At 44.2% G+C, this 71,355-nt stretch overlaps 3 protein-coding genes, 1 long non-coding RNA gene and 1 other non-coding gene across 6 annotated transcripts in view; 3 read left to right on the forward strand and 2 right to left on the reverse strand.

The window, feature by feature from the left end:
* The first annotated feature begins 8,453 nt into the window (after positions 1-8,453).
* Positions 8,454-17,061, forward strand: LOC4338271 (DNA mismatch repair protein MSH2). The gene is made up of 13 exons (XM_015782064.3): positions 8,454-8,673; positions 8,749-8,798; positions 8,913-8,945; positions 9,984-11,057; positions 11,628-12,179; positions 12,266-12,376; positions 12,465-12,554; positions 12,634-12,705; positions 13,426-13,536; positions 14,469-14,595; positions 14,988-15,187; positions 16,049-16,201; positions 16,517-17,061. Exons 1-13 carry the CDS (start codon positions 8,619-8,621, stop codon positions 16,715-16,717), a joined length of 2,829 nt encoding a protein of 942 aa, XP_015637550.1. The 5' UTR covers positions 8,454-8,618; the 3' UTR covers positions 16,718-17,061.
* A 2,349-nt stretch (positions 17,062-19,410) lies between these two features.
* Positions 19,411-25,241, forward strand: LOC4338272 (uncharacterized). 2 transcript variants are annotated; one of them, XM_015782025.3, is made up of 8 exons: positions 19,411-19,541; positions 19,627-19,774; positions 20,755-20,942; positions 21,031-21,202; positions 22,020-22,222; positions 23,023-23,145; positions 23,221-23,324; positions 24,962-25,241. In XM_015782025.3, exons 1-8 carry the CDS (start codon positions 19,466-19,468, stop codon positions 25,094-25,096), a joined length of 1,149 nt encoding a protein of 382 aa, XP_015637511.1. In that variant the 5' UTR covers positions 19,411-19,465; the 3' UTR covers positions 25,097-25,241. The 2 variants fall into 2 exon arrangements, with proteins under 2 accessions (XP_015637511.1, XP_066166840.1); XM_066310743.1 differs by lacking the exons at positions 23,023-23,145; positions 23,221-23,324; positions 24,962-25,241 and adding an exon at positions 22,585-22,906.
* A 10,661-nt stretch (positions 25,242-35,902) lies between these two features.
* On the reverse strand, positions 35,903-39,405 carry LOC107281018 (uncharacterized). Its single transcript, XR_001545895.3, has 3 exons — positions 38,693-39,405; positions 38,475-38,544; positions 35,903-37,422 (listed from the first exon to the last, which is right to left on the reverse strand). It is a non-coding gene; the product is annotated as an uncharacterized lncRNA (long non-coding RNA).
* A 28,442-nt stretch (positions 39,406-67,847) lies between these two features.
* Positions 67,848-69,615, forward strand: LOC9266562 (large ribosomal subunit protein eL15). Its single transcript, XM_015783913.3, has 4 exons — positions 67,848-67,930; positions 68,025-68,191; positions 68,958-69,155; positions 69,249-69,615. The coding sequence occupies exons 1-4, from the start codon at positions 67,927-67,929 to the stop codon at positions 69,492-69,494; spliced, it is 615 nt and encodes a 204-aa protein (XP_015639399.1). The 5' UTR covers positions 67,848-67,926; the 3' UTR covers positions 69,495-69,615.
* Positions 69,616-69,783: 168 nt separating this feature from the next.
* Positions 69,784-71,355, reverse strand: part of LOC112936097 (uncharacterized) — a 3,201-nt gene continuing 1,629 nt past the window's right edge. The window contains exon 3 of the transcript XR_010741218.1: positions 69,784-70,026. This is a non-coding gene — a transcript (uncharacterized protein). The remainder of the gene's footprint in view (positions 70,027-71,355) is intronic.

Genomic DNA, 71,355 nt, shown 5'->3' on the forward strand with positions numbered 1-71,355 from the left:
ACTCCCCGTCACGTATAAAAGGAGGATCTATACCACCGAGATAGAGGTTCGACTACCTAGAATAGGCTAGGTTATATTCAAATCTCAGATTCAGTGAAGAAGGGTTCATCCTCTCCTTGTTAGAACAAGGGTTTATCCTCTCCCACTTAGCACATCACACCAACATCTGTCGTAAACTCGACCATCATCACATATTGCAAGAACACAGGAGTATGGTATTACACTTCTTAGTGCCCCCAACCTATATAAACCACTTGTTTCCGCTTACTCTTTCACGTGCCCCGGCCATGAGCTCGGAACTTGCACCCTGGCTGAACTCTGAAGGGAGGGTACCTTGCCTTCCCATTAGAGGAGCTTCTTGCTCTGATCGTTGGCATGCCAGGTTAGCTGCACGTCTCTGAGTTTGTGTTCTCACACTTGTTCTTCTTCCAGCTGCAGGAAGATCATGGTAGGGGGTCAATATCAGGGTGACTCCGACCCCGATGCGGCGGTGGAGCTACCAGCGGAGGAGTTTGGCGACCTCACTCAGACTCCGCCTCACCATCCACAGTCTCCGTCGAGGCGCACTGCTCGCAATTGACGGGCGGATCTTCACCACCATCGAACAGACCGACTTGTAGTCTCAGGAATGTTCCTGCATCTCACCCACCACCTCTCCCCCACTCCACAATCAGTGCCTCCTCCTTTGCGTAGCGCGCCGACCGCCGTCGCCTCCTCTTCTGCCCCGCTCTTTCCACCACCTCCTCCTCCTCCTCCTCCTACTCCGTCCTGACATCATTTCCTCACCGGCCACCCCTACACTCACCCCACCAGCTCTCCATCGCATCCCTTCCACCTCCCGTCCACCGGCTCTCCGCCGCATCCCCTCCCCATGCCTCCACAGGTTTCTCTACAACTAGTGGTGATGGCAGCAGATGAAGGGAGCCAGATTTGGTGGCTAGTAGTGATGAGCGACGAAAGTGGTATCTCTCAGGCGGATGGAGGTAGACCAAAGATTAAGTTTTTTAGGGATTTTTTGGATTTGTTTTTCTACCTCTGGTTCTTGTTTTTGCAAGTAGACCAAATATTGGGTCTTTTAGGGAATTTTTGGATATGTTTTCGACCTTCGGTTCTAGTATTTGCCTTGCGGTGTTTATGCATCCGATTTAGTTGTATCAAAGCTATAAAACTCTGATTTGGGAAAGTTCTATGGATAACGGATATAACTTCTTGGTTTCATTTTCTCCGTTTCCGACTATGCAAAGAAACGATGAGATTCAGGGTGATGGGCGTGACACCGGAGACGAACGAACGCGTGCGCACTGCAACCAGGGGCGGATCTACAGTGTAATGGAAGGTGTCAGGCGAAACCGATGACTTTCGGCAAAACCTATAGTTAAATTACTTATCCATATATTATAACACTGTGACATTGTTAGAATAAATGGGCTAGGCCCAATTTATTTCTATTAAAATCTCAAGGGCCCATAAATAAATGTTAAAAATAATAATACCACCTTGGGGATTAAAAGTGGAGTACCTCAACTTAAAAAGGGAGTTATTGGAGGCTCCCTGTTGACCGGTTGAGGTGGGGGTCGGAAAGCCACATGCGCGCACGCGCGTCGGGCCGGGCGAAGGCCATGGGCGAGGCGCGCGCTGCGTCTGCAGCTCTGCTCTCTCTCTCTCTCTCTCTCTCTCTCTCTTGATCCTTTTGCAATGGTTCATAATTCAACTCCGCGAGATTACCTCTGTAACGGGCGGGCGATTTAATACTCATTAATCGCATCGTTACTACGGTAACGGAAGCAAATCCTTCTCTCTCTCGATCCTTTTGCAACGGTTCAGAATTCAACTTCGCGAGATTACCTCTGTAACGGGTGGGCGATTCAATACTCATTGATCGCGTCGTTACTGCGGTAACGGAAGCGAATCCTTCTCCTGCGCTATTAGCACGAGACAGAGACCGACGATCAGATATTCTACGAATTCTTTCCATTGCTGGTCTCTCGTATGTGTGCATGTGCTGCCTCTGTTCTGTTCTTCCCCGGTTCTTGCACGCACAAGTGATTGGGACGAGCAGGGCCTCCGAAACCACACCTTCACCAGAGATCTGCACGGGTAGGCGGGTGATCATGTTTTTGGGGAGTGCTTCCGCACGACTGCTCAGCTCGCTTCTTCGTCTCCGTCATCGTTCGGTTCGTTCTGCATCATGTCTACTGGTGGTGGCGCATCCGGTGCGGCAGGAGGTGGTGCGCAAGGAATAGGAGGTGGCACACTGATCGACAACACCAATGGAGGCAAAACTGCCTCACAATCCAGCGGAGGGACTTTCACAGGGTATAACATCCTTCTGTTGCCTTTCATTTTGTTAAAACTATCAGTCGCAATGTTATTGCATTGTCTCAATGTTGATGCTTATTTTACCTTAAGCATGCTCCTGGTTATGTTTAGTTTTATCACTAGATCACTTCACATTGTGCAAGTCATGTTTATTGTCTTAATATTTTGGATTAAAATATGCCGATTTATGACCATATTTCCAACAATCCAAAAACCTGATAGGTCATTTTCGGTAGTTGGCTTTGCTGCAACACTGAAACCACATGCTTTTGATGGTTCTAATTATAAGAGATGGAAAGCACGTGCACTACTGTGGTTGACATTGATGCAATGCTTCTATGTTTCACGAGGCAAACGAAGTGAACCGCCTCTCTCTCATGAGGAGGAGGCTAAGTTCGAGGCTTCGGATTGCCTGTTCCGTGGAGCATTGTTCAGTGTACTCGCTGACAATATAGTGGATGTGTATATGCACATGCCTTCAGGGAAGGACATGTGGGATGCACTTGAGGCCAAGTTCGGAGTTTCCGACGCTGGCAGCGAGCTGTATGTCATGGAGCAGTTCTATGACTACAAGATGGTCGATGACCGTTCTGTAGTAGAACAGGCTCATGAGATTTAGATGTTGGCAAGGAACTTGAGAACAACAACTGTGAGTTGCCGGACAAGTTTGTGGCGGGTGGCATTATTGCCAAATTGCCACCTTTTTTGTCGGACTTTGCCACTTCTCTAAAACACAAGAGACAAGAGTTCAGTGTTAATGATCTCATTGGCTCTTTGGGTGTTGAGGAGAAGGCGAGGGCAAAGGACAACCGGGGCAAAAAGATCGAGGGAGGTTCTAGTGCCAATATGGTGCAGAAGAAGAACCCTCACGCATCCCACAACAACAAGAAAGTCAAGCCTGATGTCAAACCCAAGGCTACAACCAATTTTAAGAAGAAAGGCAAGGGAAAGGCAAAGGGAGATTGCTTTGTGTATGGCAAGCCTGGACATTGGGCCAAGGATTGTCCTGAGCGCAATGACAAGAAGTCTGCTAACATAGTCATTAGTGAGGGCGGAGGAACATCGGGGTACGGTAAATTTTTACCTACAGTACTCTCTGTTTTTCATTCACCTGATTGGTGGGTTGATACTGGTGCTAATATTCATGTGTGTGCTAATATTTCCCTGTTTTCTTCTTATCAGGTCGGGAGAGGTTCCTCCTTGTTGATGGGAAACGGGTCGCTTGCGGCTATTCATGGTGTTGGTACGGTCGATCTGAAGTTTACTTCGGGAAAGATCGTGCAGCTGAAGAACGTGCAACATGTCCCTTCAATAAAGAAGAATCTAGTTAGCGGCTCTCTACTGTGTAGAGATGGTTTTAGACTTGTGTTTGAATCCAATAAATGTGTCGTATCTAAATATGGAACTTTTATTGGGAAAGGTTATGACAGCGGATGCTTGTTCCGATTTCTTTGGATGACATGTGTAATAATAATAACGTTGTGAACCATATTAACGAGAATGATGAGTCCAATGTGTGGCATTCGCGACTTTGTCATGTGAATTTCGATTGTATGACGCGCTTGGCTAACATGAGTTTAATTCCAAAATTCACTTTGGTCAAAGGTTCCAAGTGCCATACTTGTGTTCAATTGAAACAACCTCGCAAGCCTCACAAGGCATCTGAGGCGAGGAATTTGGCACCTCTAGAACTTGTTCATTCCGATCTGTGCGAAATGAATGGCGTGTTGACTAAAGGGGGAAAGAAATTTTTTATGACACTGATAGATGATTGCACTAGATTTTGCTATTTGTATCTATTGAAAACAAAGGATGAAGCATTGCATTACTTTAAGATCTATAAAGCTGAGGTAGAAAACCAACTTGAAAGGAAAATCAAGCGGTTGAGGTCTGATAGGGGTGGAGAGTATTTTTCCAATGAGTTTACATCCTTTTGCAAAGAGTTTGGAATTATTCATGAGAGGACGTCTCCCTATTCACCCCAATCAAATGGGGTAGCCGAAAGAAAGAACCGCACTCTAACTGAGATGGTGAATGCCATGTTAGACACTGCGGGACTTCCCAAGGAATGGTGGGGTGAGGCAATTTTGACTGCCTGTCATGTCTTGAATAAAATTCCAATGAAGCATAAGGAAATAACACCATTCGAGCAATGGGAAAGGAAGAAATTAAATCTCTCATACCTACGTACATGGGGCTGTTTGGCCAAGGTAAATGTACCTATAGCCAAAAAGCGTAAACTTGGACCAAAGACTGTAGATTGTGTGTTCCTTGGTTATGCTATTCATAGCGTGGGTTATAGATTCTTAATAATAAACTTTGGAGTACCCGACATGTGAGTTGGTACAATCACTGAGTCCAGAGATTCCACATTCTTTGAGAATGAATTTCCCATGAAAAATACACCTAGCACTTCTAGTCAAGAACCTGTTTTATCCCATGAACACTTTGCACCGATAGAACACAATGATCAAACACCTGAGGAAAATCCTGAGGAGGATAACATTATAGATACTCGAAAGAGTAAGAGACAAAGGGTTGCAATCCTTTGGAGATGACTACATTGTATACCTCGTAGATGACACTCCAAGAACCATAGAAAAGGCATATTCATCTCCTGACGCTAACTACTGAAAGGAAGCGGTACGCAGTGAGATAGACTCAATTATGTTTAATGGTACTTGTGAAGTCGTTGAGCGTCCATATGGGTGCAAGCCTGTAGGATGCAAATGGGTTTTCAAGAAAAAGCTTAGGCCTGCAAATGGGTTTTCAACAAAAAGTTTAGGCCTGATGGTACAATTGAAAAGTATAAGACAAGACTTGTGGCCAAGGGTTATACCCAAAAAGAAGGCGAGGATTTTTTCGACACATACTCACCAGTTGCTCGCTTGACCACGATTCGAGTACTACTTGCTCTGGCAGCCTCTCATGGTTTTCTCGTCCATTAGATGGACGTTAAGACAGCATTCCTAAACGGAGAGCTGGAGGAGGAGATCTATATGGATCAACCAGACGGGTATGCACTAGAAGGTCAGGAGGGAATGGTGTGTAAACAGTTGAAATCCTTGTATGGCCTTAAGCAAGCACCTAAGCAATGGCATGAGAAGTTTGACACCACACTTACATCTGCTGGCTTTGTTGTGAACGAAGCTGACAAATGTGTGTACTATCGCTATGGTGGGGGAGAATGAGTGATCTTGTGTTTATATGTCGATGACATATTGATCTTTGGGACTTTCTGTCCAAAAGACTTGAAATGAAGGATTTAGGAGTGGCTGATGTTATTTTTAACATTAAGCTACTAAGAGGAGATGAGGGTGGGATTACACTTGTGCAATCCCATTATGTGGACAAGGTTTTGAGTCGCTTTGGCTATAGTGACTGCAAGCCAGCTCCTACTCATTATGACCCCAGTGTGCTATTAAGGAAAGCCGAAGAATAGCAAGGGATCAATTGAGATACTCCCAAATCATTGGTTCATTGATGTACTTGGCTAGTGCAACGAGGCCTGACATCTCATTTGCTGTGAGCAAGCTGAGCCAGTTTGTTTCAAATCTGAGAGATGAGAGTAATGCGCTATCTAAAGGGCACTATGAGCTATAGAATTCACTATACCGGGTATCCAAAAGTACTGGAAGGGTATAGTGACTCAAACTGGATATCTGATGCTGATGAGATAAAAGCACAAGTGGATATGTGTTCACACTTGGAGGTGGCGTTGTTTCCTAGAAGTCTTGCAAGCAGACCATCTTAACGAGGTCAACAATGGAAGCAGAACTCACAGCACTAGATACTGCGACAGTTGAGGCCGAATGGCTTCGTGAACTCCTGGTGGATTTGCCGGTGGTTGAAAAACCAGTGCCAGCTATCCTGATGAACTGTGATAATCAAACAGTGATTATTAAAGTGAACAGTTCGAAGGACAACATGAAGTCATCTAGGCATGTAAAGAGAAGACTGAAATCTGTCAGAAAGCAGAAAAACTCCGGAGTGATAGCATTGGACTATGTCCAGACGGCTAAAAAGCTGGCAGATCAGTTTACTAAGGGGCTACCACGTAATGTGATAGACAGTGCATTGAGGGAAATAGGCTTGATACCCATCTAAGGTTGCACAATAGTGGAAACCTGTCCATTGTGATCGGAGATCCCGTGAATTTGGATGGCGAAACAAACTATTGTGTGGCTGACAGAAGAGACCCTTAAAGGGCTCATTTCCATGTTGTACTTCTCTTCTATTATGCATGGTAGGATGGCTTATGGCTTAATGTGATCCGAGTGGCTTTTCTTAAGTAGAGATGTTGACCTGCAGAACATCTCAGAAGGAACACACCTATATGAGCTCGACTGCTAGTCACAGTCTATGAGATTTGGGTGATCTCTAGATACTCATGAAAGGGCATGGAGTTTGACTTATATGCTCCAAACAGAGGGGATGCAAACGGCAGCCCAGTACCAGTCAAGGGTTTGAATGAAACCTGATCACACAAGACTGACAATTCAAGGCATAGTCTATTGTTCAGTTGTGCTCTGGTGTAGCTCTTTTCCTAGGTGGAAGTTCAACTTAACAGTCTCCACCGAAACACTGGTATATCAAACAGGTTCAACTTTGAGAACATTTCTTATGAACCGTGAAATTTGGTGGGGATTGTTAGAATAATAGGCTAGACCTGATTTATTTCTATTAAAATCTCATGGGCCCATAATAAATGTTAAAGATAATAATGCCACCTTGGGGATTAAAAGTGGAGTACCTCAACTTAAAGAGGGAGTTATTGGAGGCTCCCTGTTGACCCGTTGAGTGGGGGTCGGAAAGCCACACGCGCGCGCGCGTCGGGCCGGGCCGAGGCCGTGGGCGAGGCGTGTGCGCACGCGCAGCATCTGCGGCTCGGCTCTCTCTCTCGATCCTTTTGCAATGGTTCAGAATTCAACTCCGCGAGATTACCTCTGTAACGGGCTGCGCTATTAGGATGAGACAGAGACCGACGATCAGATATTCTATGAATTCTTTCCATTGCTGGTTTCTCGTATGTGTGCCTGTGCTGCCTCTGTTCTGTTCTTCCCCGGTTTTGTGCGCGCAAGGCTGTGCTATTAGGACGAGACAGAGACCGACGATCAGATATTCTACGAATTCTTTCCGTTGCTGGTTTCTCGTATGTGTGCCTGTGCTGCCTCTGTTATGTTCTTCCCCGGTTTTGATCGCTTGCGCGCACAAGTGATTGGGACAAGCAGGGCCTCTGAACCCACACCTTCACCAGAGATCTGCACGGCTAGGCGGGTGATCAGATTTTTAGGGAGTGCTTCCGCACGACTGCTCCGCTCGCTTCTTCGTCTCCATCGTCGTTCGGTTCGTTCTGCATCATGTCTACTGGTGGTGGCGCATCCGGTGCGGCAGGAGGTGGTGTGCCAGGAATAGGAGGTGGCGCACTGATCAACAACACCAACGAATGCAATACTGCCTCATAATCCAGCGGAGGGACCTTCACAGTATATAACATCCTTCTGTTGCCTTTCATTTTGTTAAAACTATCAGTCGCAATGTTATTGCGTTGTCTCAATGTTGATGCTTATTTTACCTTAAGTATGCTCCTGGTTATGTTTAGTTTTATCACTAGATCACTTCATATTGTACAAGACAGGTTGATTGTCTTAATATTTTAGATTAAAATATGCCGATTTATGACCATATTTCCAACAGATATAAGCATAATTAGCATACTATGACACCAGTAAATACGTTATAACACCAATGAATCAATTTTCTGATCCGCTCCTTACCGCAATGAATGAGATGAAAACATATTAGTACGATCAGAAAATCGCGTGGAAAAAATTACGCGGACGGTCAAAAACAGATTACGAGGAAAGGAAAATTACAAATATTTTAATTAGTTCAGATATAGAGAGAGTACTAGAAGAAAAAACTGATCGTGCGGGGCTGCACCGGAGCGTTGCGCAGTTGATCGGCCATGAGCCCATCGCCCCAAAAGGACCGGACCGTGGAACACAGGCTCACTGCTGCCGGGCTGCCGGCCAATCTGTCGACCGCCTCGGCTCCCGCACCGCACGCACCCCATCACCACCCCATCAGTCGCTCACCCTCCAAAACCCCCCCAATCTTCTCCTTTTTGCCGCGAAATACCCACCTGGGCGCGCGCCATCCTCTCCACTGCCCCCTAAAACACTAACCCTTTTCCCGCCCCACCCCGCCCGCGCGTACCTACGCATTTCGTCGAACACATCGCCTGCGTCCCCCATCGCCACCACCTCGCCCGATCCAGCCCGGCGATCTGCGGCGGGATGGAGGGCGACGACTTCTTGCCGGAGGGCGGCAAGCTCCCCGAGCTCAAGCTAGGTCCGTGCGCTTCAGTTCTTGGATCCGTTTCCTTCTTTCTTTGGTTCGCTCACTTGGTGTTGTTTGGTTCAATAGATGCGAGGCAAGCGCAGGGCTTCATCTCTTTCTTCAAGAAACTGCCGCAGGTGCGTCCGTTTCCCCTTGGTTTCTCCCTCTTTCCTTTTTGTTTTCTTCCCTTATTTGGACAAATTTTCGGGGCTTCTTTTCCTAACCTGTTCATTCTTTTTTTGGATGTATAGGATTCGAGGGCTATTCGTCTCTTCGATCGGCGGGTAAGCAGTTAACATTGACTTCTGATACATGTAGATGCTTTTGTTTTCTTGATGAGCCACTGTGCAAACCTAATGGGGAATTAGTTCCATTAATTGTAATATTATGAGAAGTAGTGCATATCTGTCTTCCCCTAATACGACTGTAGATTGTTTGTCTCTATTCAGGCTTTCAGTGACAGTTTTTTTTTTTCTTTTTTCAATCCAAGTTGTCAGTGTCAGTTTACCCTTCCGGATAACTCAAGTTGTCATTTGAAGGAAACTTAAGATTTATCTTGACAAAAGTTTCAGAGCTCCATCATAGTTCCGATGATATGCTACGCTTCAGTTTCATGTAGACTTTACATGCACTGGAAAATTAGGCCACCATTAGCCAATGTATAAGACATAGGCTTTGTTGATAAATTCGGGCTATATATTATTTGAATATATTTGTCACGTCTAGTATCTTCTCAGTTTATTGATAAAATGGCCGAATGTTCACAAATGTTTATCTAACAAATTAGTGGAATGTACAGTATTCTAAAAAAATAGACTTCGAAAGTCACTCTCACACCTCTACCTGTGTCACCATTTACTGAGTTCATGGACATGTCTGTGTTGGTCTTCATAAATTACATGCACAAAGACATTCCGACATTTCATTCCAGTAAATGCCTTGTATTTTCAGATGAAGTCTGTGTTCATAATGAATCACAACTGTTGAGATATACTCTCTTTGTTTTTCAAATACTGACAGCTCTGACTCACCTGTTCAAACTCAATTTCTATATTATTATGCCTTGTAGGTTGAAAATTGCATTGTAAGATCTATTTCACAACATGCTTTCATAATTGTTGTGGAGTTCTCAGTATTATCCACTGTTCAAAAATCATGGTCAAAGTTTCTTGCTGAGCTTGATATCAGTTTCTTCATCTCAAACAAAAAAGATCAGTTTTTTTTTCTTTTTGATCAATAGTATTTATTCCTATCATCCTATGTAAAACTGCCTTCGCTCTTAAAAGTGTGACCAGTAAACTAATGCTGAAATATTTGACCAGGATTATTACACTGCTCATGGAGAGAATGCCACATTCATTGCAAAAATATACTATCACACAATGTCTGCCTTACGCCAATTAGGTAGCAACTCTGATGGACTCTCAAGTGTCAGTGTGAGCAAGACTATGTTTGAGACCATCGCCCGCAACCTTTTGTTAGAGAGGACAGACCGTACATTGGAACTCTATGAGGGAAGTGGGTCTAGTTGGAGGTTAACAAAATCTGGAACACCTGGAAATATTGGCAGTTTTGAAGATATTCTGTTTGCAAACAATGACATGCAAGATTCTCCGGTAACTGTTGCATTGTTTCCTGTGTTCCAGGAAGGACAACTATATGTAGGTCTTAGTTTTGTTGATTTGACAAACAGGAAGCTTGGGTTGTCTGAGTTTCCCGAAGATAGTCGATTCACAAATGTAGAGTCAGCCCTTGTTGCATTAGGTTGCAAGGAGTGTCTTCTCCCAGCAGATTGTGAGAAATCTATAGATTTGAAGCCTCTTCAGGATGCTATCACTAACTGCAATGTTCTATTAACTGAAAGAAAGAAGGTTGAATTTAAATCCAGAGATCTTGTGCAGGATCTTGGTAGAATAATCAGAGGTCCTGTTGAGCCAGTTCGTGATCTTGTATCTCAGTTTGACTATGCATTGGGTGCCCTTGGAGCTCTAGTTTCATATGCTGAGTTGCTAGCAGATGATACAAACTACGGAAATTACACAATTGAGAAATACAGTTTGGACCGCTACATGCGTCTTGATTCTGCTGCTGTGCGAGCATTGAATATTGCCGAAGCTAAAACTGATGTAAACAAGAACTTCAGTTTGTTTGGTTTGATGAACAGAACCTGTACAGTAGGTATGGGAAAGAGACTGCTTAACAGATGGCTGAAACAACCTCTGCTAGATGTAAATGAAATCAATAACAGATTAGATATGGTTCAGGCTTTCGTAGAAGATCCAGAGCTTCGTCAGGGACTTAGGTACCAACTCAAAAGAATGTCGGACATTGACCGTCTGACACATGCTCTGCGGAAGAGAACAGCCAATCTGCAGCCTGTTGTCAAGCTCTACCAGGTTTTGCTTCTTCCTACTCTTATTTTTTTAGTGAGGTTTCCTAACATGATTGTTTGCCTTGAAAGTGTATGAAGATGAATAGTCATATTTGTTTCTTAGCAGATAGTATAACTTTATAAGGTTCATATAACAAATTTAAAAGAAGACATTGGACTTTTCTGTGCACGTGTTACTAATAAATATTTCCATGAACTCCTAATAAACATACTAGCATCAAATGCCATAATCAGGATGAAACGTCCAAATAGGGTATGTTCATGTGCTTCACACCATCAAATGCCATGCCATGTAAAACAAAAAACCTATTTGCAGTTTAGCACATTTCTTATTGAAAGCTGTTTTAGTACTTACTGTCTACATTTTCTCAATGTACATTATATGCCATCATTTTGAATCCATTTGCTCAAACAAATTTTCACCTTCTATTGTTGTGTGCTTCTAGTAAACACACACCTGTTCGATCATTTGTTGTTGAAAGATGTCCTAGTACTTCTTGTCTAGATGGGTGTTGTTTGCATAAATCCATTTCGCTTAAACAAAATTTCACTTTGTTAACCTATGATTTTGCAGTCCTGCATTAGAGTCTCATACATCAAGAATGTTCTTCAACAATATGATGGCAGTTTTTCTGCGCTGATAAGGACAAAGTTTCTTAATTCTTTAGATGAGTGGCTGACAGAGGATAGGTTTGGTAGGTTTGCTTCTCTTGTTGAGACAGCTATTGACCTTGATCAACTTGAGAATGGTGAGTATAGGATATCTCCCCGATATTCTTCTGATTTGGCTGTGCTGAAGGATGAGCTTTCTGAAGTTGAAAATCACATCAACAATTTGCACAAGCATACAGCTGCTGATCTGGATCTTACTATTGATAAGCAATTGAAGCTAGAAAAAGGGCAGCTTGGCCATGTGTTCAGAATCTCAAAGAAAGATGAACAGAAGGTTAGGAAGAAACTCACTAGCAATTACATAATCATAGAAACTCGTAAGGATGGTGTGAAGTTCACAAGCTCCAAGCTTAAAAAGTTAGGCGACCAATACCAGGCACTGCTTGGTGAGTACACAAGTTGTCAGAAAAAGGTTGTTGATGATGTAGTAAGAGTTTCAGCCTCCTTCTCAGAGGTACATTTATATAAAAAGCTATGTGATTTTGTGGTTCTGTTGTTTTTCCTTTCATGACAGTGATAAATCTTAAATTCTTGTCACAGGTATTTGAAAACTTTGCTGCGATACTATCTGAGTTGGATGTTTTACAAAGTTTTGCTGATTTAGCAACAAGTTCCCCAATTCCTTATGTAAGACCAGAAATCACAGCATCGGTAAGAAAGTTAACACTGTTTAAAAAGGTGAGCTATGGAATTTCAATTTGGCAATGCAAATCTAATATGTACTAATAACTTGATATAGGAGGAAGGAGATATCATTTTAGAAGGTAGCAGACATCCTTGTCTGGAGGCCCAAGATGGTGTTAACTTTATACCAAATGATTGCACTTTGGTAAGTATTTCATGAGATTATATTGGTTGTTGCAGAACTTAGTCATTGATGTTGTAATGGTTGAAATGGTCCTAAACAGGTGAGAGAAAAAAGTTGGTTTCAGATCATCACTGGGCCAAACATGGGTGGAAAGTCCACTTTTATACGACAGGTAAGATTTGTGGTCTCATTTAAAATCAATGGCAATCGAAAGCATTTGCTTTACATGTTGCACAAAAGTTTTGAATTTCATTCTGTTATGTATTGGAATGATGGTGTTCCACGTCATTCTTCTTATTTTATTGCTATTATTATTTAGGGTTGTGGTCTATTATTTTTTCAGTGCTAATGGTAGCAGGATAATACTTGGTGCATTGTCTGTAAATCTGTAATGGCTGGTAATCATGGTTGCATTTCATGCTGGTATAATCAGTACACGATATTGTTTCTGATAATGCATGTAAAAATAACTTCGACCTTCACAATGTTCTTTAATTGCTTACAAGTCTGTTTAAATGGAATAGCTGACCAACTGAGACTGTTACGTTTGCAAATAAACTTTAATCAGAATTTCTGGTGTTTGCTCACTGAACTGTATTTGTTTGTACAAAATATGGTTCACTGGAACAGAAATTATTGAATGCTTTCTTCTCAAATAGGTAGTCAGGAGCTGGAATTACCACTATTTCATCTTTTATGGTTATATCTAAACCTTTTCTGAAATAAACCGTCCATTGTTTTCATCGTTGTGAATAGACATTGAATGTTGATAGAGAATGGGGATCATGTTTTCATATTATTTACCATCTCCATATTACCTTCTGCTACAACATGCAAATTATAGTTCATGATTTTAACAGATTATGATTTTTCTTTTTTACTTGATATTCAGGTTGGTGTGAATGTCCTGATGGCACAAGTTGGATCGTTCGTTCCATGTGATCGGGCGAGCATTAGTGTGAGAGATTGTATTTTTGCTCGTGTTGGTGCTGGTGATTGCCAGGTAAGCTGGCTTAATGATTAATAATTATGTTCAAACTTATATTTAGCAATTCTTTCATTTGAAGGGTATTGAGCCTCACCATTTCTCTTCTTTAAGGATTGTACCATTTGCATGTGTATAGTATATCTAATGTGAAATATATATTTTCAGTTTTTAGATATGAGGATACATATGTTTATAAGTTTGAAAGTATGTCGTATTTATTCAACACTTTCTGCAGCGCAGTGCAGGCATGCTATGCTACTCTTCTTTAGATGGTGGTATAGAAGTAGCAAATCAAAGAGGCACATAAACTGAAATGGAGAACATGAACTAGATGTATCACACCTTTACAATAGAATCCCTTCAACTAACTCTTTATATATAAAGTACATACCTATTTATCCTGCAATAGGGTTAGTCTGCTTCATCTTCCATTTAAAGTAATAACGCTTGCCTTCTGTCATGTTTATAGTTTTATACCAAAGCCATTGCTATATTAGGCAAGAATGAGAACAATCAATCTACAATCTCTCTCCCAAGGTTGTTTGCCTCATCTATAGTCCTCTATCCACTCATCTCAATCAAGTCGACACTACCTAGCCTTCTTTTGGAATGTTCAGCCCATAATGATCCAAGGATAATGACATCTTCACGTCCAGGGTCTTCTCAATTCCCAACCAATGATCATATTATCAGAGAAGAAACGGTCAGGATAGGGAGAGACGTACTAGCCACTGGAGTGGCAGAGGGACATGAGTAGAAGAACAGGAGAAAGACCAAGGGACGGTGTTGGAATGACTATAATCTTAACTTCATGTTTTCCATTTTAATTTAAGGGTTGGGCTAGTTCTTAAAGGAAGATGGGCACTTGTTACTTTTGAACAATCGTGGATTATATAGTTGTGCAAAATTTGAATTTGCAAATTTTAACTTTACATTTTTGTCTACAGCTACGTGGTGTTTCAACCTTTATGCAAGAAATGCTTGAAACAGCATCCATCTTGAAAGGTGCATCGGACAAGTCTCTTATTATTATTGATGAGTTGGGGCGTGGAACTTCCACATATGATGGATTTGGTTGGTCCCATGCACCTTTACTTGGTTCCACCTTTTGCCTTTGTTTTACTATGTTTTGAGTTTTGTTTCTTCTGGAGTCATCTAGACACCCCACTATCTGTCAGATGCATGTGTTAGACCAAAAATGTTATCCCTTCTGTCTCGATATTCAGTGTTACTACTAACTACAGCATGACTTTGGATTATTCAGTGTGTTATAACCTTTTTTAAAAGGATGTTCATATTCATACTTCTTTAGTCTGTGCTCTCCTCGTACACTATATGACGAACCTTATTTAATATGCTTTTATCATGCTAGTAGTTGTTTTCTATTTACTACTGCTGCAGTATACTCATAATTTAAGTTGCTACAAGTTGTCAACCATATTTTGGATTAATATTCTTTTTATCAGGTCTTGCATGGGCTATCTGTGAGCATCTTGTGGAAGTGACTAGAGCACCTACGTTGTTTGCCACGCATTTTCATGAATTAACTGCATTAGGACACAAAAGTGGTGATGAGCACCAACACGTTCCAAATTTGGGAATTGCAAATTACCATGTGGGTGCACATATAGACCCATCAAGTCGGAAGTTAACTATGCTTTATAAGGTATCTGGTGATACGAATTCAGAACTACATTTTTGAAATCCTATTCGTCCTTAATGTGTTTTTAGTTTTTTCTTTGGAAATCTTGTCCCAGGTTTCTCAATAATTACTGGAGCATGAATGCATGATTGTCTGCTAAAGATTTTCAGATTTTATGCTGCTTGATCCAACTAATTTCTTCAACATCTGTGTCCTATATTTTAATGAGGGTTTTCAGATTTGTCTCACAAACTAATCAATAAAGTGAAAAATTATAGAATTATACTTAATAGTATTGTATTACTGAAAATTGTACTACTGTTTTGCTACTTAATGTCTACTCTGTTGAAGCCAAAATGTAGCCAACTATGATACCTAATCTTGCTAGAAGCTGTTCATATTTTTCTGTTCTTTCTCTTACAATCTTCATTATCATAATTGCCAATTAGCTCGGAGGGGCCTAGAATGTGTTTTGCTTGTCGATGAAATATAATGGGTTTTGTGGATATTTTTCAATCAAATATGCTTACTGACATCATGTACGATAATAAGTAACAGCTCAAGTGCTCAACCTACCAGCATTTTCAGGAATTTTGTTGATGCTCTAAGGTCCTTTTGATGTCACCCAAAGTTGTTGTCTCCAGAAACAAAATTTGCCACAACAAGAGGCCATGTTATTATATGCTGCATGTTCTTGGTTTTGTATGCTGCTTGCAGATGATTTATTTCCTGTCATTGACAACCATATATAGTTACAAGGGACCTTTTCTTTACTTAATTTTGGGATGTACCTAGCCAAAACAAACATGAATGGCTCAACATCAGCAATGTGCTAAATTCCTTTGCAGATGTTCTACTTCCTAAATATTCCTGCTCTTTCTGTAGGTTGAACCCGGTGCATGTGACCAAAGCTTTGGTATCCACGTTGCAGAATTCGCTAATTTTCCAGAAGCTGTTGTTGCTCTTGCAAAAAGCAAAGCAGAAGAATTAGAAGATTTTTCAACTGCGCCCAATTTTTCCGATGATTCAAAAGATGAGGTATCTCCAACTAGAAGTTGAAATACATGGCTTAGCTTATATCAATTATAATTACTTACCGTACAACTGTGGCCACCTTAGAGAAATAAATTTCATATTCTTTTCTTTGCCTTTGGTGATAGTTCTTAGTGTAACCTTTGTGGATTAGATATTTATAAGAGTTTTGATGGATTGTCTGAAGAATTTCTGTAAAAATTCTTGTCCATAGGGTATATAATTCATATGAACTTCTATGGTAGAATGGCAGAATGAGGTGTCCTAGCCTACTGCATTAAAACCTAAAACCCCTTTCTGAATGAGCATTGTCCCTTGCAGGTTGGATCAAAACGCAAGAGGGTATTTAGCCCAGACGATGTGACTAGAGGAGCTGCTCGCGCTCGCCTTTTGTTGGAGGAATTGGCCTCATTGCCTCTAGACGAGATGGATGGCACCAAGGCCGCAGAAACCGTCACCAAACTGAAATCCGACTTCGAGAAAGATGCAGCTGATAATCCTTGGCTTCAGCAGTTCCTTTGAAGGAAATCATTCACTGCTTGAATGGAGATTTTGTTTTGCAAGTTAGAATCACTGAAAGTAAGGCTGATGCAAGGATCATCTGATCCTCTTTTTGTCCATATCCATCAGCAGATTACCATATATGTAAATTATCTAGGCTTAGCATCAGATCTATGCTATGGAAAATGATCTGCCAACTGCCAAGTGCTTCAGCTAGCACACTGCGAGTAAACATAGCCACTGTATCTGTACGTATTATCTTGAGGTAAAGCAATTGATGAGCTTGTCTTGCACCAATGATTCACTTGATCCTTCACAGGATACAAGGAAAAAAAAGTTGGCAAGACTAGCCCAAAAGCATCCAAGACCATTCTCGAGGGAATATGGGGTGCTCAATCCAACCGTTGGTACTTCGTTCTATTGGGAAAGCTCCAAGCTTCTGGTGCCTATTGAACGGTTGTTTTTTTCCCTAATGTATTACACCCTCCGCTTCATATTATAAGACTTCCTAGCATTGTCCACATTCATAGAGATGTTAATGAATCTAGTAACATATTTAGATTCATCTCTCTATGATATGGGCAATGCTAAGAAGTCTTATAATACGAAGGGTTAATTGGATCACATCAGCAGGCCAAGTTGGCAGAGTAGTCACACAAGCGCTATGGAACTTTCCTATGATTTTCTATTGTGTTTTACTTTCCCTTGAATTTAACGGCGCAACAAACCTTTGCCATTGCCATGTAAACACGCCACAAGCACCATCTAACAAAAATGAATGTGGTAATAAGACAATAAAATATAACTTTTTATGATTTACGGTTCACACAAACAAAATACACATTTCAGTGAACCGTTTCTTCCTAGCCGTTGGCCTGACTTGGGGAACCTTCGTCATTTTGTTTTTTTCTATAGGACCCAGTTAGACCCATCTTATTTTCTCGTATGATTGCTATAGAATGTTTCTCCTTTCAACAGGTCTAACTTCTATTTTCTATGGTGCGCCATAAACATTAACCTCGCCCTACCTAAGTACAATAATTTTAAATAATAATATCTCATGTCAAACATCCTCTTAGGTATTGCCTAGATCATATTATTTGGTAAGTAACGCAGGTTGTACGGTTAACCCAAAACCTTTTTAAAGATATTTGATTTTCCTTTGTAAAATTACAAGGTGGTGTTTGAAACTCATGTAGATGATGATGAAGATAAAGATTAAGTGTTTTTACTCAAAACGAGGAGGTATTAACGTATGATTAATTGAGTTTTAATTATTACAAACTTGAAAAATATATTTATCAGCAACTTCTATATTTCTAATTGTAAATTTACCACTATTTTGAATCGTTGTTGCAAGTCTATCACTAGAAAATTACAAAAATACCACTAGAACTGTCATTTGAATGGCATCTTTGCAAAATTGAAAAAACCGGTGGCAAATTTGTAAATGCCCAAAAAAAAACGACTAGTATCACTAAGAACGTCCACTGATGTGCTGGTACGATCAACGTACGGAATAGCCCCATGATTGGCATATCGGAGGAAAAAGTGAAATGGCATATTTGCAGATAAAAAAAAATTATGAATAAAACTTTTATATATGTGTTCTTTCTTAACGATCTAAAAGCAAAGAAACTATAATGAAAAGAACATCTTAAAATCAACTCCAAATTTAATGTTAAAAATTTAAATTTTAGCTTATAAATATAAGCATAAGCGAAAAGATTAGGCTAGCATAGGATTATAATATATATAAAACTACATAAATGATTGTTTGGGACTGTAGGAAAAACACTGGAAATAGAGAAGAGAAGATAAAGGCTCAAACAAAAGTTTCTATGAGGTTGGCCCTCATGCTCACTTTCATATAATATCTTCTTATTTTGAGTTATTTCATAGGAATATATAGGATTGTTGGAATCCTAAACACTCAAAGGAAAATTTCCTATAAGATAAATCCTACAAACTTCCTATATTTTTCCTATAAATATACAAATCAAATGGACCTTAATTGGAAGTCTTAGTCAAATACTGCTCCCTCCATTTCAAAATATAAGCATTTTAGTATGTGAAATATTAAAGTGTGTACCAAAATATTTTAGATTACTCGTCTCATCAACCACCGCAATTTCAATTTTCTTCACATGTGGCGCCCAACCATATCTCAGTTAATGAGACATTATAGTTTCTTAAACTCCTAGCAATTCTTATATTTTGAAATGAAGGATGTAAATTGTGCATTGATTCACTCAAAATTTAAGTCATTTTACTCAAATGCACCAACAAGCAAATTTCTTGTACCCGTCATGCAATTTATTCTGGATAACCAGACAAATGCATCTAGGCTAATTTAGGAAACTAAAAGCAAAGAAAACTAACAATAGCGGCTGTATTTTTTGTTAGGCTATGCTCGTAAAAGAAAAAGTAGTTCACTGTTAAATAGAAAAAAAAAACTCCCTCCGATTTTATTTGTTTGATGTTGGTTAGTTCAACGTCATATAAAAAGGGAAGTTGGAAGTATGTTTGCTAACTCTACAAGTCGACATTAACGTTGTGACAGTGTTTCTTTATTAAGAATACTCCTATATTGTAATAATAAAAATATGCTGTAAAACAGAAAATGGAAATCAACTTCCCAGGAAACACAAGGTCCTATATGCAAAAGCACCCTAACTAAAAGCATTTGTGCGGTGGGTTCTTCAGTCTTCACCACCCCGAAGCCCCGAACTGGCCGTCGAAGCCAACCCGGCGATTCCGCAAAAATCCATGGGCGGCGGCGGCGATCTCAGCCCCTCCAGCGCCCCCTCCTCCCCGTCGTCGTCATCGGAGCCCCTTCCCCATGGTAATCGCTCCGCTATTACCTGATTTTGGTCCCAATTCCGGGCTCTTGCGATCACTTCTTGATTCTTGACCACCTCCGGTTGCAGAGTTTGCCGAATACGCGGCCGTATCCCCGGCAATCGATGGCGAGTCCGACGGGTGCTGCGTCTGCGATGACCCCGAGGTGGAGGCCTTCCTCCATGGCGGCCGACTCCAGGATCGGTCTCTGCGGGAGGCGAAAGAACTCATCAGGAGGTGACGTCATGGTTCTTGTTTTTTTCCCCCCTCCCTTGTCTGTTTTGGTTGTCCAGGCCAATACAAGAATCTACTAGACTGCTATACTTCGTTGAATTTTCTCTGATTGGCTGGTTATTGTGCATTTGTATGGGATATACAGTTTGGAGCTTCTGGTTAAGGAAGCAACCATTGTATCAATCCTGAAACTATAATTTGTACCAAATACATTCTACTGGAGAAAGGATCGCTTTGATCAACAGCTTCGGAGTATGGTGCTTATGATAGTAAATTTTACCATCAGTGTAAGGGGAATCACTATTTCATCATAGTCCTTGGGTTTGAAATTGTGGGTCTTTTATAGACTCTGAATTTCCCAACAGGCCACGGAAATGGGAATGATATGTGTACAATTTTTTTCTTACAAACGTTGTACAACACTGATGTGTCACGCTGCAATTGAATCTTGATGATTTATAACTTTCATTTAATTAAATCAAACGGTTGGAACCTTTGTTAGGACTTAGGAGGATGTTTGTAAGATTATTTTTAGTACATATTCTTTCCTCTTAGCTTTCGGATAATCTGCTATGGATATCTTTCCGTGGGTTTATTGTCTTTGCCAAAGAACCTGGTCTGATGGCATGGATTGCCTCTGAATTGCTGTGGATAAATATTTAAGTTTCACTCTATCTTCAGTGTTTGCCTCCATCTTAGAGTTTGAAAGTGTTTTAGTAAAAAGGTGGAGATCTGTGAAATGAGCAAGTTGTGCATGTCTCTCCTCACCACACACACACACACACACACAAAAACTGGGAGAAGGCTAATTTTTCTCCATCCAACCAGACAATAATTTATTAGTAAAGCAAACTTATATGCTGATTGCTGACTACACTGTGATGAATCAGTAACTAGCAAGAAGTTCGGCCATAAACCATAAGTCAAGATCTGATCTTTTTGTCAACGAGTTTTTTTTTTAATGTTAGTCATTCTATAATCAGGTATAAACCTGGGGACTTGGTTGAAGGAGTGTGTGGCACAAAATCTGGAGACTATGTGTTGCCTGATATAACAACGTTTCTATTGGTGGGCCCTAGAGATGCTGGCAAGAGCGCACTTGTGAACCGAATTACACGGGTCTTCGACAAGGATGATGATCCTGATGCACCAGATCGAGCACAGGTCTCCTGTAAGTCTTATCATTTCAGGGGTGACTGGTTCATTTGGATCTGTGCAACTACAGTTTATTGTTTTTGTTTCCTTTGCCACTTGTCCAGGTAATTCCAAATCAACCGGTACAAGCTTCCTTCGGGAGTACAGAGTTCCTAGGAATTCAAATTCTATATGTATTTATGATACAAGGAGCCTCTCCAACAACCATGAAAACAATTTTAAGATGTTGCAAAGATGGATGACAAAGGGACTTAGCCATGGAGATATCATCACGTGGTAAGTGGTGGCTCTTGCTTTGTTTTATACATTATCCTCTCTTTTTTAATGCTCTGCTTAACTTTGGTTTGGAGAAATTTCCAGGGCCATCATTTGGCTTATTCAGGGAATAAGCTGAACGGCATAATGGCATATTTGCAAACGAAAAATAATTTGTGAATAAAACATTTATATACATTTTCTTAGCGATTTAAAAGTAAAGGCTGAAAAATAAATGAAAAAACCCCAGAATCAACTTCAAATTTAAGGTTGAAAATTCAAATTTTGTCTTAAGCATAAGCGAAAAGATGAGGCTGTTCTATGATGGGACTTTGTTTACTTATCCTCGTACTGGTAGTGATCAAGGTATTATCTGCTGACTGACTGACTCTAGGACTCTGAGTTCTCCACACTGAAAGAACAAGATTCAAGTATATGTTTGTTTCTGACAACAGATATGAGATTGTCAACATCTTGTCATTCAGGACATAAAGTATATATAACAAGTTAAGATTTCTTTTGAATTTTTATGTGGCATCCTGGCATTACTGCAGTCAAACAGTTCTAACTTTGACTTATCATTTTTATTGTCACCTCGTGCTTCTTTCTTAATCCAAGATTGAATGTATTTAACAAGATTTATTTGAGACTTTGAGAAGCACATGAAGAATTATTTGAAGAGTTGCTTTTATCTTATCATTTGAAATGTGCATTGCTAGGCGTTCAGTCTATTTTTCTTTATTTTCTTCGACCTGGTCTTAGTCTTAGGAAATACTATGCAAAGTTAACTACTCAGTATTACACTAGCTGGATTAATTCAGACTGATGCTTAAAACAGGGATAATGATAATTACTCTAAGATTCAGAACATCAAGTCAATGGGAAGACAATACAGTTTTCTGCGTTGCAAGACCAGGAAGGTCAACTTTGTGATATTTGTTGTTAATGGTGCTTCTGTCCTCGAATCAATTGAGAACAACAACAAAAACTACATTGATATGCTCCACAAAACATTTATGTATCCATTCTTGTCATTTGGAGGTATGAATTGCTAAGATTCTTGCAGCTCTTTTTTTTTTAAAAAAAGATTCTTACAGCTTTATGCAGTTGTTGGGTGTGTTTAGCTATGATAATAATAGGTTTATTGGCACATCAATTCCTATAAATGATTTGCTTTGTGAAACCATGAGTTTACCAGCCCAGCATAACAACATACATGTCAGCACTCAGCAGTCCTATTGGAAATGCATAAAGAATTGAATAAATGAACACAGTTGCTCAACACCTTTTCCAATCTGGGCAACTGTTGCACATTTAATTTCCATCCATGTTAAGTCCCCTTTTGCAACACATGAAAATTTTCTTGGTACAGCACGACTTGAACTGTTTATGTGAAATTACAGCATTGGTGTCCGAAGTGTCCCAAAGTGACTCCTCTGAGCTCTCATTTCTCTCACCCTCTCTCAGTCTGCTCATGGAAGTTTCTGGAATAATCTTGACCTTTCACCATTCTTTTATTTGGACTTATCACTCATCTATCATCCAACAGCAAGTACGGTATCAATTGTTGCATCCAATGGCTCATACTTTCCTAATGATGTGGCTCAGTACCGTTACATTTTAGGTTTTACCTTTCACTTATAGAGATATATCACTTCTGTAATTTGTGTATATTTATTTTTTACCTGTGTCATACACATTTTATTGGTTTGATTAATATATATCTTTTGTATAATTCAATGCCTTTTCCTTGGCAACATGTTCTGCTGACAATTTTTTCATTTATGAAATTATATCTGCAACTAAACATATATCAAGTGATGATACACATGATACTGCAGATGATAAGCCTGCTGTTGTGGTCACTCATGGAGATAGACTAACAGCACAACAGCGCATGCATGTTCGAAATGAGTTAGTAGAGTTGCTTGGCATTCCTCTGCAGCAAATTTTTGATATATCAGGTAATGCATCTTTGCTTTCCTATTGTTTTTTAAAATTTAGTATAATGAGTATTCTACATTGTAACTTCTACACAGGATGTGATGACTACGAAACTGACTTGTCTGTATTGGATATGTTGCGTTACTGTATCCAACATGCTGAGCAAAACTTCCCTATTAAAAAGAATTATCTTTTAGAGGTATGCTTTCTTCCTTTGTATCTTTTATCACATTATCTTGCATCATACATTATGAAAATTTAACATTTATTGTATGATGTGTTGAAGATTTATTTGATTTGCTTTTATGAGAGTTATAAGTTACTAGCTCCATAGATGGTTCTCCTCTTTTGATCATTTTCCCTTGGGAAAAAGATCTGTGTGGCGCAGCCTTCAACCATTTCATATTTGACTCCTAGAATATAAGTAAATGAATTCCATTTCTACGTTAAATAGAATTGACATGAATTCTATTCAAATATAATTGTTTCATGTAAATTCCCTCTAGAATTATAACAAAATCTGAATTTCCAACTTATAATGGAGAAGCAACATGGTAACAAAGGTAACAAACGTCTAGAGTAAGAATAGTTTGAATGGAATGATTGGACAACAGAAAAAAAATTGATTAAAAAGGGTCAGAAACAATTCTATAAACATGTAAACATATATTTGAATATCCAAGAAATATGCATACTAGTAATCTTGAAGCTGACAAGCGTTGGAATGAGGATAAGGTTTGATGAAAGTGCAGCTTCCACTATAGCATTAGAGGAAAGGAGCAGAGAGAAAACAATTATTGGCAAGAAGAATTGCCATAGCATCATGTAGAGGAGAGTTGTCATGATGGTGAGGCCTGTTCTTTTCTAAGCTATTGATGATGTGGTTGGAAAATACTGTGTATATTTGTAATGTGAGTTGGGAACTGGAGATGGGATTTTGACTCATCCAACTCCACTGGCTGCTAAACGCACCTACTCTGAAAATCAAATCCGATTTCCAACCCCATTTGAAGGGGCACAATCAGCATGTTATACCTTTAGTGTCCTCTGACATTTCTTACGTTTGGCTTGAGACTTGAGAGTCAAATTTATGCAAAATGCCAAAACAGTACCGATGACAGGTCCATGTCTCCATTTTAGGATAAAAAAAAATGTTTGTTTACATTTTTTAACCACATATTCTGACAATTACTTTTTTTAAGAAAATGCTTGGAATATATAGGGGTACATGAAAAATAAGAATGCGCATTTTCAAAATCTTGTTTTCCTAATCTGCAATAAAATTTTGAATCTAAACTCACATAATTTATAATCTGAATTGAATTTTTCAAAGAAATAAACGTCAATAAAATAGAAGATAATGGTTCCAGTGAGATTTTTCAAAATTTCTCAGAGTTGGATGTTAAATGATGCCTTTGGAGGGAAAAAAGCTAACAACGTTGGCATTTTGTGGTCCACCTCAGTTGTGATGGTGTTGTCCAACTTTGTGATGTTCTTGATTGTATCAACCAAATTTGTTTTACTGACCCTATGCTACTTTCCTTATAGCACTATATTAGTGTTATTTTCTATTTTCTAGTGATACTCCATTACTCCCCGATTAAGTAGAAGCATGAGTAACCAGGAAGAAGGGTAACAGATGTAACTTTTGAAGTTTGACCCTCCTTTTCTTTTGAAAAATAAATATTCAAGTGTACTGCCTTTTCGTTTCCCCTCTCTGTTTTGCTGTTGTGCTAGAAAAGGTTAAAAACCGCTCTCTTTTTTGTCTATTCCACTGCACAACATCCTTTAGAAATTGTTGGGTGAGAACTTACTAAAAAATCTCATGTTGTACAGATGCATGGACGTGAAACTCTTAAGCAGATAGCAGTGGGGTTGATGGGCTTCGATGCAGTCATTGAAACGGCCATTATTTTCCTATGCATCGTTATCCTTCTGCTTCGTGTATCAGATAAATTGGTGCAATGGTAATCAACTTCTGCATATGGTCTGTATATATATATGTATAAAGGGGAGAAGAGTTATCACCTTCTCAGGAGTAGCAAAAACACCATGGATTATTATGTAAAGCATGTTTACATTGTGAATACTAATATTGTCTGGGTATGCTTGTACATATTATGCTTACTATCTAAACTAGTAACATGCATGTGCTAACGCTACAGCAATATTTGGTAATGCAAATAAAACAGTTAAAACACGATATATGTCCAATTAAACATATAATGAGATTGGTGTATGATTCACACAAAAAGGAAACATATAATTGAGTGACTTCAAAATTAGACAATTTACCATAGCTCCCCTTCATACAACGCATCAACCCAGATTGAGCATGCAAAAGCACAAATATTGAGCATTTTCATGAACCAAGGAGTCAAATTTTCCAACACTAAAAGACCAGTTGAATTTGCTTGCTTTGTCTGTTGAATCTTAATAATTGATCGAGAATAGATGTCTCCCAGTCTGCCATACAAAAAATGAATTATGAATCGATACCTAGAATGACCCAGTACAACATTAAGTTTGTATACTGAAAAAGTAATTAAGTGAAAACATTAAGCTTGTATAGAATGCAATAAAACTGCTGACTACTGACTAAAAAAGCCAAATAATATGCTGAACTTCTTTTTATTTTGGCATTGGAAGAAAAAGGAGTACGTGCAACCAGCACGTATCAATAAAAAAAAGGATTGGTTCCAAAATTAAATATGGTTTTCACTAGCTGTAGTTATTATTAGGTGGCTTAAGCCATTTTTTACCTTGCAAAAAAAAAAACATTTCATATCATCGAGATGTTACTGTGCTTACAAATTAATATAGGTACTTTCACTTTAAAGAGATATCAGCAGTTGATCACCTCAAGTGAATTTAAGATGGCGAGCTATAACATAGCCACATATATATGCCGCAATCTTTGCATTGGAAGTGCTCCCTGTGTACATGCACAGCACCAACATCTCATGAGCGATGTAGTAGATGGAATTCAAGGGCTAGAGAAGCAAGCAGTAGCTGCATCTCAATTCTCACATCCTCATCGATGTTACTGCACTCCCTGCAGAACTACTCCCCCAGTGCAGACGCCATAGTTATAGCACACCTGCCCAACCTGTTAACTGAAAAACACCTGATTTCACCGCACAACTCACCGGATGGCTCTGCAATATAATTGCCGACGCCGTCTCCTCCTCCCAATCGTCGTCAAACATCGACGTGTGCGACAAGTGAAGGTTGTCGTCCACCACTGTACTGGCCGCACCCCATATCCTCGTACCATGATCTTGCCGGCCTCCTCATGTCCCCGTAGACATCATGGGCAGGGGCAGATCCGCAACAAGATTTAAAGGGAACTTCTCAGAAAAAGCTAGTTAGCGCGCGCCGGCGGCGCACATTTCAGGCCGATAAGGCTCAGCGCGCGGCGCCGGCGCACGCGTGCCTCCTCAAACCAACACGTTACGAGTCAAGACCAGAATTCGAGACTAAGGAAACGTGATTAGCAGCATGATTACTTCCGACCTTTTTAATTAAGCCGTATCAGAAAATTTAATTAGCGATATGATTAGTCCTGAATTATTTTTTCATGTAATTGCACCGTTTAGAAAACGTAATTAGCGTCTTGATTAGTTCCTATTTTTCTGTAATTAGAATGTATTAGGGTCTAGTTGGTTTTTCTTTTGAAATATAATTTAATTTAAGACTTTGAATTCAAAATTTAAAACTTTCAACACTAATTTAAGAACTTTCAACTCTAAATTTAAACTTTTCACTCAAATTTAAACTTTTCAAATTAAAATTTGAAAAAATCAAATCAAAATTTTAAAACTTCCAACACAAATTTGAAAACTTTCAACTCAAAATTTAAAAACTTTCAACCTAAATTTAAAAACTTTCAACTCAAAATTTGAAAAGTTTCAATTCAAATTTTAAAACTTTCATATCAAATTTGAAAACTTTCATCTCAAATTTTGAAAACTTTCAACTCAAATTTGAAAACTTTCAACTCAAAATTTGAAAACTTTCAACTCAAATTTGAAAGCTTTCAATTCAAATTTAAAAACTTTCAATTCAAAATTCAAAAACTTTCAATTAAAAATTAAAAAAACTTTCAATTATTCTTTTAAAATTTTTAACTAAATATTTATGTTTTAAATTATTTATGCTAATTACCATAATTAGCCCTAATTTACTGTAATTAGTGTTGGCTACGTAATTAGCGCTTCACGTGGGCCTAGAAGGGGTGCCTTAGTGCTCGCTGCTTCTATAGCCGGCGCGCACGCGCCGAGTAGGAACACCCGAACTTCTCTCCTTCTTCCTTCTTCAATCCCCCCATGCTATTTATTTTTTTCCTATTTTTCCTCTTTTATCTCCCCTTCTATCAAGGGTAATCTAGCGGGGTAGGGGGGACTCGAGTCCCCCTAGCACCCATGCTGGATCCACCCCTGATCATGGGTATTGTGTACCCATATGACTGGTTTATCCAACTAGTTATATGGGATAGTTTATATCTTTAAAATATGTAAACCTCAAGTATTACGTTTCCTGCTTAAGTATAAAGGGAAACGGCATATAGTCCTGACTCTGGAATATTGTCAAATAGTTACAGGGTTTAGTTAGGTTTTTATCTATAATCCTGTCCCCCGACCTATATAAGGCGGGTAGGAGGCACCCTCAAGGGCATAATCACAACCAAGATCCAACCAAGATCATTTGATCAATAGAACACTCGATGGATGCAAATCCCTAAATAGGAGTATGGTATTATCTCTCGACGAGGGCCTCAACCTATATAAATCGGAATAATTAATATTCGCCACTCTTACGAGTGGTGATAAATTAATTGCCACTGGACCCACATGTCATAGGCACATGAGGGCCCACATGTCATAGACAACGAGTGGCAAATAATTAATTGCCTCATCTTAAAAGTGGCAAAAAGTTAAATGTCCCTAAATAAATCTTGTTTTCTAACCCATCTACTTTAGCTCTTGTGCACTACCCCCTTTTGATATTGCCGATTGCTAGCATCGATAGTTGGTGCGCTAGGTAGGTGCGCGTCGAGTTTTTTTTGCCAACAAGTACGATGGGATCTACTTCAGGAGTCGACGCTTTCGCCTTCCCTCCGTGGCAGACTTACCGCTTCGGCAGCCTTGACTTCATCACTGACGACTTCGGCGACATCTCTCTTCTCGACTCGGGTTCGCACCAATCATGAGGAGATCACGGTCACTCGGCTCCGTTTGGCTTGCCAAATTTTGCCGAGATCTACTCCAACATTTTATCTTCCAAATTGGGTTCAAACCACTTGGGAGATTCATCTAAGCCAACTCTTCTTTTTCTTCTCAATTCCTCGTAGAGTAAAAAGCTTCTTATTTGGACAGTCAAGGGAATGGCTCTGTAGCCCCGGATTTCACTTTGATATGATATCCCACATAAGAAATCGAAGGAAGAGACAACGGGCTAGTTCACTTTGATACCATTGTCAATGTTTCTAAATTTTGGCATTGATTTTGGTAAGGCTACAAACTAAATATGTTATTGCCAACACAAATTTTCTAAATTTTGGTAATTTCGAAACTTTCCACTCTCAAATTTTCTACCAAACTTTGGTAAGGTCACAAACTAAACGATTACATCCACACCTTAACTTACCAAAAATTGCTAATGCCAAGATTTGGCATTACCAAAATTTGGTAAGGTTTTGTTTGCCATGAAGTAATAAGCCCAAAGTTTTATTCTAGTAATTGCTTAATGGAAAAAAGTGTGTTGCAATCGCACCACTAACATATCAGTACTCTCCCTTACATCTAGATTCGTAGCTAGAAGTGGATTTTTTTCTAAGACAGAGGGAGTATGTAATATTCATGCATATTGCTCTCCTACATGTGTATTTGTATGTAATATATTCAGACTGCCATCTTGCATGTATATTTATCTCACTTCACTGTACAAATACGTATATATATAGTAGTATATAGGCAACACTTCTCGTAACAATTATATACCGTTCAAACCACATATTCTAACAGCAACTGTCCTAGTTCAATCAATATAATAAGAGTAAATTTCATGTTGGACCATGTTTTTCACCAAAGTTTCACAATAGACAAGAACTAAACCGATATTTTCACTTAACACCGCATATCTTAGCACTTTTGAAGTTTGGACTAGGGTCGAGAACATGAAGAAAGTGAGTGAGAAAAGTTAATCCAAACCATCATTTTTAGTGTTTCATACTACTAAGATACATATCTAAAGTAATGAAAATACAAAAGTTTTTCACCACCACAAAGCGCCACGTCATCAAAAAATTATAAGCCGTCCGATTTCCCCAACAGATGATGTGAGCTGTCGGATTCATTGATTGGCAAAACCTCTTCTAGATCCTTCGTAAAACTTCTTTCGCAATAACATCCTTTCAGCTCCCTATTCTTACCATTTTTCATTTTCACCCCTGCTACCCACTGCACACCTTACCGTATCTGTGTTTCTAGGGGTGGGCATTCGATCTGACCGAAAATTTCGGTCTCGGTCTTCGGTCTTTCTGTCTTTGAAAAGTGAAGACCGAATTTCAACGCAAAAGTCAGGATCGACAAATTCGGTCTCGGTCTCAGTCCTGACCGAAATTCAACAATATTTTCATATATGCAAATAAATAATGGAAATTTTCAACACAAAAATCACACAAAAAAATCGTAAGCACTTATGAGGAAAGACACTTATTAGGTTGCATGCCTAGAAGAAGTAAGGATGTAAAAATTAGAGTTTAATCCTATTGAACATAGTGGACTGTAGGTTGCATTTAGACATTTTTTTGTTAATTCGGTCTTTTCGGTCTATTCGGTTAACCGAGGAGACTAACCAAATTGACCGAACAAAATTCGGTCCTTCACTGCCTAGGACCGAATTTCTCGGTCTCGGTCTTGGTCTTTTCGGTTCGGTCTTTTTCTGCCCACCCCTATGTGATTCCCCTTCCCCCGTTGTTGCGTCGCCCCACTCCTAGGATGCCGAGACATCCTACCGCCGACGTTTTTGCCGCCGCCGCTTGCCTCCTCCTCCCCAATCCCATCACCGCTTCCTTCACCCCCTCCTCGCCAGTGATGTGCATCATCCTTCCCCATCTTCAAAGCTGCCATGTCTCCTCCCAATCTCCACCGCATCTAATCATGGTGGATGGGGGAGAGGTGGGATGACGAGCCACCAGTATCGAGAAGGACGAGGATAGATACATGGGGAACTGGGGAGCAAAGGAAGACAAGCAGCCATCGTCCCCATCCGCGCCACCGCGGCCTCCCTCGAAGCGGAGATGCAGATAGGGCAGCAGAGTGGGAAAGTTGAACCTGCTGTAGTGCTGTCGGGTTTCGCATGGGATGAGTTCAGTACTTCAGCCTGGAGACCAGGTTTGCCATCGGCGTCGATTCACCACCAAGATTGGCAGCATTGACAACAAGCTTGTGAAGACCTAAATCTGGGGCACTACCGACCGGCCGATCAAAGAGAGATACTGGTTCCTACCCACTCATCACCATCCTCTGCTACTACTCTTAGGATTAATAAGCAATTTAGTTTTTCCCTTCCTATGATTATCTTAGGTTGATTGATTGACTGATTGTATAATGGTGTCCATTTTATCCAGGCAAATATAATTTTTCAAGCGGTTTAGAACTTCCTAAAAGTCTAATCAAGTGAAAATTTGCAATACTTTTTTGGGATTATATAAGTCACCTAATTAATTAATATACAATATATCATAAATACCCCTAGCATCAGAATTTATCATTGCAATGACAATGATTAAAATGTATTACTCTTATGTGCTATGTCTAATTAACTTTGAGATGTTAAAATGAAGAAATACTATAGTTTTCTTTAATCCTTTCAACTTGAGCCTCTACTTTGCTATGAATGTATACTCTGTAGAATCTATTGCTTGCTTATCAAACACGTTGTTAAGAGACTTCCCCTGTGTACGAGTACTGAAACTATATAGTTGCATCATTTTGATTACCAAAAATGGACACAATTTCCATTCCTGATTTTCTAGAACTTAATGTTGTAAATAGATCAATGAGTTGATATATTCCTCATTAATTTCTTCTGCAAGAAAAGACAATTTTTTTAGGGGAATGGCAGGAGCCTCTGCCAATTTCATTAAAGAAGGAGAGAAATAACAAGTTTTGCACCTCAAGTGGTGCCACCGAAGAAGACACAATTTTCTTATAAATTATTCTTTATACAAGTTGTTGTAATATTGGGAGGTCAATCTCTAGGTATTGATGCAAAATCAATACATCAGTGTTTTCAAAATTGTCCACCTGATTTATATCATGTAACATCATGTTTCAAAATTGCAAGTTATGCCAAAAGAGCTTTGAGTGTTACATTAGCTTGACAGCACAACTAAACCGATGGCTCATAATCCTCACAATGTAATATGCCGGAGGTGCAATAACTTTTGTTCTTCATATAATTAGTTGGAAATAGTGGTTACTTTGAATTGTACAGTACAAAACTATAAAAGCTATCACTGCCCTTTTTTCTTTGCTTATTAAATTTAGCTCAAGCTCCTAACAAAATAGTTACGTATAACTAACTATAATAAGTGGTTACACATTCACACTATCTCCTGAACATTCAAAACAATATTTAAATCAAAAGTGTAAACCATATTATAGGGCATGTTCACTTTAATGACAAAAAAAACCTTACCAAAATTTGGCATTGCTAAAATTTTGGCAACTTACCAAAATTTTGGCAAGATTTCTTATATAGTTACCAAAATTTGGCAGCAAACTAAATGTAGCCACTTTTTTTGGCAACTTTAACAAAATTTAGTAAGGTTAAAAATGACATCAAAGTGAACAGGCCTATACTGTAGTAATCTTTCTTTTGTGCATGCTATGGCCTTACTTACAGACACATTATTACTTGATGACTGATGAGTTCATTATACAACTATTTAACTATTTTTTGCCCTATACTTACCTATATTCGATATATTTGTCAACATGCATCATGAATGGGGAGATATTTGTTCAATTAAAATCTGACTAACCATTATGTTCCATGTTATTTGCTTGCAATTTGTTGCCATACTTATTCCTATCATGTATGTTCAGTTCAAAATATAAATCATAATGGATTCAATTAATAGTTTTTGTAATATTATAACGGTCAATATTTCAGTTTGATGGACAATAGATAAATATATCCATGTAATAACATATATACCATATAATATATCATGTGAAGCCGCAAAAAATAGTTTATCTCAATGTCCACTTGAGGTAGTAGTATTGTAATAGAGTGTAGTATCATGTGAGAGTAGGCATAAGAAAAATGTGCCCTTATTGGGCATTCTAGAATCAAGATGTATTCTTGATTTATACTGTACAATATTTTTGTTACAGCAGAGTCAGTAGGTTTCCAATTTGTACCTGAGTTAAATACAAGATTAATGAATTGTTCATATGACATGTGTCAGATAACATTGAATTGATTTGTTATGTAGTTCTATCATTACACAAACAGATCGTTGTTACCGATTTTTGTCTCTAGATCTTTCTTTTCGATTTTGTGATTATGTGGATTTGATTGGCAGATTGTGGGATGACTAATCAAACAATTTGCCAGTTTTATGTTAAATTTTGCACTATATATATTTGTACAAACATTTAAATTATTGTCATATGCATCTATCTGAACAAGCCACCTCTAGGTTTATCGAGTTCTAAAACAATAATTGTTTAGATAACAATAGATTTCATGTTTTGTGACAGTTATATTCTTTTTATTGGCAAGACAATGTATATTTAGAAAACTGATTACAGGTGGATACTTATGATCGACATAAGAGATACCTTCATCCTATGCAGCGATGTTTCTAACATTATTCATCAAGTCCTATAGTTTTGTGAAAATTTAAATTTAAAGTAAATTTCATATCATACATTATAACCCACATACATGGTTTTTATATGGGTATTAAAGTTGCACAACGTGCGATTAAGTGGCTAGTGAATATTGATATATTTTGCCTTGACACGACCAGGGTTTCAAAAACCGCCGGGGGCCCGGTTACCGCCACCCGGCGGTACGGCGGTTACCGGCGGTAACCGCGGTAACCGCGCAAAACCGCGACAAATTTACAAATCGAAATTTGAATTCAAAAATTCGGGCAAACCGCGCGGTTTGGCGCGGTTACCGCGCGGTTTGACGCGGTAACCACGCGGTTTGGCGCGGTTACCGCGCGATGTGTAATGGGTTGCACAGTAACGGGCCGGCCCATTTTTTTTTCTTTTTCCAATTTTCAAATTTATTCTCCGTTTTGCTCTCAAATTTGAATAAATATTACTCTTTTTTGAGAAATTTCTTCACCATAAAACACTATAAATCAAGCACTACCTTCACTATTTTTTTTGATTTTTTTCTTTTTTTTTTAAATTTTTGAATTTGGACGAATTTTATTAAACCGTACCGCGCGGTACGGGTAACCGTACCCCCGCGGTACGGGCGGTAACCGCGGTAACCGCGCGGTTACCGGCGGTTTTTCACACCCTGGACACGACATGCCATCCTCCGTCCTAAAACAAATTAACCTAACTAAGAATAAGACATAATCTAGTATGATGAATATGGATATGCTTTGTTTTCTTCAATAGATTTGCAAATTATAGCATCTTTCTCTGCCACAAATAATGTGACACTAACAAAGTGATACTCCCTTTGTCGACAAACCTAGTGTTTGTTTTGAGAACTGCTATACATACGATGTTTTGCTTATGATAGTTTTACGATCAGTCGTTTCTGTTAACGGCTGCATGTTCCTATCTGATGCAAAAACGTATTCCTCTCCTAGGTGAATGGCATGGCGTCAGATCATACAAATATCGTAAACAATCATCGTATGCATAGTATTTTCCGTTTGTTTTTTTAGGGATGGAGGGAGTAAGATAGGTTGATAAAGACTTTCAAGAGTGATTGAGACACCAACCGCTAGCGGTAATTTCCACCAATCAATTTTACACAGAATTATTTCAGAGTGTTATTTTTCAGAGTGCTGATCAGGCTTGGAAGAGATTGGCGATAGATTGAAAAGCTCTCTTGTATTAATAACATGAAATATAGTTGCTTTTATCATTTTTTTCACAAAACAAAGATAAATTTCTAGAATGAAAAGTACAATTTGATATGAAAGATTACCACAAAACATGCTGGCACAATATTAATCCCAACAAAGCATAGCCAGCAACTTGGATAGAGCTGATATAAAAATAACAGTGTCTCTCCGGATAATCCTTTTCATATACAAAGTTTACATGAATGAAATTGGACTGCAACTACATAATTAGTATTTGTTAAACAGTTTACACTAAATGTAAAATGAAGCAACCACTACACAACATAAATAGAGATGAATGAAGAAAAAAATTGGTTTTCTTACAAAGTGGATCAAGTGATTACAAGATTAAGCCAACTTCTAATCCGCAAGAACCCCTCTCTCAAACCCACATATCCTAGCACCATGTACATGTCAAATCCCTCTCTCAAACCCACATCCTAGCGCCATGTACATGTCAATCAACAATTAACCTATTTGACAGTGATGTTGTCTAGTGTCCCACCTCTGACCGATGTCCGACCATATTGACGTTTATTAGTTTCCCTCCAATGTCCCAATATTTCTCGCTAGAATTGCTCGACAACGCGTGCATGGTTCATGGAGAAGGTGAAGCTTGGCCGTGTGTGGAGTTCTGTTTCGATGACGCTGTCGGTGGTGCTGGAATTCCATATGCCTCTTAGTCCCTAGTGCACACCTGAGCACTGCGTCGAGGAGTTGAGATGAGACAACCTTTGCAAGCTGCAGCTTAGCTTCTGGCCTTTCCTACTCCATAACGATCTAAGATGATTAGATGGGGATGTGTTGTGAATTATGATGCTCGATCACCTCAAGTGCGCCAGCCTCACTTGCAAGCAGATGTGAATCAGCCATGCACATGAGAATCGATCTCACATGAAATTCTCACCAATCAACCGATCAAATTAGGCACTAACTCAATCAGGGGATGGTGACTCATGCCTAGATGCCCTCAACTGTGCACAAACGTGGATGCAAATTCAACTGAATCAAAGGGCTATCCGCATGCAGTTCAAGGGATGATATGGTGCACGCAGTATCCATTGAAGTGCACTGTGCACATGCCACTGGATCCACAGTTTCTTTCTTGTAGATGTTTGTGCCAAGTAGCTGTTGGTATTTCTTATGATCACAGATAAATCCGCAAACGCACAAAATACCGTTGTAGCATTTTCCGTTAGAGTATTCGAAGGGTATCGAACACAAGGAATGTGTGTGTATAATCAATGATCAAGATTCGATCCAAGGACAACAACTTAGGATAAGTTGGCTAGAGAGAATTCCTATGTCTTTTAATTAATTAATTAATTAATTAAAATTAATTAAGTTAAAGGTAAAACTTCCCATAAAAAAAGTTAAAGGTAAATCTCTATCAAATGCTTCGGGCACTAGTCCTCCCCTAGTTTGCGGCTGAGTCCGGCCTTAAGCTCTATGATGTACTTGAACTTGGAGGGATACAAAGGACGGACATGGTTGTCACCACATGCCGCCTACCTCACTTTTCGTGGAGCACATAACAAACGAAGATAATTTCTAACCTAAACACCACATCTAAGTTATTAATTACTACTATAGGCTTGCGCAGGAACTTCCTTCTTTATCTAGAGTCCTAGCATTAGAGTAGTCAGTTGAACATTAAGCAATGAAGCAGCACCGATGAGAATATGTCTCACTTAATGTCACGCCCAGAAATTCACTTGTAATTTCCGAACTAATTTGTGCATGAAATCCTCGTCCAGGAATCAGTCGAGGTACACAAACTGACAATTTAATATACAGATTCATCATAATAATAACGTTACATACTTACAAAAGAAAAGAAAATAGCAGCGGAATTACGGTCTAGCGAAGCTCCGGCTCCACTCCCACAGGCAGCTCAACTGGGGTATAAGCCAAACGTCTTCTCCTTCGCAACTTGTCTTCAACTGAGGTTTGATTAATTATTGCAAGGTGAGCATATGACGTACTCAACAAGCCACACAACAAATATGCAAGTGCACAAGAATACCAAAGAATGGCATAATATAGGGCTTATTTGCAAAAGCAGCATTTAGCAAACATTTGAGAATTGTAAAATAGTAGAGTAATTAATCATCAATATTAATCAACACTGAACAACACACCCATGCTGCACAGGCCCAACCATCCTGAACAACCATACCCAGCTGTACAGATCTATCTCCAAACCAGGAATATACCATTCCAAACCAGGAGCTAATCAAATTATTACCAGTTATAGCATCATTTATTATGGTGAAAAGTGTGAGACTAATCACGAAAGACATTGTTAGACCCACCAATAACCGCGGGCACGGCTATTCGAATAGTTTTACTCTGGCCAGAGGTGTACCACTGTACCCACAAGACACAGCTCCACGACATGTCACCATGCGCCTCAATACCACCACGGTACCTCGGAAAGGAGCTGTGACAGTACCCCTCGCATAACACAATCCACCACAGCGCACCGTTCCTGGATCATAATCACCCCCTTATAAAACAAGGCATGGACTCCCAGCGACCCCTGTGGGCTTATTTCCGCCACTTCTCAGTCTGGTGCCCTGCAATGAACCATACTATATAAAAGGTAAAGCCGTTGCCCACGCTGGCTTGTGGTTGGCACGATTAATGTTTCACAACCGAAACTCGTGAACCGGTCCTTAATTGTCATGAGCACGACCATCAAAACCATGTGCTCACAACCCACCATTATCAAGTTTTAGTTGGCACATTAATTAATTAACCAATCACGATTAGCCATCGTGAGCTACAATTAAATATCCATCATTAAGTGATAGTGAAACATTAGTTATCCCAATCATGTGCTAATGTTTGTAAGCATGGCTAAGCAATTATATCTAATATCTAGCTGAACCAATATATAAGTCCAACTAGTCAAATTGTCACCCAAGGTATCAAAGAATAGAGTAAGCAATGCAAAGTGGGCATAACAAAGGAATAGGTTCACACCACCCGGTGACATTCCAAAAATAAATGCATAGTTGAAATAAATAGAGAATTTAAATATAGGATCAACATGCTCAAAGGAATTGTGTTTGGGATCTGTGTGACTTTCCTTGCAATAAAGGGTCTTCAATTCAATTAATCTTCTTGAACACTTCCGACGCACTCACGATCCTCCGAAAACGACGGAAACGACAAACTAACACGCAAAACAAGGAAAACACTAAGAAACTCCAAATAAACAGTACATAAAAGTAAATAAACATGTAGATCATGATTTTAGATGAATTATGAGACTTGAACGGCCTCATTCCGATTTCATATGAATTAGTTATGAATTTTACAAGATTTAATTCCAATTAAACCTATTAAAGAAAATACTATTCCAAATTAATTAAACAATTTAGAAATGATTTATAACTGAGATAAAGATTAAAACAACCTCCGGAAAAAGATTAGATCATATTTGGTAGATGACATATATTAAAAAGAAATAATATGCCACTAAAAAGAGAGAACGGATTTATATGGCTGAGATTAATCTTGACCGAGTCGACCAAGATCGAATTAGATTAATCTGGCAAGCGAGCCTCACGAGATACCGACTCAACGAGTCAATTCTACGTGACACGGAATCACCCAAATGATCAACCGAAATCGGCGAACGGAACCGGCGGCTCGGAACGGCTCTAAACTAAAGGACGACTCCACACGGACGAACGAACGAAACATGGGGGACACCTCGTTCGAACGAACGAGCGAACGACTCAACAACGGCTGCGACTAAACCGGTGAGCTAGACATGATTAACGGTAAAGCCCCGGTACGGCAAACGATAGGCCGGTAGGAATTAAGGGATGCACCAACGGCTAAACAACTTGGCTACCGAGCAACGGCTAAAGCGGCGGCTAGGTTAAAGCGGCACACAGCTGCGACATGGCGGCACTAGGGCGAGTTGGCTCGGCTTGGCGGCGGCGACTCGGCGGAGGCACGCGGCTAGGGTTAGGATGACGGCACAGCGACGACGACACACAGCGACGGCAAACGGTGGCTATGGTAGTGGGACGGCAGCGACTTGGCACGCACGAGCAGCAGCTGCATGGCTGTAGCAGGGAGCGGCACAGCGACGGCTAGGCGGCTAGCGCAGCGGCGACGCTAGGGCAGCAGCTAAGCGTGGCACGGCGGCGGCTACTCGACGACAAAAACGAAAGATTAAAAACTAAACCGAGGAAACACGGATAGAAGTCTCACCGAACCAAAGCGATCAGAGAGAGAGATGACGACGGTGACCCAGCGGTAACACATGGAGACGACGACGATGCTAGACAAACAACGGATTAGATTGAATTAAGACCATAGGGATAAAGTACACCGGTGAATGACATAGGAGCGGCGGTTGCCGGCGAACAACGGCACAATAATGCAAACGGAGGGCACCGGGAGAAAGAGGAGGCAATGGCGATGCTTACCAACACTTACGCAGCGATGAAGCGAAGGAGTTGGCCAGCGACGACTTTCTGGCGATTTTCGGCGGATGACAGATGGCGGACGGGCTTCTCCTCGCAGCTGCGAATCCAATGGAGACGACGGCGACCGAAGGCGACGACGGACGACGACGAACGGCGCGGCTGGAGGCACGGCGGCGACGGCGGCGCTCCGGTTCACGATGACGGCCAATCTCCGGTTGGATTTGGCGCAAAAGAACCAGCGGCCGGGATAGAGCTGTACTTTGCGGAGCCGAGGGAGGTGGTGGCGCTGATCGGCGACGGCCGAGGCGACGGCGCACGGCGGCTGGAACGGCTACCGGCGGCGGAGAGAGAAGGAGCTCGCGGGGAGGGCGATTCCGACGACGGCGGAAGATGAGACATGGGGGGATAGGTAGAGGACGACTAAGGGGTCCTTTATATAGGCACGGGAGCTCGGGTCCGAGCCCAAATCGACGGGAAAACTCGGGAAAGTCTAGGGTTCTCGCCGGAGTAAGGAAAGATTGAACCGCGAAATTGGAAAGGATTTCCATAGAAACTTTTGGGTATTTCTTGCGGAAAAGGAATAGGAGATTGAGAGGATTCCATTCCCGCAACTAATTTGGAAAAAGGAGCAACGAGGTGGCCGGATTGGTGGGAGGAGGCGGCACGGCTGCACAGGCTTGGGACGGCTCGGTCTCTGTCTGGAGGTTGAAGATAGAGTACTGTAGCGACAGGGAGGTCAAACAGACTTCTCTGCGGGCTGAGAGGAGAGAATGGAATGGGCTGAATTCGGCCCAAGACTAGGAAGAGGATTATTATTACTTTTCTAAATAAATTAACCATTGAGATGATCTTTCAATTGTTAAAAATAATTCCAATGCTCAAATAATTCCAAGAAAAATCTTGAACATACTTGAACACTCTAAGTATTTATTAAAATTGAAACCAGCTCATTTAATGATTAATTTAACATACTGAAATGTTCTTTGTATTATTAAAATTAGGAATTGAGCTCCGAAAAATCCGAGAAAATTTCAGAGAATATAATTAATCATGGAGAACTTAATACAAATTAAATCCATTCATGCTTTATATTTAGGAAATTTTATTTCCCACATTTAACTTCACTTGTAAATTAATGAACATTTAATATAAATTCTATTAATAATTTATTAAATAATTTATAAATCCTAAAACGGAAATTCAGGCTGTGACACTTAAATAAACTAATAAAAGAACATAAAAAAAACCCGAACAGTTACTTGAATAAAGAAGCATCTGCTGAGGTACAAGCGAGAGAAGAAAGTTGACAATCCTGGCTTTCTCTGGAATTTTGTTGGAAGAATGTCGGCAATCCGGCACTCCTCCGTAAAATTCTCAGATGAACTCCGAAATTTCAGGGCACTCCTTCCTTAGCTACCCCTCACTCTGTACCAAACTAACATACTAAATATGAAACTATAAGTGGGTTGTACTCTGCTTGAGCTCAAAGTTGCATGTAAATGAAGTGTGATGGAGTTCTCATTTTATAGTCTCCAATGATGGTCGAGAATGGAGGTTTCTGGCCACCCACCTCCCATAACCGCCATGAGGGACCAATCAGGGAACGCCACATGGAAGATGGCAGTTAGCAGAGCCAGTAGGGGTTCGGCCAAACCACCTCCACCGCCTATATCCACCAAGTTTGGCTGGTGGATGACATGTGGGCCCCTTAGTCGGTTTCCAGGTGGTTGACCCCACTTTAAGTCAGTTTGAGCTGACTTGTAGGCCCCTCAATCCATGTGCCTGCATGCCACGCCCAGAAATTCCCGAATAGAATTCCAAGCAGAATGTGCATTAAAATCCCCGTCCAGGACCGGCCGGGGTACACAAACGACAATGTTGACATTCAGATCCACGTCTTACAAACATCATAAAAGTCTTACACAAATGCAGCGGAAGAAAAGAAAGACAACAGGAGCTAAGCCTTGACTAGAACTGCAGCGGGAACACCACTCCACAGGCATCCTCGACGGCACGGACGAAGCCTACTCCTCGGAGAAACCTTCATCTGACACATACTCGAACTCTGGGGTTGGGAAAAATAGAGCAAGAGTCCCAGAGTTCGAGTATGTGTCAGATGAAGGTTTCTCCGAGGAGTAGGCTTCGTCCGTGCCGTCGAGGATGCCTGTGGAGTGGTGTTCCCGCTGCAGTTCTAGTCAAGGCTTAGCTCCTGTTGTCTTTCTTTTCTTCCGCTGCATTTGTGTAAGACTTTTATGATGTTTGTAAGACGTGGATCTGAATGTCAACATTATCGTTTGTGTACCCCGGCCGGTCCTGGACGGGGATTTTAATGCACATTCTGCTTGGAATTCTATTCGAGAATTTCTGGGCGTGACAAGTTGGTATCAGAGCCGACCTTGACCGTAGGACAAGCCAAAAGGAAAAACCTAAGAGCCCTCTGAATCCTTTTCATTGCATATGTTCTTTGCAATTGGATTTGTTTCGGGAAAAATTGGGATCTGTCTTGTGGTTCAAGGGAAAAATCTTGGTCGCTCGTTTAAGTGAGATTTGTCAAAACAAGTCAGTCTAGGGTTTTAGTAAAACTATTGAGATTTATTCGTCAGTCATTTGGGATTTGATGGGTGAAATGCATTAGGTCCTAGCTCAGGAACATGGGTTGCAAGGTATTTATGCTCTTATTGTTATTATTAGTATGTATCTAATTTCCCCATTATTTTATCGTTATGTGAGTCTGTCTTCTTTATTCGCTCTCATGCAAAATGATCTATGCATAAAATTTCGCTCTTATTCGATTCTCTTATTTGAGTCTTTTATTGCTTTATTTAAATTTGGATTTGAGCATGCATTGATCCTACTCCTTTGCCTTCTCTAGATGGCCGGCCACCCACCCAACCACCGTGGAGAAGGCATGATCGACTTTGTGGCAGAGTTGGCACGTATGACGCTGGTGGTGGGCTACCCCAACACGCCAGAGTACACGACGGTTCCACCGCTCAGTGGCGAGCTTCCTCACCGTGTTCGCCTGGAGGTCCACGGCTACGTGGGTACCTGCCTAGCTAATATGGTGGTTGAGGCATCCGGAGGCACAGCAGATCACGCCTGTCAGGAGGCAGCATACCTGATGATGGCCAGACTATGGGAGCGCCACAACTACATCTTCCACGACACGGCGTACCGATTTCACCCTTGTCGAGCCAGTGGTGATGATGTCAGTACTTTCCGTCCGACAGCCGGCGAGAACGACACCACCTTTGGTCACATGTGTGCTGTGATGAGGGGATTGGATAGGATGCACTCGGACCTGCACAAGGCGACCAAGGCCTTGAATGATGGGAAGCTCATGAGGATCGTCGCTCTGAAGGACGAGATAGCGCGCCTGAAGAGGGAGAATGCTCAGTTAAAGGGACTTCCCGCGCCAGGAGGAGTCCGGATCCGCACTACGCCCCGCAAGACGACGACTGCACCCGTGCGCATCCAGCTTGCGCCCAGGAACCCACCTCCGCCCGCAGCTCCCGCAGCACCTCCAGTTCCGCCCGCAGTTCCTGCAGCTCCAGCACCAGCTCCAGCTCCCATTCACATGTCCGCTCCCTCGTCTGCTCTCTCCTTCGCTCCAGCATCAGCCGCCAGGGGTCCAGCCAGTGGCAACGGAGGTTGGTTGTCTGCTACTCCCAGTGGCAGCCGCGATCTCAGCAGTAGTAGCTTCAGTGGCTCAGAGCCGGGCAGCGGCGAGACTTATCTGCCAGGCTCCGGGAGTCGCTCAGAGGGACCTGGTGACGAGCAGGAGGACGCCTTCGACTCCACCGACCGCAGGAGCCGTTCCGAGCATTAGGCTCGTTTTCCATTAGTTTATCGACTGTCTAGCTTCTGCTTGTTAGTTTGTGTGTTTAGGTTGCTTGTTTGGGGTCAGTCGACGGTCGATATCATGTGCCTATGATATGGCTGTCTTAATAAGGATTTTTGCTTGCTTTTTAAGTGTTTTAATTCAGATCAGAACAATTGCAGTTTCAATTCCTATATAATAAAGCTTAGTTCCTGAGCATATGTTTTTCTTCTTTTCCCCCGTATGCTTTTCCTCCAGATGGTCTACACCAGGAATGGTAGCCGCGCAACAGGCGAGGGCAGCAACGGCGAAGAGCGCACTGAGGGTGTGCATCCCAACAGCAATTCCGGCAATGGTCCGCCACCACTTCCCGAGAATCCGACGCTAGCCCAAGTGATGGCACATCAGACTCAGATGATGGCAGCCATGATGCAGCAGATGCACCAGAGGATGTTGCAGCACGCCGAACAGCAGCACCAGCAGTTTGGTCCCCCTCCCCCTCAGTCCAAGTTGCCAGAGTTTCTACGTGTCAGGCCACCCACCTTCTCCAGCACCACCAACCCTATGGAGGCGAATGGCTGGCTCCATGCCATAGAGAAGAAGCTGAATCTCCTGCAGTGCAATGATCAGGAGAAGGTTGCTTTCGCCACACACCAGCTTCAAGGTCCTGCGTCAGCTTGGTGGGATAATCACATGGCCACCCGCCCACCAGGTACTGAAGTCACTTGGGCAGAGTTCTGCCGTAGCTTCAGGAAGGCGCAGGTGCCAGACGGGGTCGTGGCACAAAAGAAGAGGGAATTTCGGGCACTCCATCAAGGCAACAGGACTGTGACGGAGTATCTCCATGAGTTCAATCGCCTCGCGCGATATGCACCCGAGGATGTCCGTACCGACACCGAGAAGCAGGAAAAGTTCATGGCAGGTCTGGAAGATGAGCTGACCAACCAACTGATATCTGGGGACTACGCCGACTTTGAGAGGCTAGTTGACAAGGCAATCCGTCAGGAGGATCAACGCAACAAGATGGACAGGAAGAGGAAGGCCGCTCAGTTCAGGGCACCTCAGGGAAGTCACCAGAGGCCGCGCTTCGCTCCCGGGCAGCAGGGTGGACCTACCACCATGATCGTCCGCCAGTACCGCCCGTTCAACCCTAGTAACTTTCCCTAGGGCGCCAGTGGCAGTCAGAACCACCATGGAGGTCAGCCCAACCGCGGTGCAGCTCCACGCCCACCAATGGCACCGGCACAGTCAGGCACGTCCGCGCAAGCCAAGAAGGAGACTGGAGCAAAACCAGGGTCCTGCTTCAACTGTGGCGAGCTTGGCCACTTCGCTGACAAATGCCCGAAGCCTAGGCGTGCCGGGCCAAGGTTTATCCAGGCTCGTGTCAACCACGCATCTGCGGAGGAGGCACAAGCAGCACCAGAGGTCGTACTGGGTACGTTCCCTGTTAACTCAATCCCTGCAACAGTACTTTTTGATTCTGGTGCAACGCATTCTTTCATTTCAAAGAAATTTGTGGGGATGTATGGGTTAAGGAAAGAAGAGCTTAGCACACCAATGAGAGTTCATACCCCGGGAAATAGTTCAACTTCAGTCAGTTTTAGCCCTTCAGTGCTAATAGAAATTCAAAGATCACCATTTCTAGCCAACCTCATTCTTCTCGAATCTAAAGACCTAGATGTCATTCTTGGGATGGATTGGCTGACCAAGTTTAAGGGAGTCATCGATTGTGCGAATCGCATAGTCACCTTGACCAACGAGAAGGGAGAAACGGTGGTGTACAAATCACTAGTCTCACCAAGGCGAGGGGTCTCTTTGAATCAGATTGAGACGGAAATCCCAGTGGACACCGTGGAGAAGAACTTGAGGAAATTGGAAGATATACCCATAGTCTGCGAGTATCCAGAAGTGTTCCCCGAAGACCTCACTACCATGCCACCCAAGAGAGAGATTGAATTCCAGATTGACTTGGCACCGGGAACCGCTCCAATTTACAAGAGACCGTACAGAATGGCGGCCAACGAACTAGCAGAGGTCAAGAAGCAGGTTGATGAGCAGCTGCAGAAAGGGTACATTCGACCAAGTACTTCACCTTGGGGTGCTCCGGTCATTTTTGTGGAGAAAAATGATAAGACGAAGATGATGTGCGTTGATTATCGCGCACTCAATGAGGTCACAATCAAGAACAAATATCCTTTGCCGCGAATCGATGATTTGTTTGATCAACTGAAAGGAGCTAAAGTGTTTTCTAAGATAGACCTGCGATCAGGCTACCACCAGTTGAGAATCCGGGAAGAGGATGTTCCAAAGACGGCCTTCACCACTCGGTACGGGCTATATGAGTGCACGGTTATGTCTTTCGGACTTACCAACTGTCACGCCCTAAAGTTCCCCTCCCTTGCTCTAAATTCATAAAATAAATCGTCCGAAGAAATTGTTTAATTTAACCCAGAGATGAATCCCTAATTAATAAATGCAAATAATAATCGGAATCGGCATGTGGAATTTTTCTTGGATTCTACATGTCAAAATATGCTAACAGGATTTTTAGTGGAATTTTCAGAGCCCTGGAAATAATTTTAACCAATTAAAAATGAGCTTGTGCAATATATAAATCCCTGGAAAATCTTTTCTTCTTTTTCTTTTTCCTCCTTTTTTCTCTCTTCTTGGGCCGTCGGCCCAGTCCGTTCGCCTCCCGCGCGCTCGCCCTCCTCTCAGCTAGGCCGGCCCACTCCCTCCCTCCTCTCTCCGGGTCACCGACAGGTGGGGCCCACCTGTCGGCCCCTTCTTCCTCCTCCAGCCGACGGCACCGCCGCCGCCGAAACCGCCACCGACGCCGCCGGTTTCCCCGTTTCCCGCGCCCACTCCGCCCGTACCGCATGCCCACGTCGCCGCCCACCTTCCCCGCACCTCCCGCCAGCTCGCGCGCCCGCAAACGGCGGGGGATTTGAAATTTCCCCCACTCTCTCTCTCCTCCTCCACTTCCCCCACGTCGCCGGCCAAATCGGCCACCTTTCCGGCCTCGTCCGCCCCTCCCGAGCCCATATAAACCATCCCCGCGTTCTCCTCCTCCTTTTTCCTTTTTCCATTGGCCGCTCCCGAGCTCTCCACCGCGCCCGCACCGTGCGCCCACCCGCCGCCGCCATCTCCGCCGCTCCGGCCGCCTCTAGCAGCCGCTAGGGTCGCCGCCGCACCCCGCCATCGGCGCCGCCGCGTCCGCCATCCCGAGGTCCACCTCGTCCGCTGTTCTCCCGTCCAATTCCATCGCCGGAGCTCGCATCTCCTCGCACTCCGGTGAGCTTCCACCATTGCCGCCGCCTTCGATCGGCTATGTCGTGCTCCTTGGACCACCTCCCTCTCTCTAACCCCTCCCAACCTTCTCTCTAGGTCCTCCCGCTTCCCGTCCGCCGTCCATCAAGGTTCGCCGGTCGCTCCTCGTCGCCGTTAGCCGTCGCCTCCCTCCGCGTCGGCCGGACTCCTTGGTGAGCACCGGGGCCCCTTCCTCTCTCCCTTTGCCGCGCCGCCCGCCGCGTAGCACCGCCTCTAGGGCCGCTCGCGCCACCGCTTCGGCCGCCGCCGCCGTCTTTGCGCCGTCCGCCGCCGCCTCCCGCCGCCGGTTGCCGTCGCTGGCGACCGTGCGCGCACGCCGCCCTCGCCATCACCGGCCGGCCGGCTTGAAGCCGAGCCGAGCCGGGCCGCCTTTTTCCCCCCTTGTGACACTGCCCAGTGGGCCCGCTTGCCAGCCGCCCCTCTCTCTCTCTTTGAGTCACTGACCCGCGGGTCCCGCATGTCGGCGCCGCCCCACCCCTTGCTGACGTCAGCCCTGGGGCAATATTGCGCAATAAATACATTAAGGGTTTTTCTTTTATAGTAAAAACACAGAGAATCTTCTAAAAATCATAACTAATTCATCCGAGCTCCGACTAAGTCCACTCAAGTCTCAGTAAATTCATAAAAATGCAAAGAATCCATTAAAAATGGTTTTGCTTCCTGTTTCAGTAGTCTTATAGCATGTTTTGCTGGTGTGCTTTGTTTGTCGCGTAGATTTCGGCCGTTTCGTCGATTCGCGGATTCTCGAAGACGTTGCTGTGGTCTCATCAGGCGAGAGCAAGGCAAGTCATGCAATACAATTGATCATATTGTACCCAATTTACAAATATCCCGCATTTCTATTAAATATTGCATTGTTTTACAATATCATGTGGGATGGGTCCTATTACTCAGCTATATGTTGTTTCCCTTACGCCATTGATAACTTGGGTACTAAAATGACTAGATGTTGGTTTAGGAGATGCTTAGCCATGCTTAGTTCAACTAGTGCACAAAAGGGGATCACATAAAAGCATAGACTTTGATTCTTGCCAATAGCTTTGGTTTAGTGCCACCGTAATGGTGTTGGTTAATTAAAATACACGTCATGGTGGGCTGTGGGTGCATGGTCTTGCTAGTCGCACCCATGGCATTTAAGGACCGGTTCGCGGGATGCCCTGGAAGAACTTATCGTACTTACCACAAGCCAGCGTGGGCAACGGCTGGGCTTGTAGTGTAGCTTTTCTCTAGCCGACGTACCCAGGCGAGGGTGGGCGTGATGGAGTTGGGTCGGCCGGGGTGTCCGGTTGATCGGCTTCCGGATTCACCGCGGCACGAAAGGGGGGCTGCCCGTTGCCTGCTGGGGACGGGGGCGAACCCTAAGGTGTGGTGCGATCGGTTAGAGGGGGTTATGCGAAGGGTCCTGTCACGGCCTCTTTCCGGTATGTCGTGGTGGCATGTCGGCGCACGGGAACGTGTCGTGGGGCTGTGTCTTGTGGGTACAGTTGTACACCTCTGATCAGAGTAAAACTATTCGAATAGCCGTGCCCGCGGTTATGGGCGGTCGACCAGATTCACCGTGATTAGTTTCACCCTAGTTAGCTTTTGGAACTGGTTAGTTCAGGTGGTGGTTTGGGCCTGTTGCAACGTGGTGTAACGTTGGACAGTGATTGGTTAATATGGATTAATTACTACAACTGTTTTACTGCTTTCAACTACTGCTTTGAAATGCCAGCTTTATGCAAAAGAACCTTTAGCCTCCCTTGGATATATCTTGCATCATACCTCCTCTTCCGGTATGACTTGCTGAGTACAGTGGGTAGTACTCAGTCTTGCTCTTTTCCCCCACACCAGAGATGAAGTTTATCTCAGTTGGAGATGTCTTGAAGAGGTTGGTTTCGTCGCTGCCGTCAAGGGTTGCCTGTGGAATGGAGTCGCCCGCTGCAGGAGTCAAGTCTTCAGGCTTAGCTCGCTTTTATCTTTTTCCGCTGCATTTGTAATCTTTTCTATTTTTGTAAGACGTGGATCTGTATGTCAACAATTGTCGTTTGTGTACCCTGGCTGGTCCTGGACAGGGGTTTAATGCACATTCAGCTTAGAAATTCTGGTTCGTGAATTTCTGGGCGTGACAAGTTGGTATCAGAGCCGACCTTGACCGTAGGACAAGCCAAATGGAAACCCTAAGAGCTCTCTTAAACCTTTTCATCTGCATATGCTTTTTGCACTTGGATTTGTTTCGGGAAAAATTTGGGGTTTTGCCTCTTTGGTTTGTGGGAAAAATCTTGGTCGTTCATTCGGATCGGATCCTTAAAATTAGCTCGGTCTAGGGTTTTAGAAAAATTTTATTTGGAGTTTATTTGACAGTCAGTTGGGAATTTATCGGGTGATATGCATTAGGTCGTGTCTATGTTCGATGGGGCAATTTTATGCGCATCATTTTCCATGCAACTAGTTTATGCATTAAGCTATGGTTTAGTCAGTCGCATTAGTGTCTTTATCCGGGTTCATGAAAAATGTTCTATGCATAAAAATCATCATGCTCCGCGAGTTACTTGAGTCATTTGTTGCTTTATTTAATTTGGTTTTGAGCATGTGTTGGTTCCTATCCCTCTGTCCTCTTTAGATGTCAGACCTATTCTCCGATCGCAAGCGCCGCTCCAAGCTTCAGAGTCGCCGCCCTTAGCTTTATCGTCTTCTTAGTTTTGTTTGCGTGCTAGTTTTTGTGTTTAGGTTTGTTGCTTGTGGGTTAGTCGGCGGTCGATATCATGTGTGAGTGGTATGACAGCCTTAATTAGGAATTGCGTGCCTCTTTTTCAGTGTTTTAATCAAGATTAAGATAATTGCACTTAATCTTATAACAAAGATTAGCTTCTGAGCCATCTGTTTTCTTCCTTTCTCTTATTTCTACCTATCCTCGTCCAGATGGTGAAGACAAGGAATGATCCCCGTGACTCCAACGACGCCAGCGGCAGCGAAGAGCAGACAGATGAAGCTCATACCAGTGGTGCACCTGGCAGCAGTTCATCTCCGCCGCCCGAGAACCCAACAGTCACTCAGATGATGACAATGATGATGCAACAGATGCAGCAACATTACCATCAGATGTTGCAGCAGGCGCAACAGAACCAGCAGTTTGGTCCTCCACCATCACACGTGTCCAAACTGTTAGACTTTCTTCGTATCCAGCCACCCACTTTCTCAAGCACCACCAACCCAATGGAGGCCAACGACTGGCTCCGTGCTATTGAGAAGAAGCTGAACCTACTGCAATGCAACGACCAAGAGAAAGTTGCTTTTGCTACACACCAGTTGCAAGGTCCCGCTTCTGCCTGGTGGGATAACTACGTGGTGACCCGTCCAGATGCAACGAAGGTTACTTGGGTAGAGTTTTGTCAAAACTTTAGGAAGGCACAGATTCCTGAAGGGATTATGGCACAACAGAAGAGAGAGTTCCGTGCATTACAACAAGGAACCAGAACGGTTACAGAGTACCTGCACGAGTTCAACCGCCTCGCGCGCTACGCTCCTGAGGACGTGCGCTCCGATACCGAGAAGCAGGAGAAGTTTTTGTTTGGGCTCGATGATGAATTGACTAACCAGCTAATCTCCGGAGTCTATGAGGACTTTGAGAAGCTTGTGGACAAGGCTATCCGTCAGGAAGAGCAACGCAACAAAATGGACCGTAAAAGAAAGACAGCTCAGATCAGCTTTCCTCAGGGGAACAATCAGAAGCCTCGTTTCATGACGGGACAGCTAGGTGGGCCTTCCACCCTGATTGTCTGTCAGCACAGTCCCTATCACCCGAGTAACTTCAACAACGATTACAACGGTGGCAGTCACAACAACAGTAAGCAGCGCAACCACAACTCGACTCCACCCCCACTAATGGCACCAGCTCAGTCAGATCCGCCAGCTGTGTCAGCTCAGTCAGAACAACCCAAGAAGGGGGCTGTAGGAAAGCCAGGACCCTGCTTCAACTGTGGCAAGCACGGCCACTTTGCTAGCAAGTGTCCGAAGCTGAATCGCACTAGACCCAGGTTCATCCAGGCCCGCGCCAATCATGTGTCTGCAGAGGAAGCACAGGCAGCACCAGAGGTCGTGTTGGGCACGTTTCCAGTGAACTCATATCCAGCAACAGTTCTCTTTGATTCAGGTGCCTCGCATTCTTTCATTTCCAAAAGATTTGCTAGGACACATGGATTATCGGTAGTGGAACTTAAAATACCGATGCAGGTTCATACCCCTGGAAATGATATGAGGACAGCACACTACTGCCCCTCGGTGACTATAGAGATCAAAAGATCACCGTTTCTATCCAACCTCATCCTTCTCGAATCTAAAGACCTGGATGTCATTCTCGGAATGAATTGGTTGACCAGAAACAAGGGAGTGATTGACTGCGCAAGCCGCACCATCACCCTAACCAACGACAAAGGGGAGAAGATCACCTTCCGTTCCCCAGCATCGCAGAAGTCCGTAGCGAGTCTGAATCAGGCTGCTATTGAGGGTCAGACAGAAACAGTGGAGAAAAGTCCCAAGAAGTTGGAGGATATTCGTATAGTACAAGAATATCCTGAGGTATTTCCTGAAGACCTCACTACAATGCCACCGAAGAGAGAAATCGAGTTCCGAATTGATCTGGCACCCGGAACTGCACCAATCTACAAGAGGCCGTACAGAATGGCAGCTAACGAGCTAGCAGAAGTCAAAAAGCAAGTTGATGAACAGCTGCAGAAAGGGTACATTCGACCGAGTACTTCACCTTGGGGTGCTCCGGTGATCTTTGTGGAGAAGAAAGACAAGACTAAGAGGATGTGCGTTGATTATCGGGCCCTTAATGAGGTCACAATCAAGAACAAATATCCGTTGCCAAGAATTGATGACCTGTTTGATCAGCTAAAAGGAGCTAAGGTGTTTTCCAAGATAGACCTGCGATCAGGCTATCATCAGTTGAGAATTCGGGAAGAGGATATTCCCAAGACAGCCTTCACCACTCGGTATGGGTTGTTTGAGTGCACGGTTATGTCCTTTGGACTCACCAATGCACCGGCTTTCTTCATGAACTTGATGAACAAAGTGTTTATGGAGTTTCTTGACAAGTTTGTCGTGGTATTCATTGACGACATACTTATTTATTCAAAATCAGAAGAGGAACATGAGCAGCATCTCCGTCTGGTACTCGAGAAATTGAAGGAGCACCAGCTATATGCCAAGTTTAGCAAGTGTGACTTCTGGTTATCGGAGGTCAAATTTCTGGGTCACATCATTTCTGCTCAAGGCGTGGCAGTGGATCCATCAAATGTGGAGTCAGTTACAAAGTGGACCCCACCAAAGACAGTTTCTCAGATCCGGAGTTTTCTTGGACTTGTGGGCTATTACCGTCGGTTCATCGAAAATTTCTCCAAGATTGCCAGGCCCATGACACAGTTGCTAAAGAAAGATGAAAAATTCAAGTGGTCAGCTGAGTGCAACCAAAGTTTTGAAGAACTCAAGAAGAGGTTAGTCTCTGCACCAGTTCTAATTCTGCCAGATCAGACAAAAGACTTCCAAGTCTACTGTGATGCATCTCGCCAAGGGTTGGGATGTGTGTTGATGCAAGAAGGCAGAGTGGTCGCATACGCTCCGCGACAGTTGCGTCCACACGAGACCAATTATCCCACTCATGACCTTGAGTTGGCAGCAGTGGTTCATGCTCTGAAAATCTGGCGGCACTATCTTATTGGCAACCGCTGTGAAGTATACACTGATCACAAGTGTCTGAAGTACATCTTCACTCAGCCTGACTTGAATCTCCGATAGCGAAGATGGCTGGAGTTAATTAAAGATTATGACATGGGGATACATTATCATCCAGGCAAAGCAAATGTGGTAGCAGATGCTTTGAGCAGAAAAAGCTATTGCAATGCCTTATGCACTGAAGACATGTGTGGCAAATTGCAGCAAGATCTTGAGCACCTAAATTTGGGCATCGTGGAACACGGGTACGTTGCTGCCCTAGAGGCACGGCCTACGCTCGTGGATCAAGTCAGAGCAGCTCAAGTAAATGATCCTGAAATAGCTGAGCTGAAAAAGAATATGAGGGTTGGAAAAGCTCGAGATTTCCATGAGGATGAGCATGGCACAATCTGGTTGAGAGAAAGATTGTGTGTGCCTGACGACAAAGAACTGAAGGATCTCATACTCACAGAAGCTCATCAAACTCAGTATTCAATTCATCCCGGCAGTACTAAAATGTACCAAGACCTCAAAGAGAAATTCTGGTGGGCCAGCATGAGAAGAGAAATAGCCGAATTCGTCGCACTCTGCGATGTTTGTCAGCGAGTCAAAGCAGAACATCAGAGGCCCGCAGGACTGCTACAACCCCTTCAGATCCCGGAATGGAAATGGGAAGAAATCGGAATGGATTTCATAACAGGTTTGCCCAGGACATCGTCGGGGCACGATTCAATCTGGGTGGTCGTGGATCGACTCACCAAAGTTGCTCATTTCATTCCAGTACACACTACCTATACTGGGAAAAGGTTGGCAGAGCTTTACCTTTCAAGAATCATGTGTTTGCATGGGGTACGTAAGAAGATTGTATCTGATCGAGGAATCCAATTCACTTCAAAATTTTGGCAGAAACTGCAAGAAGAATTGGGGACTCGTTTGAATTTCAGCACGGCTTATCATCCGCAAACAGATGGTCAGACCGAGCGAGTAAATCAAATCTTGGAAGATATGTTGAGAGCCTGTGCGCTTGACTTTGGCGGAGCCTGGGATAAAAGTCTGCCTTATGCGGAATTCTCTTACAACAACAGTTATCAGGCCAGTTTGCAAATGGCACCGTTTGAAGCATTGTACGGACGAAAGTGCCGCACACCACTTTTCTGGGATCAAACAGGTGAGCGCCAACTGTTTGGGACAGAAGTGTTAACCGAAGCAGAGGAGAAAGTCAGGACCGTCAGGGAAAGACTACGAATCGCCCAGTCTCGGCAGAAGAGTTATGCTGATAACCGCCGAAGAGAGCTTACTTTCGAAGCAGGGGATTATGTGTACCTTCGTGTCACTCCGCTTCAGGGAGTACACCGCTTCCAAACCAAAGGCAAGTTGGCACCACGCTTTGTGGGACCATACAGGATCTTGGAACGCAGAGGTGAAGTCGCATACCAGCTAGAGCTTCCATCTAATATGGTTGGTATCCACGATGTGTTTCATGTGTCTCAACTGAAGAAGTGTTTGAGGGTACCTGAGGAACAAGCTAGCTCAGAGCACATTGACATCCAAGAAGATTTGACCTACGTGGAGAAGCCAATTCGTATCCTGGAAACCAGCGAGAGAAGGACCAGAAACAAAGTAATCAGATTTTGCAAAGTTCAGTGGAGCCACCACTCAGAGGAAGAGGCCACCTGGGAAAGAGAAGATGAATTGAAGGCCGCTCATCCGCACCTCTTCGCCAGCTCTTCCGAATCTCGGGGTCGAGATTCCGTTTAAGGGGGGTTGGTTTGTCACGCCCTGAAGTTCCCCTCCCTTGCTCTAAATTCATAAAATAAATCGTCCGAAGAAATTGTTTAATTTAACCCAGAGATGAATCCCTAATTAATAAATGCAAATAATAATCGGAATCGGCATGTGGAATTTTTCTTGGATTCTACATGTCAAAATATGCTAACAGGATTTTTAGTGGAATTTTCAGAGCCCTGGAAATAATTTTAACCAATTAAAAATGAGCTTGTGCAATATATAAATCCCTGGAAAATCTTTTCTTCTTTTTCTTTTTCCTCCTTTTTTCTCTCTTCTTGGGCCGTCGGCCCAGTCCGTTCGCCTCCCGCGCGCTCGCCCTCCTCTCAGCTGGGCCGGCCCACTCCCTCCCTCCTCTCTCCGGGTCACCGACAGGTGGGGCCCACCTGTCAGCCCCTTCTTCCTCCTCCAGCCGACGGCACCGCCGCCGCCGAAACCGCCACCGACGCCGCCGGTTTCCCCGTTTCCCGCGCCCACTCCGCCCGTACCGCACGCCCACGTCGCCGCCCACCTTCCCCGCACCTCCCGCCAGCTCGCGCGCCCGCAAACGGCGGGGGATTTGAAATTAGCCCCACTCTCTCTCTCCTCCTCCACTTCCCCCACGTCGCCGGCCAAATCGGCCACCTTTCCGGCCTCGTCCGCCCCTCCCGAGCCCATATAAACCATCCCCGCGTTCTCCTCGTCCTTTTTCCTTTTTCCATCGGCCGCTCCCGAGCTCTCCACCGCGCCCGCACCCTGCGCCCACCCGCCGCCGCCATCTCCGCCGCTCCGGCCGCCTCTAGCAGCCGCTAGGGTCGCCGCCGCACCCCGCCATCGGCGCCGCCGCGTCCGCCATCCCGAGGTCCACCTCGTCCGCTGTTCTCCCGTCCAATTCCATCGCCGGAGCTCACATCTCCTCGCACTCCGGTGAGCTTCCACCATTGCCGCCGCCTTCGATCGGCTATGTCGTGCTCCTTGGACCACCTCCCTCTCTCTAACCCCTCCCAACCTTCTCTCTAGGTCCTCCCGCTTCCCGTCCGCCGTCCATCAAGGTTCGCCGGTCGCTCCTCGTCGCCGTTAGCCGTCGCCTCCCTCCGCGTCGGCCGGACTCCTTGGTGAGCACCGGGGCCCCTTCCTCTCTCCCTTTGCCGCGCCGCCCGCCGCGTAGCACCGCCGCTAGGGCCGCTCGCGCCACCGCTTCGGCCGCCGCCGCCGTCTTTGCGCCATCCGCCGCCGCCTCCCGCCGCCGGTTGCCGTCGCTGGCGACCGTGCGCGCACGCCGCCCTCGCCATCACCGGCCGGCCGGCTTGAAGCCGAGCCGAGCCGGGCCGCCTTTTTCCCCCCTTGTGACACTGCCCAGTGGGCCCGCTTGCCAGCCGCCCCTCTCTCTCTCTTTGAGTCACTGACCCGCGGGTCCCGCATGTCGGCGCCGCCCCACCCCTTGCTGACGTCAGCCCTGGGGCAATATTGCGCAATAAATACATTAAGGGTTTTTCTTTTATAGTAAAAACACAGAGAATCTTCTAAAAATCATAACTAATTCATCCGAGCTCCGACTAAGTCCACTCAAGTCTCAGTAAATTCATAAAAATGCAAAGAATCCATTAAAAATGGTTTTGCTTCCTGTTTCAGTAGTCTTATAGCATGTTTTGCTGGTGTGCTTTGTTTGTCGCGTAGATTTCGGCCGTTTCGTCGATTCGCGGATTCTCGAAGACGTTGCTGTGGTCTCATCAGGCGAGAGCAAGGCAAGTCATGCAATACAATTGATCATATTGTACCCAATTTACAAATATCCCGCATTTCTATTAAATATTGCATTGTTTTACAATATCATGTGGGATGGGTCCTATTACTCAGCTATATGTTGTTTCCCTTACGCCATTGATAACTTGGGTACTAAAATGACTAGATGTTGGTTTAGGAGATGCTTAGCCATGCTTAGTTCAACTAGTGCACAAAAGGGGATCACATAAAAGCATAGACTTTGATTCTTGCCAATAGCTTTGGTTTAGTGCCACCGTAATGGTGTTGGTTAATTAAAATACACGTCATGGTGGGCTGTTGGTGCATGGTCTTGCTAGTCGCACCCATGGCATTTAAGGACCGGTTCGCGGGATGCCCTGGAAGAACTTATCGTACTTACCACAAGCCAGCGTGGGCAACGGCTGGGCTTGTAGTGTAGCTTTTCTCTAGCCGACGTACCCAGGCGAGGGTGGGCGTGATGGAGTTGGGTCGGCCGGGGTGTCCGGTTGATCGGCTTCCGGATTCACCGCGGCACGAAAGGGGGGCTGCCCGTTGCCTGCTGGGGACGGGGGCGAACCCTAAGGTGTGGTGCGATCGGTTAGAGGGGGTTATGCGAAGGGTCCAGTCACGGCCTCTTTCCGGTATGTCGTGGTGGCATGTCGGCGCACGGGAACGTGTCGTGGGGCTGTGTCTTGTGGGTACAGTTGTACACCTCTGATCAGAGTAAAACTATTCGAATAGTCGTGCCCGCGGTTATGGGCGGTCGACCAGATTCACCGTGATTAGTTTCACCCTAGTTAGCTTTTGGAACTGGTTAGTTCAGGTGGTGGTTTGGGCCTGTTGCAACGTGGTGTAACGTTGGACAGTGATTGGTTAATATGGATTAATTACTACAACTGTTTTACTGCTTTCAACTACTGCTTTGAAATGCCAGCTTTATGCAAAAGAACCTTTAGCCTCCCTTGGATATATCTTGCATCATACCTCCTCTTCCGGTATGACTTGCTGAGTACAGTGGGTAGTACTCAGTCTTGCTCTTTTCCCCCACACCAGAGATGAAGTTTATCTCAGTTGGAGATGTCTTGAAGAGGTTGGTTTCGTCGCTGCCGTCAAGGGTTGCCTGTGGAATGGAGTCGCCCGCTGCAGGAGTCAAGTCTTCAGGCTTAGCTCGCTTTTATCTTTTTCCGCTGCATTTGTAATCTTTTCTATTTTTGTAAGACGTGGATCTGTATGTCAACAATTGTCGTTTGTGTACCCTGGCTGGTCCTGGACAGGGGTTTAATGCACATTCAGCTTAGAAATTCTGGTTCGTGAATTTCTGGGCGTGACACCAACGCACCCGCATTCTTCATGAATCTGATGAACAAAGTGTTCATGGAATTTCTGGACAAGTTTGTTGTGGTATTCATCGATGACATACTTATCTATTCAAAGTCCGAAGAAGAATATGAGCAACATCTCCGTCTGGTACTCGAGAAGTTGAAGGAGCACCAGCTATACGCCAAGTTCAGCAAGTGTGACTTCTGGTTGACGGAAGTCAAGTTTCTGGGACATGTCATTACAGCTCAGGGTGTGGCAGTTGATCCATCGAACGTAGAGTCAGTTACCAAATGGACCACACCTAAGACCGTGTCGCAGATTTGGAGTTTTCTTGGACTTGCGGGATATTACCGCCGATTCATCGAAAACTTCTCCAGGATCGCCCGACCCATGACTCAGTTGCTTAAGAAAGATGAGAAGTTTAAATGGACAGCTGAGTGCGATAAGAGTTTTGAGGAGCTCAAAAAGAAATTAGTATCCGCACCAGTTTTGATTCTGCCCGACCAGATGAAAGACTTCCAAGTCTATTGCGATGCATCCCGCCACGGACTTGGATGTGTCATAATGCAAGAGGGCAGGGTGGTTGCGTATGCCTCGCGGCAGTTGCGTTCACACGAAGGGAATTATCCAACTCATGACCTGGAATTGGCAGCAGTGGTTCATGCTTTGAAGATCTGATTGGCAACCGCTGCGAAGTATATACGGACCATAAGAGTCTGAAATACATCTTCACCCAACCGGACCTAAATCTCCGACAACGAAGATGGTTGGAACTAATCAAAGACTATGACATGAGCATTCACTACCACCCGGGTAAAGCCAATGTGGTGGCAGACGCATTAAGCAGGAAAAGTTACTGCACTGCCCTATGCATCGAGGGCATGTGTGAGGAATTGCGGCAGGAGTTTGAGCATCTCAACGTGGGAATTGTTGAACACGGGTTCGTAGCCGCTCTGGAGGCACGGCCTACGCTCGTGGATCAAGTCAGAGCAGCTCAAGTAAATGATTCTGAAATAGCAGAGCTGAAAAAGAACATGAGAGTCGGAAAAGCCCGGGAGTTCCACGAAGATGAGCATGGCACAATCTGGTTGGGAGAAAGATTGTGTGTGCCTGACGACAAGGAACTGAAGGATCTGATACTCACCGAGGCTCATCAGACCCAGTACTCCATCCATCCAGGCAGCACCAAAATGTATCAAGACCTCAAAGAAAAGTTTTGGTGGGTCAGCATGAGGAGAGAAATAGCTGAATCCGTCGCACTCTGCGATGTTTGCCAATGAGTGAAGGCAGAGCACCAAAGACCAGCAGGTTTACTCCAACCTCTTCAAATCCCGGAATGGAAATGGGAGGAGATTGGAATGGACTTTATAACAGGACTGCCCCGGACATCATCGGGTCACGATTCAATCTGGGTAGTCGTGGATCAACTCACTAAGGTTGCTCACTTCATACCAGTACATACCACGTATACGGGCAAAAGGTTGGCGGAGCTCTACCTCTCGAGAATCATGTGTCTACATGGAGTACCCAAAAAGATTGTATCTGACCGAGGGAGTCAGTTCACCTCAAAATTCTGGCAGAAGCTGCAGGAAGAATTGGGGACCCGTTTAAATTTCAGCACGGCCTACCACCCGCAAACTGATGGTCAGACCGAGCGAGTCAATCAAATCTTGGAAGATATGTTGAGAGCTTGCGCTCTTGATTTTGAGGGAGCTTGGGACAAAAACTTGCCATATGCGGAATTCTCGTACAACAACAGCTACCAGGCCAGTCTACAGATGGCACCGTTTGAAGCTTTATACGGCCGGAAGTGCCGCACACCTCTCTTCTGGGATCAGACAGGCGAGCGTCAATTGTTCGGGACAGAGGTATTAGCGGAAGCAGAAGAGAAAGTCAGAATCATCAGGGAAAGGTTGAGGATTGCCCAGTCTCGACAGAAGAGCTACGCGGATAACCGTCGAAGGGAGCTCACTTTTGAGGCAGGGGATTACGTGTATCTTTGTGTCACTCCGCTCCAGGGAGTACACCGCTTTCAGACGAAAGGCAAGTTGGCACCACGCTTCGTGGGACCATACAAAATCCTGGAACGAAGGGGGGAAGTTGCTTATCAGCTAGAACTTCCATCCAATATGATCGGCATCCATGACGTGTTCCACGTGTCCCAATTAAAGAAGTGCTTAAGGGTACCTGAAGAACAGGCTGATTCGGAACACATTGATATCTAGGAGGACCTAACATACGTGGAGAAGCCGGTTCGTATACTTGATACCAGCGAAAGGAGAACCAGAAACAAGGTCACCCGGTTTTGCCAAGTTCAGTGGAGTCATCATTCAAAAGAGGAAGCAACCTGGGAAAGGGAGGATGAGTTGAAAGCCGCCCATCCGCACCTCTTCGCCAGCTCCTCCGAATCTCGGGGCCGAGATTCCGTTTAAGGGGGGTAGGTTTGTCACACCCCGAAGTTCTCCTCCCAAGCCTAAATTTAATTTATAAATGGCCCTAAGAAAATACCGGTGCAAAGCAAGAGTAAACCCCTTGTAAATCAATGCAAATAATAATCGGAATTGGCATGTGGAATGTTTCGTGAGTTCTACATGTCGAAATTCACTAACAGGATTTTTAGAGGAATTTTCAGAGCCCTAGAAATAATTTTAACCAATTAAAATTGAGCAAGCAATATTTTAATTCCAGGGAAAATTCTTTTCTCCTTTTTCTTTTTCTTTTTCCCTCCCTTTTTCAGATGGGCCGCCGGCCCATTCTCTCCTTTTCTCTCCCTCCTCCCTGCTGGGCCGGCCGCAGGCCGAGGCCCAGCCAAGCCGCCCCTCCCTCTCTCCCCAGGACACCGACATGTGGGCCCCACCTGTCGGACCCGTCCCCTTCCTCCAGCCGGTGCCGCCGCGCCTGCAACCGCCGCCGCGCCCACGTCTCCGCCTCCTTCGAGCCACGTCGACCACGCCCACGCGTGCGCCGCGTTCCCCGCGCCCACTCCCCTCTCTCTCCCGCTCGCGCCTGCGCCCGAGATGGCCGGGATTCGATTTTCGAATCCCGCCTCTCTCTCCTTCCCCACTCCCCACGTTGGCCGGCGAAATCCCGCCTCTCCCGGCCACGTCCAGCCCTCCCCTCCCCTATTTAAGCTTCTCCGTTGCTCCCTCTCGCTTTTTCCCCATTTCGCCAAACTCTCCCGAGCCTCCCATCGCTCCCGCGCCGTGCAACCTCTTGCCGCCGCCGTCTCCGCTACTCCGGCCGCCGCTAGCCGCCGCTAGGGTCGCCGCCGCACCGCGCCGTCGCCGCCGTCGGGTTCGCGAGGCTAAGCTCCACCCCGGCTGCCCCTTCCCCGTCGAGTTTCGTCGCCGGAATTTGCATCCCCTCGTGCTCCGGTGAGTTTAACCTCTACCGCCGCCTTCGGCCATGAATGCCGGTCGCCGTGGTTCATCTCCCTCTCTCTAATCCCTCTCTTCTCCTTCCTTAGGGCACCCCGAAGCTCGTCCGCCGGTTGCCGTCGTCCTCCCGTGGCTTGCCGTCGCCGTTCGTCATCATCTTCCTCCGCGCCAGCCACCCTTGGTGAGGCATCCCTCCCCTCTTTTCCCCTTCCTCTCCTCCTAGTGCCGCGCCGCCGCTTCAAGTCGCGCGCCGTCGCCTTCGGCCGCCGCCGCCGTCTCCCGTGCCGCCGGTCGCCGCCGTCGTCGGCTGCGTGCCGTCGCCGCTAGCCCTGGCCGGCCAGTCGGCTTTGATGCCGAGCCGAGCCCGGCGGCCGCCTCTATCGCCGCCCGTCCGATCGGCCCCGAGGGCGATCTGGGCCGTCGGTTCCGTGGACCGGCGGTGGACCACCCGCGTGGTCCCGGTCCACGGTGAACCGCTCTCCCCTGAGCCGCTGACCAGTGGGCCCCGCTTGCCGGCGCCGCACCCCCTCCGTGCTGACGTCAGCCCTGGAAAATATTGCGCAATAAAATATTTAAGGATTTTTGTTATAGTAATAAACACAGTGAATCTTCTAAAATTCATAACTAATTCATCCGAGCTCCGTTTAAGCCCATTCAAGTCTCAGTAAATCAAGAAAAATGTGTAGAATCCATTAAAAATGGTTTTGTTCCCTGTTTCAATAGTCTTATAGCCTGTTTGCATTGTTTGCCTTGTATGTCGCTAGATTCCGGTTCCTCCGACGCTCCGGTGTACTTCGAAATAGTCGCCGAGGTTCCTCCAGCAGCAGAGCAAGGCAAGTCATGCTTGTCACTTGAACATGTTGATCCTATATTGCAAATGCTCTATTGTTTTCCTTCAAATACTGCATCGTTTTATAATGTTACTATAGGATGTTTACCTATTATCATATCCATGCTATTGTTGTACCATGTCCCTTTGTCAGCTTGGGGTCATAACATGACTAGAGATTGGGCTAGGGATTGCTTAGCCATGCTTAGTTCAACTAGTTCACAATGGGAAAAATCCTATTAATGTTTAGACTGTTGGTTCTAATGGTTTTGTTGGATCAGTGCCACCGCTTTGGTGTTGGTTAATTAAAATAAATCACATGGTGGGCTGTGGGTGCATGGTTTTACTGGTCGCACCCATGGCAGTTAAGGACCGGTTCGCGGGATGCCCTGGAAGAACCTATCGTACTTACCACAAGCCAGCGTGGGCAACAGCTGGGCTTGTAGTGTAGCTTTCCTCTAGCCGACGCATCCAGGCAAGGGTAGGCGTGATGGAGTTTGGATGGGCCCTGCGACGGCCTATGCGGTTTCCGGATTCACCTAGGCACGAGAGGGGACTGCCCGCTGCCTTGCGAGGAGTGGGGGTGAAACCTGAGGTGTGGTGTACTTGGTTAGAGGGGGTTATGCGAAGGGTCCTGTCACGGCCTCTTTCCGGTTTGTCGTGGTGGCATGTCGGCGCACGGAAACGTGTTGTGGGGCTGTGTCTTGTGGGTACAGTTGTACACCTCTGATCAGAGTAAAACTATTCGAATAGCCGTGCCCGCGGTTATGGGCGGTCAACCAGATTCACCGTGATTAGTCTCACCCTAGTGTAATCTTTTGAATTTGGATAGTTTAGGTGGATGGTTAGGCCTGTCGCAACGTGGGATAGCGTTGGACAGTGGATAGTTAATATTAATTAATTATTACAACTGTTTAAATCTTTCAACTTATGTTTATAAATGCTCGCTTTATGCAAATGAACCACTCTAGCTCTTCTTTGATAATTCCCTGCATCATACCCCTATTCCGGTATGACTTGTTGAGTACAGTGGGTAGTACTCAGTCTTGCTCTATTTTTCCCAACCCCAGAGTTCGAGTATGTGTCAGATGAAGGTTTCTCCGAGGAGTAGGCTTCGTTCGTGCCGTCGAGGATGCCTGTGGAGTGGTGTTCCCGCTGCAGTTCTAGTCAAGGCTTAGCTCCTGTTGTCTTTCTTTTCTTCCGCTGCATTTGTGTAAGACTTTTATGATGTTTGTAAGACGTGGATCTGAATGTCAACATTGTCGTTTGTGTACCCCGGCCGGTCCTGGACGGGGATTTTAATGCATATTCTGCTTGGAATTCTATTCGGGAATTTCTGGGCGTGACACTGCACATGATTGGTCGAAGGTTCATTTTCGTCGCATGTCGGGTGCATTTTCTCCTTAATTAACCCTCATACATATATTTACCAAAACTAGTGGAAATGGTTAGTAGTAAACTCCTAGCACTAAGTTCTGATAGTATATTTGATATCTTTTATGAATGAGTTGATTGTTAAAGTTTGCACTTAATGACCATCAATAGTAGCATCGAGTCCAAGACTGTCGTAAGTATCAAATAAAGAGAATTAAACAACGGAGGGTAGATGGGTCCACTTCGACTGATCATCCACATGATGAGCAGTAAGTCAGGAACACAAAGCTTGTGTTTAACACTCCCTGATAATCATATGGAATAAAAAAGAATATTAGGGTGAATTGGTCACAAGTCATAACTTACATGAATTTGTCAATCAAAATGTCTTGTGACTAGCTAATTACCAAGTAGATGACTGTGAAGAGCTTAAGATCACACTTGAGAGCCTCCACTCTACTCAGTTATGGACAATATTATGGACAAGAAAGACACCCACACAAAGGTTTGCATTCTTCCCAATAGGGAGGTTAGCATCGTAATCAAGTATGTTGATGGGAACATCTTCACAAGCCTTTGCTTGAATTTTTCATCCCATCGGTTCACAATGGCAATGAGAAACCAAAGACTATGCATCAATATTTTTTAAGTATAGCATAGCTCAAACAGTTACCACACAACCAAATTGTACCTACAACCATGTCATGGTGAGGGCCAGTGAAGTTCACTAGTTTCCAGACGTTGGATTTGAGTAGGTTTGTAGGCCACGTACGCAACAACCCGCGATCACCGTCACAGTCCCACCTACGCACAATAGCATGCCCAACAACATCATCCTGCAAGTCCAATTTCCCAGCGCCAGCTTATCAACCCTGAAGCACACATGTAGATGAAAATATATTAACTGTGGCATGTGACAAGCTTATCAACCTTGAAGCACACATGTAGATGAAAATATATTAACCGTGGCATGTGACAATCACATTGTGTGTAGGCATGGATCTAGGAAAAAATATTTGGGGTGGGGGCACTAAACATACTATATTAGTACACCAACATAAGCTCAAGCTCATTATGTCTTATACTACACCAACATTATAGTTTAAAACAATTTCATATGAAAACATTAAGGAATAATGAAAAGTACATTATGAGCGAGAGAAAAATAAAGGAGCTCCACTTGTTCCAAGGGGTAGGGGGCATGTGCCCCCTAGTCTCCACACTAGAATTTGCATTAATTGTGTGGATTCATGATCTGATCATATACCGTATCAGTATGACAATCATGAAGATGGCAATAGGGAGCATATTCAAGAAAATGGAAGAGTATATGATAATCAGGAAGGTGGCAATGATGATCATGTTCAATTAATTTGGGCTGGATGATCATCTTATCAATGCAGTATTTGCAGTCTTGGAGACCCAGTACATCCAAACAGCATGAATCATGTGAGGTGAGAGCTAAAAATCGACAAGATTGGTAAGGCAGTCCTTATCATGTGAAGTGGCAGCCGGAGCAATGCGTTCTGATCGCCACGCCGGGGATGGGCGCTGGTAACGTATTACGTCTAACATTTAGTTACTTTGTGGCTAAAATAGGTACTATGCATAGCTTTTCTTTATTTTACTGCTATCCTAGTGAGGTGAGAGCGAGAGATCGACGAGATTGGTAAAAAGACAGCTCTTATCATGTGTGTAGTGACACCCATAGCAATGACCTGTTACGTCTAACAACTCATCTCTCTTAGAAATACATGAGAATGGTAGAAGGAGACAAAATTGATAAAAAGGCAGTTCTTTATTATGTGTGTAGTGACATCCGTAGCAATGACCTGTCACGTCCAACATCTATCTCTCTTAGAGATACAGAATGGTAGAAGGAGAGTAGGTACTGTGTAACAATCAATGGCTTGCTTGGTTTCTGCTTGGTTCCGATAGTTTTGCTTGCTGCAATAATCTCTCTGAGAGATATGAGAATGATAACAGGAGGGTAGGCATTGTGTAGCAATCAATGGCTTGCTTGGTTCCGATAGTCCTTGGTGGTAAAACGAGAATTGGTAAATGGACCAGCCATTACATGAAGTAATCAATCATTGCTTGGTTCCATAGTACCGTATGGTTATGTGCATGTAATGACTGCTGCTTGGTCCGATAGTATCGTGTGGGCTATATGCATACTAATTGTTACTGCTTGGTCCGAATAATACAAGCAGTTCTGATAGGAGCGTCCCACAGCACCATGTGCATGCATTATACGCAACTGTACACTCACAGCTCCATCAGTTCCATGTCCCACAGTGCCATGTGCATGCGTTACAGTCAACACAATCAACTATGTACACTCACATCACACACCCGGATCAGAACTGGTTCCCTGAATGTTGTTGCATCGTTCGGTGCAGTATACTGTATAGTACTTTTCACTCAGTGCACAATCCAGACATGAGTCGTACTGCTTCATGCTCTAAGTAGCGAGGCGTGAGTGTTGTCCTAGTTGGATACTCCTAGATAGTACTACCGTAGGTCCACAGCAAGGCCATGAGTGCGGTCCTAGTCGGCTAGAGTACTGTATGGTAAATCTCTTTTTATTACTATAATAATGTTGTATTATTATATGAAAGCATTGTTTAATGCCTGACTTTGGTCAATCTGGAATAAGTTCACTTGAAGTCCCTCAATTTGTCGCCAGTCTGATTTTTGTCCTTACACCCCAAAACCAAATACAACTAATCCCCCAACTTACAAAACCAGTGCAAACAAGATACCTCGGTGGTTTGGATGGCTGTTTTGGCTGATGTGGTGCCTATGTGGCTAGTTTGACTTGGTCCTCATCCTACAAGGCAGTGATGTGGCACTGAAAGCAAAATATAAATATAAAAAATAAAAATAAAAAATGTGAGGCTCACATGTTAGTCAGATATAAGATAAAAAAATGGTGGGACCCACATCCCTCCTCTCTATCTCCATGGCGACGACATCGGCGCCGGCGCCTCCTTCTCCCCTCTCCCTCAGCCCAAGGGCGGATCTACCCATTAGGCAGGGTGGGTCAACCGTCCCAGCTATGACCCGTGTCGCCTCACACCCCTAAGACCCTCCCTACCCTCTTATAATAGTCATAGGCCATCAAAATTAGGTATAACAAGGTGTGAATGTCCAACAAATTAGTCCATCTCTTCACAATGGATGCACGCCGTAAACAATGATCGAGGCAATTATGCGATTGAACTATAAATATGGTATGTGTTATGTTCGATTGCTCTTATCAAGTAAACATCTTTGTTCCCTACCCCATCTATATTTTAAAGCTGTGTCCACCATTGCCTCGGCCCATCCTTCCTCTCTCAACGACGGCGAGAGGGAATCCGGCAGCAGCTGGAGGAGATGCGAGCAAGGTGGCGGCCTGGCAGCGAGGCGGGAGCGGAGGTCCGGCAACCTCTCCGCAATAGTCGAGCTCGGTGATGTCGCGCCTGTCGCCTAGCTCCTTCCCGCGGGTCATCGCCCTTCTCCCCGATGGCCGCCGCCCCTCTCCCTGTCGGTCGTCGTCATCGTCGTTGTCCACGGCATGTGATCGTGGCGCGGTGGAGGAGGAGGAGGGAAGCGGGGTGAGAGGGGAGGCAACCAGGTCGTCGTTGTCCGCGGCATGTGATCGTGGCGTGGTGGAAGAGGAGGAGGGGAGCGGGGTGAGAGGGGAGGCAACTGGATCGTCGTCGTCTGTGACATGTGCTCATGGCGCGGTTGAAGCTAAGCCGCATTTCCCGCGTGGCAAGGATGGAGGCGGTAGGAGACGGGGCAGGAGCGGAGGACGGCGGGGCCGGTCAGTCCTCCTCAGCACAGAAACGTGGGTGGTGTGGAGGCGGCGGAGCCATAGCCGAAGGACCACGTTTGCTCCTATCCCGCCACCCACCGTGCTCGCAGTCCTCACTGCGCTCCTCTCCCTCTTTCTCTTGTCATCACCGGCGTTCTTGGAGCCACAAGTCACAGGTGGCCGGCGGGCACCCGCTTCAACACCGCAGCCATGGGCAGCCGCCGTTGTGGGAGCGGGATAGGATGGAAGGGAGGGGAAGAGGGTGAGGGGGAGGAAGTAGGACCCACTGACATGTGGGTCCCTCTATTTGTTGTTTGGCTAACGTATGGGTCTCGCGTATTTTGTTTTATTTTTCCAGTTTTTAATTTTGTTCCTTTTATTTTTTTCGGATCAAACAACCACGTAAGCGCCACGTCAATTCCACGTGGTACAAAGGTACCGCGTTAGCCAAAACCGAACACAATACTGCCGAGAGACCTTAGTTTTGTAAGTTAAGGGATGGGTTGTATCTTTTTTTTTTTTGAATCAGGGATGAAAATCAGAGGATGATAAATTGAGGGACCTCAAGTGAACTTATTCATAAGTAATTTGTGTTCAAAATATGTAACGGCGGGGAATAAGTTCATCTGAGGTCCCTTAACTTATCAACGAATCCGATTTTCGTCCTTCAATTAGAAAACCAGATACAACGGGTCCCTCATCTGTTAAAACCGGTGTAATATAGGTCTCATAACGGGTCCCTCATCTACAATTTTTCCTTATGTGGCACCTACCTGGCTTAATTGACTTGGTCTTCATCTGACGTGGCATTGATGTAGCATTGACGTGGCAATTTATTTAAAAATTAATAAAAAAGAGTGACCCTACATGTCAGTTACACAAAAAATAATTAAAAAAGTTGGTCATTCTCACCCTACCCTTCTTCCTCATCTCTCCCCATCCCCCTCTCTTCAACTCTCTCCCCTCTTCTCTCTCTAGGCGCCACGGAGGTTCGGCAGTTGGCGGCGACGCAAGAGAAGGGGAGGGCATCGGTGGCGGGAGCGCTAGGCGTGGTGGGGGGGGGGGGGGGCGGAGCATCGGCAGGCCGCGGGCTGAGCGGCGGCAGCAAAGGTGGCCGGAGGAGGAGGTCGCCGACGAGTGCGACGAGCGAGGCTTTGGAGGTGGCCAATCGAGACGAGGAGCTCATGGCCGACACCTGTGCCGGCAAGTGTGGTGGCGGCGGAGTCTAAGACGGAGGGTGAGGTCGTCGGTCTCATCTTCGTGGCCTGGCCGTGTTGAGGCGGCGGCTGCCGGTCTGATCCATCCGCGAGAGGCCCGACACCATCGATGAGCTGCTTGACCGCCACCTCGCCAAGAAGTCCCACTCCTCCTCCTCTGGGCTGCTCGACGGAGATGCAGCAGAGGCCGAAGTGCGCTTCCAGCTGACGAGCTCGTGGCAGGAGGCGCTTGGGCTCCGGAGGCGATGAGACGGCCGCATACTCCCTACTCCTGCTGCTACCGCGCTCGCCGGCGACCTCCTCCGACCACCTCGGCCACCACTCTGCCCGCGGCCCTCACCCAGCTCTCCCGTCGCCGACGCCCTCCCCTTCCCTTGCGTCGCCGCCGCCGCCGAATCTCCCGTGGCGCCTGGAGAGAGGAGAGGAGAGATGGGGAGAGATGAGGAAGAAGGGTAGGGTGGAGAATGACATGTGGGGCCCACGTGGGCCCCACCATTTTAAAATTATCTTTTTTATGTAACTGACATGTGGGGTCACTCTTTTTTATTAATTTCCAAATAAATTGCTATGTCAATGCCACGTCAACGCCACGTCAGATGAAGACCGGGTCAAATAAGCCACGTAAGAAAAAAAAAAAAAGCCATCCAAACCATCATGAGACCTGTATTGCACCGGTTTCTGGATTCTGGTTGAACGACGAAAATCGTATTCGTTGAGGGGCCTCATATGAACTTATTCCTAACGGCGGGGCAGGCTGAAAAGGAGCAGCAGGCTGCTGGGCTCATTCTGGTAGGGCTCACTGCACCTATGGCCCAAATATGGCCCATCAGCGACCCATTCCCCAGGCCTACAACCGTAAACCTCCTCTATCTAACCTCCTCCACCACGCGCATCCACGCAAACCCTACCAGCCTCTCTCTCCCGCTCCACCTCCGCCGCCGCCGCCGCCGCAGCAAGAGACATGGGTGAGCTCCTCCTCCTCCTCCGCCTGTTCCTCGTCGACCTCCCCCTACATCTCTCCTCTCTTCTGATGCGCCCGGTTTTTGCTGCGAGGTGCAGGGGCGTACAAGTACGTGTCGGAGCTATGGAGGAGGAAGCAGTCGGACGTGATGAGGTTCGTGCAGCGCGTGCGCTGCTGGGAGTACCGCCAGCAGCCGGCCATCGTCCGCCTCACCCGCCCCACCCGCCCCGACAAGGCCCGCCGCCTCGGCTACAAGGCCAAGCAGGTCGCTTCCCTTCTTCTTACTAGACTGTCCCCCTCTCTCGCTCTTACTACTGTGCCCGCGGATCTGTATCAATCGACGATGGATTTCGCCTTGGTTGCTGCTGGTAGCCGTCTAATTTGTAGAGATTTTTAGATAGATTTGCAGGTCCAGCCGATCATCGTGAATGCGGAAAATGTGTAGAGCCATTTATTTTATTAATTCTGCTTGTATGCCTTCAATGCAAGTTGAAGGACTGGTCTGGTTTCTGGAAATGGAAGTTTAGTTTTGTCGTGCTGTTTTTTATCTACTTAACCTAGATCCGCCATATGTTAGCAGGCAGAGCATCAGTTAACCACCGGTTTAGTTTTTTATAGTGGCGCTTAATGCGCCATTTTCATTTGATTGTATCACTGCAGTAGCTTAGGTTCTCTACTACATTTTAAAGGGATGCCTTTGTCAATGTATTAACATTCCTTGTGATTGTATTTGTCTTACAAAAGACATGTTTTGATGTGTTATTTTACTTGGAATTGACATGGTACATTGGTTGTCTGTGTTTATACTGCATTGATTATGTAGCATTTAGCAATTTAATGCTCAAGGTTGATAAAACTGTATTGTGTTGTTTGTACTATTAGTTTGCTAATGATACTCTAGCACAATTTTGTATGGTTGCTCCAATTGTTTAGCCAAAATGTATTCACATGCTGCTGTCTGATTCACTTTTGAATGTTTTGGCCCTATAATCCAAATATTGTGCATAACTATTTTTTGACCTTGCTTTCAGGGCTATGTGGTTTACCGTGTTCGCGTCAGGCGTGGTGGCAGGAAGAGGCCAGTGCCCAAGGGTATTGTCTATGGCAAGCCCAAGCACCAGGGTATTACCCAGCTCAAGTTCCAGAGGAACAAGAGGTCAGTTGCTGAGGAGAGAGCTGGACGCAAGCTGGGTGGACTCAGGGTGCTCAACTCCTACTGGGTGAATGAGGTATATTTGATTTCACTGGGATCTTGCGGAAGATGGCAAAAAAAATTTCAGCTGCTTTTCATTAATTCCTTTGTTTTCATTGGCTTAATGTAGGACTCCACCTACAAGTACTTTGAGATCATCCTTGTGGATGTTGCTCACAGCGCTATCCGCAATGACCCAAGGATCAACTGGCTCTGCAAGCCTGTGCACAAGCACCGTGAGCTCCGTGGCCTCACCTCTGCTGGCAAGAAGTACCGTGGCCTGCGCGGCAAAGGCCACACTCACCACAAGGCCAGACCTTCCCGCAGGGCCACCTGGAAGCGCAACCAGACCGTCTCTCTTCGTCGCTACCGTTAAGCTTATGTGCTTTGGTGTTTCGTTACAGTGGAATCTGTCCCTTGCAGACATTAATTATCTGTCTATTTTCTTGTGATGAGAGAAAGAATTATTCAGTTATCGAATATCTCATGATTTGGCATTTTCAGGGTGTTATTCATAGTTGGTATTAACTATCTGACTTCGTGCTATTGTCTTTCCTTTGATCGTGATTCCAGAAAGTAAATCTGCTTTACCAATGTTTGAATGTTTGGAAAGATAACCTGTTTCAGAATTACCATGTCTATGCTATGCAATATGGTAGGTCAGGTTGTTCATAACATAAACTCAAGCAGAATAAAGGTCCGAGTTAACAGAGAATCAACACAATAAAACATGAAGGGATGATAGAATATGTTTGTCTGCCATAATAGCAGAACGTTTTTTCCTCATCTTTGGCTTTTCCCAACCTTCAATATTTGTGGCATTGCAAGACCTCTAATTTGTTTCTACCGGGACTGCTGGACTATCATCAGGATCTGATCTTCTATCCGTGGTCTTTGCATCCATCTACCTAATCAGTTTTAGGAACAATCCAAACTTGTAAGAAAATCAACAAATGAGCCATAAGAAATGGCAAATCATCATAATTATATGCACAGCAAGTATAACTATATACAAGTAAAGATTTTTTTTTTGACAATGAAAATGCTTATCACATTAAACATACTGAAGCTAATAGCTAGGCTGCATGACAAATAAGAAAAACACAGATGAATAAACACAAAGACAACAATAAAGAAAACCACGGATGAATACAGCAAGGCCACAACAGGCCTATGGCTTAGCTGCAAACAACACATACTACTGTCGCAACTAACTAATTCAGAAGCATACCAGCCCATTATCAATAATTATCTTTCTGTTAGTAAGGATATCCAAATTGGGGTGGGTAGCGAAAACAAGGAGTCTCTAAAGTACAACGAGACAACACCTCGTAATTAAGCAGACCATAAAATCTAGTTTTATAGAATAATCCATATGAGAATATAACTAAGGTGGTGTTTGGATCATAGACTACTTTAGTCCTTGTCACATCAGATGTTTGACACTAATTTAGAGTATTTAACATATAGTAATAATAAAACTAATTGCATGAATGAGAGTTAATTCGCGAGACGGATGTTTTAAGCCTAATTAATCCATATTAACACATGTTTACCGTAGCATCACACAGGCTAATCATGGATTAATTAAGCTCAATAGATTCGTCTCGCGAATTAGTCCAGGGCTATGGAATGGGTTTTATCATTTATATGTTCAATACTCCTAATTAGCGCCCAAACATCCGATGTGACAGGGACTAAAAATTAGTCCTCGTATCCAAGGTTATTAAGGCGGTATGGTAAGGTATGACAACCCACCACCGCCTTACCGCTATAGTGATAAGGCGTATGGCGTGGCAACGCCTTACGTGTAGTGAAAAGATAGAAAGAATAAGAAATATGAGCTGTAAATACACTAATAGGTACTCTATTCATCACAGCCCAGCCCAATAGTGGTCCATTCAAGCACTTACCTAGCCTAGGCCCACTACTTTCCTCTCTTGACCTAGCAAGCAGCAATTTAATCCTACCCAGCAGCCGCCACTTCATCTACATCGATCTCTCTCCCCCCATCATGCAGCACTGCAACAAAGCTCCTCTCATCCATCTTTCTCTCTCTCTCTCTCTCTCTTCGATGCAGCAAGCAGACCATCCTCCTATCCTCTCTCACTTCTTATAGCCAGCAGCTTCCTCTCCTCCACCTTTTCTCTCTCATATGGCACAACAGCAGCAGTCCTTCTACTCCCCATCAGCACAAGAAGGAGAAAGGACGCAGCCAGGGAGGACCAGCAGCAAGA

Source organism: Oryza sativa, chromosome 5 (assembly GCF_034140825.1).
Source record: "Oryza sativa Japonica Group chromosome 5, ASM3414082v1".
Taxonomy (NCBI): Eukaryota; Viridiplantae; Streptophyta; class Magnoliopsida; order Poales; family Poaceae; genus Oryza; species Oryza sativa.

Excerpts from the sequence above, each read along its gene's own strand:
- LOC4338271 (XM_015782064.3), top strand. The coding sequence starts at position 8,619 with ATGGAGGGCGACGACTTCTTGCCGGAGGGCGGCAAGCTCCCCGAGCTC. Across the intron at positions 8,799-8,912 it reads TCTTCAAGAAACTGCCGCAG|GATTCGAGGGCTATTCGTCT; the intron begins GTGCGTCCGTTT and ends TTGGATGTATAG. Across the intron at positions 16,202-16,516 it reads CCGATGATTCAAAAGATGAG|GTTGGATCAAAACGCAAGAG; the intron begins GTATCTCCAACT and ends TGTCCCTTGCAG.
- LOC4338272 (XM_015782025.3), top strand. The coding sequence starts at position 19,466 with ATGGGCGGCGGCGGCGATCTCAGCCCCTCCAGCGCCCCCTCCTCCCCG. Across the intron at positions 19,542-19,626 it reads ATCGGAGCCCCTTCCCCATG|AGTTTGCCGAATACGCGGCC; the intron begins GTAATCGCTCCG and ends CTCCGGTTGCAG. Across the intron at positions 21,203-22,019 it reads CATGGAGATATCATCACGTG|GGATAATGATAATTACTCTA; the intron begins GTAAGTGGTGGC and ends TGCTTAAAACAG.
- LOC9266562 (XM_015783913.3), top strand. Across the intron at positions 68,192-68,957 it reads TCGGCTACAAGGCCAAGCAG|GGCTATGTGGTTTACCGTGT; the intron begins GTCGCTTCCCTT and ends CCTTGCTTTCAG. Across the intron at positions 69,156-69,248 it reads ACTCCTACTGGGTGAATGAG|GACTCCACCTACAAGTACTT; the intron begins GTATATTTGATT and ends GGCTTAATGTAG.